Raw genomic sequence first — 71,779 nt, forward strand, 5'->3', positions numbered from 1 at the left:
GGGCGAGTGGTTGGCGAGGCGGCCGTTGCGCGTGCGCGATCCGTTCGAGGAACGGGTCACGGGTGCATCGTCTTCACGCCGTGGGAGGAGGCTCTCTTGCTGCCCCAGGATGAGACGTGAGCCTGGCTGACAACGTGACTGCTGCGCCCGCCCGCCTGCCACCGCCATTACTGCCGGCCCACTTTCGGTCGCTTTGACCAACACGCCAGGCTAGCGCTGCTGGGTCGCCTCGAGTCGCGGCATAGGCTCCGCAACCGAAGAGGCGCGACGGTGGCACAAGTGGCGGTGCGGTTGCTTGCATGCAGCAACTGGCGCGCCGGTTGCTTGACGCGTGGGCCTGGGCTTCCAAGCTGGCGTGTCAGAAGTCGGAGAAGCGCGTCCACCTGGCGCGGTTGCATGCCGTCTGCATGGCTGCCCGCCCCTTCCGCCCGTTGGTCTGGGCAAAAGTGGGGGGTCGCTTGTAACCGCTGGACGGTCGTGCGCACCACGCGCGGCGGTTTGGTTTCTTCTGCCCTGAGCTGGTTTGCATGACATGCGGGACCCAGCCCCCGAGTCGCAGGGGAGGGCCTTGGAGCGTGTTGGAGAAGACTCAGCCCGCGGCGTCTGGGGGCGCACGTAGGGAGAGTTGCCTTTAAAAGGAGGGAGACTCCTTTCGGAAGGCAACCATGTCTTCTTCCTCCCTTATGCGTCGTGTCTTTCCATCTTCCAAGCCCCCAGATGGGGGGTATCCGCCTCCTTTCCGCCTCCTCGTTGGAGGAACGCAACCCCATGGGAGTTGGTACCTCTCAGCCATCGTTCGGCTTCAAGGATTTTCATCAGCCGGCCCGGCCGCACCCCTACGCCGGCGATCACCCAGGATGGTGACCACCAGTTTCTGGGTGGGGAAGAGCAAGCCGGGCTGCGATCTTGGTCCCACCCTCAGCTTCAAGGATGTTCATCATCCTCGCTGGGGTGGGGGCCACGCTGAGCCGGCGCTCTGCCTTCCGCGCGGGTCCGCGGGTCACCCTTTTCCGCGGCGTTTGGGGGTGGAGGCGCTCGCTGGCCCTGCGGACGGCGCGGACTTAGACAACGTGGGGCTGATCGACGGCGTGCGTCGTCACCTCCAGCGTGTCGGAGTCGTCGGCCGGGCTTCCGGCGGCCCCTCCTGCCGGAGGGCGACCGCGGCGCCGTGTGCACGGGAGGACCGCCCACGATGCCACGCGCTGTTAGGGCGGCGTTCGTGTTCTAGGGTGGTCCTGCTTTTGCACTGGGACGGCGCCCTCGCGCAGAGGCCGGTGCCCCACTCGCCTGGGAGGATTCGAGTGGGGATCTGCCGGGGGGCTGGTGTCCCCTGCCATCGGCGCCGAGGCGGAGGCGGCTCGAGAAGTCCTCGTCGCCGACGGGATCACTGCCACCACCCGCGCCCCGGGCCACCGCGCCGGCGTGCTTGTCCTCGCCCCTCGAGCGTCGGCGGGGGCGAGGGCAAGATCGCAGCAGCGCCGGCCCACTGTCGCCGTAGTCAGAACGGGCGGCGGCGAGCCGCTCGTCAGTCTTCTGCTGCTCCGCAATCCTTCCCCATGGAGTGGGGTCGTTCGTACCCGCGGAGGGGGAACCGGAGTTCCGTACGTAATGGCACTTCGAATGCCAGTGTGTTTGTTCATTGCGGCTGTCGGGGCCTGAACATGTATGTAATTTCGGCACGGAGCCGTGTTTTTTCCTCATTTTCGAGCACTAGGTCTCGCCTGTTGATTATCTGAACCGCTTTACCAAGCATGAGTTGCCCCGTGTCAAGGTGACGAGTGAGGTATCCGTATCCCGGAGGCGTAGGAATCCCTCGGCCCGTTCGGCCTTGTTGTCTGGGGCTCCTCTAGCTTAGTTAAAGAGACCCCTCGGCCGCCCTTCGATGAGCCGAGGCCAGGGGTAGCGATATCAGTATGAACAGAGGCAGAGTTGGCTCGAGAATGGGAACCTGGTTGGCCGGAGCCTAGCCGTGTTGTCCGTCAGCGGAGCCGACGCCAAAGTCGATCCGCCGAGGCCTCGGGTCGGGCTGGCGCCCTTGGAAGCCGGTTGGCCGAGGCCCCAGGGGTAACTGGCCGAGCCGCCTGCTCGGGCCGGATTCCCGGAGTGGTCCCTGGACCGCGTCGCCGTCCGAGGCTGGGTCGGACTTAGCTGAAGACGTCGTCGATGCCGAGGGTGCTACGGCTCCCTTCAGCGTGAAGACCCGAGCCTGCAGGATCAGATCGTCTTGTAGCGTGTGCCTTCTGCGGCCGCCGAGGCCAGAAAACACACCCTCGCCGTGCTTGCGAAGCTGCGTCTTTTTTCCTCTTGTTTCGAGCATCTGGACTCTGTCGGTAACAGGGATGTTTGTGTGAGCGAGAGTTGCTTCTCGCGGAAGGGACGAGTGAGGTATCCGTATCCCAGAGGCGTGGGAATCCCTCGGCTCGGTCGGCCTTGCCGCTTACGCATATTTTCACCCGTCCATGAGGCCCTGTCCCCGACTTAGTCGAGAAAGCTTGAAGGACTGCTTCGGCAGGAGAGCTTCCGAACGTGAAGACTTGTTCGGTCCACGGAGTCGCTTTATCCGAGCGCGAGTTACTTATCGCAGAAGGTGATGAGTGAGGTATCCGTATCCCGGAGGCGTAGGAGTCCCTCGGCTCGGTCAGCCTTGGCTGCTTACGTGTACTCCGTCGTTTCCAGGATCCGCTTTCCAAAGTAGTCAAGAAGCACGAAAGTAATCCTGCTAAAAAGAGATCCTTTTTCGAGGAAAAATTCGACGCAGAGGGGGTCTCTCCCCTTTTAGCCCCCGAGGGAGGGTCGGGCTTTGCCGGGGCTAGGCCGACCCTTCCTTGACGACTAAACTTTGCGTAGGTGCGAGGTATATGAACAACTTGGAAACATCTTAAGGGTAGAAGCGACGTAGCTGTTTGATGTTCCAGGCGTTGCCGTAGATCTCGCCTTGATTGTTGGCCAGCTTGTATGTTCCGGGCTTCAGAACTTTGGTGATGACGAATGGCCCTTCCCAGGGGGGCGTGAGCTTGTGCCTCCCTCGGGCGTCTTGCCGCAGCCGAAGCACCAGATCGCCCACCTGGAGGTCTCTGGACCGGACCCCTCGGGCGTGGTAGCGTCGCAGGGACTGCTGGTACCGCGCCGAGTGTAGTAAGGCCCTGTCCCGAGCCTCCTCCAGCTGGTCCAGCGATTCTTCTCGGCTAGCTTGGTTGCTTTGATCGGTGTAGGCCCTCGTCCTCGGGGAGCCGTATTCCAGGTCAGTGGGCAAGATAGCTTCAGCCCCGTAGACCAGGAAAAACGGCGTGAAACCCGTGGCGCGACTCGGCGTCGTCCTTAGGCTCCAGACCACCGAGGGGAGTTCCTTCATCCACCGCTTGCCGAACTTGTTGAGGTCGTTGTAGATCCGAGGCTTGAGCCCTTGTAGAATCATGCCGTTGGCACGCTCTACTTGCCCATTCGACATGGGATGAGCCACGGCGGCCCAGTCCACCCGGATATGGTGATCCTCGCAAAAATCCAAGAATTTTTTGCCGGTGAACTGGGTGCCGTTGTCGGTGATGATGGAGTTTGGGACCCCGAAGCGATGGATGATGTTGGTGAAGAACGCCACTGCCTGCTCGGACCTGATGCTGTTCAGAGGTCGGACCTCGATCCACTTGGAGAATTTGTCGATGGCGACCAGCAGGTGCGTGTAGCCCCCGGGCGCCTTCTGCAAGGGACCGACGAGGTCCAGACCCCATACGGCGAAGGGCCAGGTGATGGGTATTGTCTGTAGAGCCTGAGCGGGCAGGTGGGTCTGCTTTGCATAGAATTGGCACCCTTCGCAGGTGCGGACAATTCTAGTGGCGTCAGCCACCGCCGTTGGCCAGTAGAAGCCTTGCCGGAAAGCATTCCCGACAAGGGCTCGGGGCGCCGCGTGGTGGCCGCAAGCCCCCGAGTGTATTTCTTGCAGCAGTTCCCGACCTTCGGCGATGGAGATGCATCGCTGGAGGATGCCCGAGGGGCTGCGATGGTAGAGCTCCTCTTCATCGCCCAGCAAGACGAACGACTTGGCGCGTCGCGCTACCCGCCGAGCCTCGACTTGGTCGGGGGGTAGCTCTCCTCGACGGAGATATTGCAGGTACGGGGCCTGCCAATCTCGATCAGGTGTGGCCCCGCTCTGCTCTTCCTCGACGTCCAGTGCCTCGCCCTCGGGGGCCGAGGGTACCTCGGGCTGAGCCGAGGGTACCTCGGGTTGAGCCGAGGGTGCCTCGGGCCGAGCTGAGGGCGCCTCGGCTTGAGCCGAGGGTGCCTCGGGCTCGGGCGCGTCGTCGATCTTGACAGAGGGTCGATGCAGATCCCGGGAGAAGACGTCCGGGGGGACCGTCGTTCGCCCCGAGGCTATTTTAGCCAGCTCGTCTGCGGTTTCGTTGTAGCGCCGAGCGAAGTGGTTGAGCTCGAGCCCGAAGAACTTGTCTTCCAGGCGCCGAACCTCGTCGCAGTAGGCCTCCATCTTCGGGTCGCGGCAGTGGGAGTTCTTCATGACTTGGTCGATGACGAGCTGCGAATCGCCGCGGGCGTCGAGGCGTCTGACCCCTAGCTCGATGGCGATCCGCGACCCGTTGACCAGAGCTTCGTACTCGGCCACATTGTTGGACGCCGGGAAATGGAGGCGCAGCACGTAGCGCAGGTGCTTTCCAAGGGGCGAGATGAAGAGCAGGCCCACGCCGGCTCCTGTCTTCATCAGCGACCCGTCGAAAAACATGGTCCAGAGCTCCGGTTGAATCGGAGCCGTCGGCAACTGGGTGTCAACCCATTCGGCCACGAAGTCCGCCAACACCTGGGACTTGATGGCCTTCCGAGGGGCGAACGAGATCGTTTCGCCCATGATTTCCACCGCCCACTTTGCGATCCTGCCCGAGGCCTCTCGGCACTGGATGATCTCCCCCAGGGGGAAGGATGACACCACAGTTACCGGATGAGACTCGAAGTAGTGTCGCAGCTTCCGCCTTGTCAGGATCACAGCATATAGCAGCTTTTGAACTTGTGGGTAGCGGATCTTGGTCTCGGACAGCACTTCGCTGACGAAGTAGACCGGCCTCTGAACGGGCAATGCATGCCCTTCCTCTTGCCTCTCGACCACAATCGCGGCGCTAACCACCTGAGTGGTCGCGGCGACGTAGACCAAGAGGGCTTCTCCATCCGCTGGGGGCACCAAGACAGGCGCCTTCGTAAGGAGCGCCTTCAGGTTGCCGAGGGCTTCCTCGGCCTCAGGGGTCCAAGCGAAACACTCGGCCTTCCTTAAGAGGCGGTACAGAGGCAGACCTCTTTCGCCGAGGCGTGAGATGAAGCGGCTCAGGGCCGCGAGGCATCCCATGACCCTCTGTACACCTTTTAAGTCCTTGATGGGCCCCATGCTGGTGATGGCCGCGATCTTCTCCGGGTTGGCTTCAATGCCTCGCTCGGAGACGATGAACCCTAGGAGCATGCCTCGGGGCACCCCGAAGACACACTTCTCAGGATTGAGCTTGACTCCTTTCGCCTTGAGACATCGAAATGTCACTTCAAGGTCGGAGAGGAGGTCGGAAGCCTTCCTTGTCTTGACTACGATGTCATCGACGTAGGCCTCGACTGTGCGACCGATGTGTTCGCCGAACACATGGTTCATGCACCGCTGGTACGTCGCGCCCGCATTCCTCAAACCGAACGGCATGGTGACATAGCAGTACATGCCGAACGGCGTGATGAAAGAAGTCGCGAGCTGGTCGGACTCTTTCATCCGGATCTGGTGATACCCTGAGTAGGCATCGAGGAAGGACAGGGTTTCGCACCCAGCGGTGGAATCCACGATTTGATCGATGCGAGGCAGAGGGTAGGGAACCTTCGGACATGCTTTGTTGAGACCAGTGTAGTCTACACACATCCGCCATTTCCCCCCTTTCTTCCTCACAAGCACAGGGTTGGCAAGCCATTCGGGATGGAATACCTCTTTGATGAACCCTGCTGCCATTAGCTTGTGGATCTCTTCGCCAATCACTCTGCGCTTCTCCTCGTCGAATCGGCGCAGAAACTGCCTGACGAGTCGGGCTTCGGCCCGAATATCCAGCGAGTGCTCGGCGACATCCCTCGGTATGCCGGGCATGTCCGAGGGACTCCACGCAAAGACGTCGGCGTTTGCGCGGAGAAAGTCGACGAGCACTGCTTCCTATTTGGGGTCGAGCCCGGAACCGATCCGGACCTGCTTGGTGGTGTCGCCACTGGGGTCAAGAGGGACGGCCTTAACCGTCTCCGCTGGCTCGAAGTTGCCGGCATGGCGCTTCACGTCTGGCACCTCCTTGGAGAGGTTCTCCAGGTCGGCGATGAGGGCCTCGGACTCGGCAAGGGCCTCGGCGTACTCCACGCACTCCACGTCGCATTCGAACGCGTGTTTGTACGTGGGGCCGACGGTGATGACCCCGTTGGGGCCCGGCATCTTGAGCTTCAGGTAGGTGTAGTTGGGGACGGCCATGAACTTCGCGTAGCATGGCCTCCCTAGTACGGCGTGGTAGGTTCCTCGGTACCCGACCACCTCGAACGTCAGGGTCTCCCTTCGGAAGTTGGAGGGCGTCCCGAAGCAGACGGGGAGGTCGAGTCGCCCGAGGGGCTGGACGCGCTTCCTAGGGATGATCCCGTGGAAGGGCGCAGCGCCTGCTCGGACGGAGGACAGATCGATGCGCAGGAGCTTGAGGGTCTCGGCGTAGATGATGTTGAGGCAGCTGCCCCCATCCATCAGGACCTTGGTGAGCCTGACATTGCCGACAACGGGGTCGACGACGAGCGGGTATTTCCCCGGGCTCGGCACATGGTCGGGGTGGTCGGCCTGGTCGAAGGTGATGGGCTTGTCGGACCAGTCTAGGTAGACTGGCGCCGCCACCTTCACCGAGCAGACCTCCCGGCGCTCTTGCTTGCGATGCCGAGCCGAGGCATTCGCCGCATGCCCTCCATAGATCATGAAGCAGTCGCGGACCTCGGGGAACTCTCCTGCTTGGTGATCTTCGTTCTTGTCGTCGTCGCGGGCCCTGCCACCCTCGGCGGGTGGCCCGGCCCTGTGGAAGTGACGCCGAAGCATAACGCACTCCTCGAGGGTGTGCTTGACGGGCCCCTGATGGTAGGGGCACGGCTCCTTGAGCATCTTGTCGAAGAGGTTTGCACCTCCGGGGGGCTTCCGAGGGTTCTTGTACTCGGCGGCGGCGACAAGGTCCGCGTCAGCGGCGTCGCGTTTCGATTGCGACTTCTTCTTGCCTTTCTTCTTGGCGCCGCGCGGAGCAGACGCCTCGGGAGCCTCTTCCGATGGGCGGCCCTGGGGCTGCTTGTCCTTTCGGAAGATAGCCTCGACCGCCTCCTGGCCAGAGGCGAACTTGGTGGCGATGTCCATCAGCTCGCTCGCCCTGGTGGGGGTCTTGCGACCCAGCTTGCTCACCAGGTCGCGGCAAGTGGTGCTGGCGAGGAACGCGCCGATGACATCCGAGTCGGTGATGTTGGGCAGCTCGGTGCGCTGCTTCGAGAATCGCTGGATGTAGTCCCGGAGCGACTCCCCCGGCTGTTGCCGGCAGCTTCGAAGGTCCCAGGAATTCCTGGGGCGCACGTATGTGCCCTGGAAATTGCCAGCGAAGGCTTGGACCAAGTCGTCCCAGTTGGAGATCTGCCCCGGAGGCAGGTGCTCCAACCAGGCGCGAGCAGTGTCGGAGAGGAACAGGGGGAGGTTACGGATGATGAGGTTGTCGTCGTCCGTCCCACCCAGTTGGCAGGCAAGGCGGTAGTCCGCGAGCCACAGTTCCGGTCTCGTTTCCCCCGAGTACTTCGTGATAGTAGTCGGGGGTCGGAACCGGGTCGGGAATGGCGCCCGTCGGATGGCCCGACTGAAGGCCTGCGGACCGGGTGGTTCGGGCGAGGGACTCCGATCCTCCCCGCTGTCGTAGCGCCCCCCACGCCTAGGGTGGTAGCCTCGGCGCACCCTTTCGTCGAGGTGGGCCCGACGGTCGCGTCGATGGTGCTCGTTGCCGAGGTGGCCCGGGGCCGCAGGTGCGGTGTTGCGCGTGCGCCCGGTGTAGACCGAGGCTTCCCGCATGAATCGGGAAGCCGCGGCATGAGGTTCCGAGGGATATCCTTGCCTTCGGGAGGCAGTGCTCTCGGCCCGTCGGGCCGCAGCGCCTTCCAGGAGATTCTTGAGCTCTCCCTGGATTCGCCGACCCTCGGTGGTTGATGGCTCCGGCATCGCGCGGAGGAGCATCGCTGCGGCTGCCAGGTTCTGACCAACCCCGCTGGATGCGGGCGGCGGCCTGACCCTGACATCGTTGGCGACGCGGTGCTGGAGACCTTGGGGCAGGTGACGTATTTCTCCGGCCAGGGGTTGGCCCGCCCATACCTGCCCGACGTCCCGACGGATCGGCTCAAGCGCTCCTGTTCCCTCGTTGAGCCTGGCCTGCGCCTCGCGGACTTGCTCGAGTTGTGGGTCGTAACCCCCCGCCGGAGCGGGGACCACAGCTAGCTCCCGTGGGATGTCGGCGCGAGGCACCGGCCTAGGAAGATCACCGTCCTCCGGCATGCCGAGATGGTTGCCTTCGGAGGGATCCCCTAGCTCGATGTGGAAACATTCGCGGCTTGGGCCGCAGCTCTCGTCGCCAAGGCTGCGGCTTCCGTCGGAACAGTCGGATAGGCAGTAGTCACATGCGGTCATGAAGTCCCGCATGGCACTGGGGTTGCCAAGTCCAGAGAAATCCCAACAGACGCTGGGGTCGTCATCTTCCTCGGACCCAGAGGGCCCGTAGGTCGAGACGTCCGTCAGCCGGTCCCAAGGCGACCGTATACGAAACCCCAGTGGGGTTGCACTCGCCTCAATGAGAGCGCCCGCCAAAGCGAGGTTGTTTGGCGGGTTGAGGCCGAGTCGAAATGACGTAAGATGGGAGTTAGTCGGTACCTTTTGGTCGACGAGGAGCGACGTAGTCACATCGGGGACTGGTTGCACCGTCATCTCAGGTACGAGGGCGACGTCCTGCAGGCTTTCCGCGAGCGCGCCGGCGTCGTCTTCTTGCTCGGGGTCAGCGTGTCGCGGGGGGACGGCGCTTGCCTTCGTCTTGAACGCGAGGTCGACGTCCGGCGTGCCTTCCGTCGGGGCGCCGGGGGCGTCGATTCGTTCGACGGCCAAAGAAGCGCGGCCTCCCGCCTGGCCTTGATGGCCCCGCCTCCTCCTCCGTTGGCGGGGGAGAGAACGGAGCGAGCTCGAATGTTGTTCTTCCACCACGCGGGGAAGGTGTCGTCGATTCCGCCGCCGGCGAGCGGGTTGTCGGCCGCCATTGTCGTTGTCGCGCGGCGGTGGAAGAAGTATCATGTCGTAGCTGCCGTCGAAGGACATGAACTCAAGGGTCCCGAAACGAAGCACCGCCCCGGGCCGGAGAGGTTGCTGGAGACTGCCCATCTGGAGCTTGACGGGGAGCTGTTCGTCAGCACGCAGCGTGCCCCTACCTGGCGCGCCAACTGTCGGCGTTTTGAGACAGGGGGGTCCCAAAGCCGACGAGTGAGTGTGCTGCGTGCCCCAGCCCAGATGGGTCGAGCGCGTGGGCGAGCGCGAAGGGGGGAGAGGCGAGGTGGCCGAAGTCGAGCGTGAGAGAGGTGGAAGTCCCGCGGCCTTCGTGCTCGTCCCGCGCCCAGGTCGGGTGCGCTTGTAGTAGGGGGGTTACAAGCGTCCACGCGGGTGAGGGAAGCGAGCGGCCCCAAGAGAGCGCCTGTCCCATCCTCGGTCCCGCGCGGCCAACCTCCTTCAAGAAGGCCCTGGTCCTCCCTTTTATAGTCGTAAGGAGAGGATCCAGGTGTACAATGGGGGGTGTAGCAGAGTGCTACGTGTCTAGCGGAGAGAGAGCTAGCGCCCTAGGTACATGCCAATGTGGCAGCCGGAGAGGTCTTGGCACCTTGATGGCGTGATGTCGTGGCTGTCGGAGGTGCGACGGAGCCTGGCGGAGGGACAGCTGTTGGAGCGGTCGAGTCCTTGCTGATGTTGCCCTGCTTCCGTAAGAGAGCTGGGGGCCGCCGTCGTCACAGAGCTTGTGGAGCGCCATCATTGCCCATCCGGCGGAGCTGGCCGGATGGGACGCCGGTCTTGTTCTCCGTGACCCGAGTCGATTCGGGGTAGGACGATGATGGCGCTTCCTGTTGACGTGGCGGGTCTGTGCCCTAGGCAGGGTGACGTGGGGGCTCCTCCGAAGCCGAGGTTGAGTCTGTCTTCTGTTGCCGAGGCCGAGTCCGAGCCATGGGGTCGGGCGAGGCGGAGGTCGTTCGGCCGAGGCCAGGGTGGAGTCCGAGCCCTGGGGTCGGGCGAGGCGGAGTTTCGTCGTCTTCCGGGTCTTAGCCCGAGTCCGAGCCCTGGGGTCGGGCGGAGCGGAGTTCGCCGTCTTCCGGGTCTTAGCCCGAGTCCGAGCCCTGGGGTCGGGCGGAGCGGAGTTCGCCGTCTTCCGGGTCTTAGCCCGAGTCCGAGCCCTGGGGTCGGGCGGAGCGGAGTTCGTCGTCTTCCGGGTCTTAGCCCGAGTCCGAGCCCTGGGGTCGGGCGGAGCGGAGTTTGCCGTCTTCCGGGTCTGAGCCCGAGTCCGAGCCCTGGGGTCGGGCGGAGCGGAGTTCGCCGTCTTCCGAGTCTTAGCCCGAGTCCGAGCCCTGGGGTCGGGCGGAGCGGAGTTCGCCGTCTTCCGGGTCTGAGCCCGAGTCCGAGCCCTGGGGTCGGGCGGAGCGGAGTTCGCCGTCTTCCGGGTCTTAGCCCGAGTCCGAGCCCTGGGGTCGGGCGGAGCGGAGTTCGCCGTGGCGCCTTTGGCAAGGCCTGACTGTCTGTCAGACTCACTCTGTCGAGTGGCACCGCAGTCGGAGTGGCGCAGGCGGCGCTGTCCTTCTGTCAGACTGGTCAGTGGAGCGGTGGAGTGACGGCGGTCACATCGGCTCTGCCGGGGGGGGCGCGTGTCAGGATAAAGGTGTCAGGCCACCTTTGCGTTAAATGCTCCTGCAACTCGGTCAGTCGGTGTGGCGATTTAGTCAGGGTTGCTTCTGAGCGAAGCCAAGGCCTCGGGCGAGCCGGTGATGTGTCCGCCGTAAAAAGGGGGGCCTCGGGCGAGACGGAAGTCTCTCGAGGTCGGCTGCCCTTGGCCGAGGCTAGGCTCGGGTGAAGCGTGATCGAGTCACTCGTCTGGACTGATCCCTGACTTAATCGTACCCATCAGGCCTTTGCAGCTTTATGCTGATGGGGGTTACCAGCTGAGAATTAGGCGTCTTGAGGGTACCCCTAATTATGGTCCCCGACAATTTGTAACCATAGTCCCTAAGGGTTTGCCTCATCCAAAGCAATTGCGCGCAACAATGGCCTGCGGCAATATACTCGGCCTCGGCGGTAGAAAAAGCTACGGAATTTTGCTTCTTTGAAGCCCAAGACACCAGAGACCTTCCCAAGAACTGGCAAGTCCCCGATGTGCTCTTTCTAATAATTTTACACCCCGCCCAATCGACATCCGAATAACCAATTAATTCAAATATGGATCCCCGAGGGTACCAAAGCCCAAACTTAGGAGTATAAACTAAATATCTCAGGATTCGTTTTACGGCCCTAAGGTGAGCTTCCTTAGGATCGGCTTGGAATCTTGCACACATGCATACGGAAAGTATTATATCCGGTCGTGAAGCACATAAATAGAGTAAAGAACCTATCATCGACCGGTATACCTTTTGATCTACGGATTTACCTCCCGTGTCGAGGTCGAGATGCCCATTGGTTCTCATGGGTGTCTTGATGGGCTTGGCATCCTTCATCCCAAACTTGTTTAGAATGTCTTGAATATACTTCGCTTGGCTAATGAAGGTGCCCTCTTGGAGTTGCTTCACTTGAAATCCTAAAAAGTACTTCAACTCCCCCATCATAGACATCTCGAATTTCTGTGTCATGATCCTACTAAATTCCTCACATGTAGATTCGTTAGTAGACCCAAATATAATATCATCAACATAAATTTGGCATACAAACAAATCATTTGCAAGTGTTTTAGTAAATAAAGTAGGATCAGCCTTTCTGACTTTGAAGCCATTAGTGATAAGAAAATCTCTAAGGCATTCATACCATGCTCTTGGGGCTAGCTTGAGCCCATAAAGCGCATTAGAGAGTTTATATACATAGTTAGGGTACTCACTATCTTCAAAGCCGGAAGGTTGCTCAACATAGACCTCTTCCTTGATTGGTCCATTGAGGAAGGCACTTTTCACGTCCATTTGATAAAGCTTGAAGCCATGGTAAGTAGCATAGGCAAGTAAAATGCGAATTGACTCAAGCCTAGCTACGGGTGCATAGGTTTCACCGAAATCCAAACCTTCGACCTGTGAATATCCCTTGGCTACAAGTCGGGCTTTGTTCCTTGTCACCACACCATGCTCATCTTGTTTGTTGCGGAAGACCCACTTGGTTCTTACAACATTTTGGTTAGGACGTGGAACTAAATGTCATACTTCATTCCTAGTGAAGTTGTTGAGCTCCTCTTGCATCGCCACCACCCAATCCGAATCTTGAAGTGCTTCCTCTACCTTGTGTGGCTCAATAGAGGAAACAAAAGAGTAATGTTCACAAAAATGAGCAACACGAGATCGAGTAGTTACCCCCTTTTGGATATCGCCGAGGATGGTGTTCACGGGGGATCTCGTTGGATTGCTTGGTGGACTCTTGGGTGTGTTGGTCTTGTAACTTGTTCATCTTCCTCATCTTGATCATGGGCATCTCCCCCTTGATCATTGCTCTCCTCTTGAGGTGGCTCATCTTCTTGATCTTTTCCTTCATCATCTTGAACCTCATCCTCATCTTGAGTTGGTGGAGATGCTTGCATGGAGGAAGATGGTTGATCTTGTGCATTTGGAGGCTCTTCGGATTCCTTAGGACACACATCCCCAATGGACATGTTCCTTAGCGCGACACATGGAGCCTCTTCATCATCTAGCTCATCAAGATCAACATGCTCTACTTGAGATCCGTTAGTCTCATCAAACACAATGTCACAAGAAACTTCAACTAGTCCAGACGACTTGTTAAAGACTCTATATGCCCTTGTGTTTGAATCATATTCTAGTAAAAAGCCTTCTACAACCTTAGGAGCAAATTTGGATTTTCTACCTCTTTTAACAAGAATAAAACATTTGCTACCAAAGACTCTAAAATATGAAACATTGGGCTTTTTACCGGTTAGGAGTTCATACAATGTCTTCTTGAGGATTTGGTGTAGATACAACTGGTTGATGGCGTAGCACGCGGTGTTGACCGCCTCCGCCCAAAACCGATCTGAAGTCTTGTACTCATCAAGCATGGTCCTTGAAATGTCCAATAGAGTTATATTCTTCCTCTCCACTACACCATTTTGTTGTGGCATGTAGGGAGAAGAGAACTCATGCTTGATGCCCTCCTCCTCAAGGAAGCTTTCAATTTGAGAGTTCTTGAACTCCGTCCCATTGTCGCTTCTTATCTTCTTGATCCTCAAGCCTAACTCATTTTGAGCCCGTCTCAAGAATCCTTTCAGAGTTTCTTGGGTATGAGATTTACCCAAGTGAAGCGAGAATAATCATCCACAATAACTAGACAGTACTTACTCCCGCCGATGCTTATGTAAGCTATCGGGCTGAATAGGTCCATGTGTAGGAGCTCGAGTGGACTCTCAGTCGTCATGATATTCTTGTGTGGATGATGGACACCAACTTGCTTTCCTGCCTGGCATGCGCTACAAACTCTGTCTTTCTCAAAATGAACATTTGTTAGTCCCAAAATGTGTTCTCCCTTTAGAAGCTTGTGAAGATTCTTCATTCTAATATGTGCTAGTCGGCGATGCCAGAGCCAGCCCATGTTAGTCTTAGCAATTAAGCAAGTGTCGAGTTCAGCTCTATCAAAATCTACTAAGTATAGCTGACCCTCTAACACTCCCTTAAATGCTACTGAATCATCATTTCTTCTAAAGACAGTAACACCTATATCCGTAAAAAGACAGTTGTAACCCATTTTACACAATTACGAAACTGAAAGCAAGTTGTAATATAGAGAATCTACAAGAAAAACATTGGAAATGGAATGGTCAGGTGATATAGCAATTTTACCCAATCCTTTGACCAAACCTTGATTCCCATCCCCGAATGTGATAGCTCGTTGGGGATCTTGGTTTTTCTCATAGGAGGAGAACATCTTCTTCTCCCCTGTCATGTGGTTTGTGCACCCGCTATCGATGATCCAACTTGAGCCCCCGGATGCATAAACCTACAAAACAAATTTAGTTCTTGATTTTAGGTACCCAAACGGTTTTGGGTCCTTTGACATTAGATACAAGAACTTTAGGTACCCAAACACAAGTCTTTGACCCCTTGTGTTTGCCCCCAATATACTTGGCAACTACTTTGCCGGATTTGTTAGTCAAAACATAGGATGCATCAAAAGTTTTAAATGAAATGTTAGAATCATTTGATGCAATAGGAGTTTTCTTCTTAGGCAATTTTGCACGGGTTGATTGCCTAGAGTTAGATGTCTCACCCTTATATATAAAAGCATGATTAGGGCCAGAGTGAGACTTCCTAGAGTGAATTCTCCTAATCTCGTGCTCGGGATAACCGACAGGGTAGAAAATGTAACCCTCGTTATTCTGAGGCATGGGAGCCTTGCCCTTAACAAAGTTTGACAATTTTTTAGGAGGGACATTAAGTTTGACATTGTCCCCCTTTTGGAAACCAATGCCATCCTTGATGCCAGGACGTCTCCCATTATAGAGCATGCTTCTAGCAAATTTAAATTTTTCATTTTCTAAGTCATGCTCATTAATTTTGGTATTAAGTTGAGCTATGTGATCATTTTGTTTCTTAATTAAAGCTAGGTGATCATGAATAGCATCAACATTAATGTCTCTACATCTAGTACAAATGGAAACATGCTCAACGGTAGATGTAGAGGGTTTGGAAGATTTTAATTCAACAATCTTAGCATGTAATATGTCATTTTCACTTCTAAGATTAGAAATGGTAACATTGCAAACATCTAAGTCTTTAGCCTTAGCAATTAATTTTTCATTTTCAATCTTAAGGCTAGCAAGACAGACATTCAATTCTTCAATCTTAGCAAGTAAACTAACATTATCATCTCTAAGATTGGGAATTGAAACATCACAGACATTTGAATCAACCTTAGCAATTATTTTAGCATTTTCATTTCTAAGGTTGGCAATAATATCATGGCAAGTGCTTAGCTCACTAGATAGTTTTTCACATTTCTCTACTTCTAGAGCGTAAGCATTTTTAACCTTAACATGCTTCTTGTTTTATTTAATTAGGAAGTCCTCTTGAGAGTCCAAGAGTTCATCCTTCTCATGAATAGCACTAATTAATTCATTTAATTTTTCCTTTTGTTGCATGTTTAGGTTGGCAAAAGGGTGCACAAATTATCCTTCTCATCACTAGAATTATCCTCATCACTAGAGGTTGCATATTTAGTGGAGGATTTTGATTTTACCTTCTTCCTTTTGACGTCCTTTGCCATGAGGCACTTGTTGCCGACGTTGGGGAAGAGGAGTCCTTTGGTGACGGCGATGTTGGCGGCGTCCTCGTCAGAGGAGGAGTCGGTGGAGCTCTTGTCGGAGTCCCACTCGCGGCACACATGGGCATCACCGCCCTTCTTCTTGTAGTATCTCTTCTTTTCTCTCCTCTTTCCCTTCTTGTCGTCGCACCTGTCACTGTCACTTGATATTGGACATTTTGCAATAAAGTGACCGGGCTTACCACACTTGTAGCACACTTTCTTGGAGCGGGACTTGTAGTCCTTCCCTCTCCTTTGCTTGAGGATTTGGCGGAAGCTCTTGATGATGAGCGTCATTTCCTCGTTGTCGAGCTTGGAGGCGTCGATGGGGAGTCTACTTGATGTAGACTCTTCCTTCTTCTCCTCTGTCGCCTTGAATGCGACCGGTTGAGCTTCGTGCGTGGAGGGGCCATCTTGCTCGATGATTTTCTTTGAGCCTTTGATCATCAATTCAAAGCTCACAAATTTTCCTATTACTTTCTCGGGAGACATTAGTGTGTATCTAGGATCACCACATATTAATTGTACTTGCGTAGGGTTAAGAAAAACGAGTGATCTAAGAATAACCTTGACCATTTCATGGTCATCCCATTTTTTGCTCCTGAGGTTGCACACTTGGTTCACCAAGGCCTTGAGCCGGTTGTACATCTCTTGTGGCTCCTCCCCTTGGCGAAGCCGGAAGCGACCGAGCTCCCCTCGATCGTCTCTCGCTTGGTGATCTTGGTCACCTCGTCTCCTTCGTGCGCGATATTAAGTACGTCCCAAATCTCCTTGGAACTCTTCAATCCTTGCACCTTGTGAAAGGGAAATGTGCCCTTGGGCCATTTCTAAGTATTTTGGTGATTAAGTGTCCAACACAAATGGTTATGTGTTAAACTATGCCAAATGGTGGACAAAGTGCAAATCAATACAAAGGTATGATTCTAGACTTAGTACATTGGTTTTTGTGTACTAACATATTTGTCTAAGTGCTAGAATCAGAGAAAAGACAAATGAAAAAAACTTGGCTCGAGCAGCCAAGACTCTGCTCAGTCTGGGTGCACCGGACAGTGTCCGGTGCGTCAGGCTAGCTCTGGTGAAAAGGCCGCTCTCGGGAATTGAACGGCGGCGTACGGCTATAAATCACCGGACTGTCCGGTGGTGCACCGGACTGTCCGGTGAGCCAACGGTCGGCCGAGCCAACGGTCGGCCGCGCAATCCGCGCGTGACGCGTGGCCGAGCCAACGGTCTGATGGGGGCACCGGACTGTCCGGTGTGCACCGGACAGTGTCCGGTGCGCCAATGGCTCCAAATCTTCAACGGTCGGCTACGCCAGAATAGGAAAGAGATCTGCACCGGACTGTCCGGTGCACCAGTCGATAGAAGGCAAGATTTGCCTTACTGGATTGCTCTCAACGACTCCTAGCTGCCTTGGGGCTATAAAAGGGACCCCTAGGCGCATGAAGGAGCACACCAAGCACACTCTAAGCATTCTTGATCATTCACACTCCGTCTTTGCGCACTCGATTGACATTCTTAGTGATTTGAGCTCCGTGTTAGTGGTGAACCTTGTGTTATTCATTTGAGCTCAAGTCTTGGCTGTGTGTGTGCGTATTGCTGTGGACTTGTGTGTGTTGCTTTTCCCACTCTTACATCTGTGCTTCTTTGTGATCATCTCATTGTAAGGGCGAGAGGCTCCAAGTTGTGGAGATTCCTCGCAAACGGGAAAGAGTAAAGGAAAAAGAACACCATGGTATTCAAGTTGATTATTGGATCACTTGAAAGGAGTTGAGTGCAACTCTCGTCCATTGGGACGCCACAACATGGACTAGGCAAGTGTTGTACTTGGCCGAACCACGGGATAAATCTCTGTGTCTCTTGTGCTTGTTCTCACTTGTGTTAATTGTGGTTCACAAGAGCTCTCATTAGCCACTTGATTTAATTGTGCTAACACTTAATCAAGTTTGTGGCTTTAAGTTTCAAATTTTTACAGGATCACATATTCACCCCCCTCTAGGTGCTCTCACCTTGTTATACTCCTCTCGACTTAGAGAGGTGAGGAGTATAGTGGTGGCTTGGGAGTTGAAGTGCACGATTTGGGCCACCTCGTCCTCATCATAATCTTCATCCCCTACGGATGGTACCTGTACACCAAACTCAACAACATCCCATATGCTTTTGTGGAGTGAGGTTAGGTGATATATCATCATATCACTCCACATAGAATGATCTTCACCGTCAAATGTCGGTGGTTTGCCTAATGGGACGGAAAGCAATGGAGTATGCTTAGAAATGCGAGGATAGCGTAGGGGGATCTTACTATACTTCTTGCGCTCTTGGCGCTTAGAAGTGACGGACGCGGCGTCAGATCTGGATGTAGAGGGCGAGGAAGAATCGGTCTCGTAGTAGACCACTTTCTTCATTTTCTTCTTCTTCTCGCCACTCTTGTGCGATCGAATGCGTGAAGGGGATCCATCCTTCTTTTTGTTGGCGGACTCCCTTGATGGAGCCTTCCTGTGGCTTGTAGCGGACTTCTCACCGCCGATCACCATCTTCTTGGCGTGATCTCCCGACATCACTTCAAACGGTTAAGCTCTAATGAAGCACCAGGCTTTGATACCAATTGATAGTCGCCTAGAGGGGGGTGAATATGGCGAATCTGAAATTTATAAACTTAAGCACAACTACAAGCCGGGTTAGCGTTAGAATTATGAACGAGTCCGAGAGAGAGGGTGAAAAACAAATCGCAAGCAAATAAAGAGTGAAACACAAGGATTTGTTTTACCGAGGTTCGGTTCTTGCAAACCTACTCCCCATTGAGGTGGTCACAAAGACCGGGTCTCTTTCAACCCTTTCCCTCTCTCAAACGGTCACTTAGACCGAGTGAGCTTCTCTTCTCAATCAAACGGGACACAAAGTCCCCGCAAGGACCACCACACAATTGGTGTCTCTTGCCTCGGTTACAATTGAGTTGATCTCAAGAAAGAATGAGAAAAAGAAGCAATCCAAGCGTAAGAGCTCAAATGGACACAAGTCACTCTCTCTCTCTAGTCACTATTTGATTTGGAATGAACTAAGGACTTGGGAGAGGATTTGATCTCTTTGGTGTGTCTTGTATTGAATTCTATAGCTCTTGTAAGGTGTAGGAAGCTGGAAAACTTGGATACAATGAATGGTGGGTGGTTGGGGGTATTTATAACCCCAACCACCAAACTAGCCGTTTGGTGGAGGCTGCTGTCGCATGGCGCACCGGACAGTCCGGTGCGCCTGCCACGTCACCTGGCCGTTGGATTCTGACCGTTGGAGCTTCTGCCTTCTGGGGCACCGGACAGTCCGGTGGTGCACCGGACAAGCACTGTTCACTGTCCGGTGCGCCATCAGTCTCTGCTCTGACTCTGGCGCGCACTGTAGTGCATTCAATGCGTTCTGCAAACGACCGTTGGCGCGAAGTAGTCGTTGCTCTGCTGGCACACCGGACAGTCCGGTGCGCCACCAGACACTGTCCGGTGCTACACCGGACAGTCCGGTGAATTACAGCGGAGCGGCCTCCAGAATTCGCGAAGGTGAGCAGTTCGGAGTTGGAGTCCCTGGTGCACCGGACAGTCCGGTGCACCAGACCAGGGTACACTTCGGTTGACTTTGCTCTCTTACATTTGAATCCTTTTTCGGTCTTTTTATTTGTTTGTTGTGAGCCTTTGGCACCTGTAGAACTTATAATCTAGAGCAAACTAGTTAGTCCAATTATTTGTGTTGGGCAATTCAACCACCAAAATCAATTTAGGAAAAGGTGTAAGCCTATTTCCCTTTCACACATATAACTAGGGCTGGAAACGAGCCGAGCCGAGCCAGGCTCGGCTCGGCTCGGTCACTTCGCGAGCTCGGTAATAAGGCTCGGCTCGGCTCGATATAGGCTCGCGAGCCGGCTCGGCTCGCGAGCCTGTACACTCAAGTTAATTATAGTCGTTAGTTCAAATTTGAAGCATAATATGTTCTATATAATAAAAAATTATGTCCATACACTCTAGTTCCTTGTGAGTTGTGACCAAAACAACACACCGGTCACTGGATCTAGATGACTGGACACTAATAAACAAACTGACAACTGACAAGTGATAGTTGCAGTAGTTTGGACCGAGCCTCGAGCCGGCTCGCGAGCCTCACCGAGCCGGCTCGGCTCGGCTCGTTAGTGTAGCGAGCCGTGGAATTAGGCTCGGCTCGGGCTCGTTTAGGCTCGCGAGCCTCAACGAGCCGAGCCGAGCCTGATCGAGCCCGAGCCGGCTCGCGAGCCTCGAGCTTTTTTTCCAGCCCTACATATAACAAATCATATGATTACATAATTTGGTAGCTAGACAAATGATAGCTAGAAAATGTTTTATTTGTTAAGATGAGCTCTATTAAATGGTTATAGTTGTATTGATGCGGATATATTTTACCCATGGATAGACGAGTATGAGTAGTACCAATCTATACCAGTCTGCCTCAATAGGTAAATACTCTTGCCTATTAACATATCCGCAATTAGAGAAATCACCTCGTACCCGCTTTCATATCGAATATTCGGTGCGCATTACCAGCTGTGGTTGGACCTCATCTTCTCACACGGGAAGATTTGTATGGACTGCACTGTGCTCATTCTAGTTGGGCCATCCTTTCATATATTGCTTTTCTGGTTGGATTCCTGCAGGCCCTCTTTGCTAGACCGGGCTGAATAGCCGTTTTGCAGGTCCAAAGCGCCCAAACGGTTAATCCCGATGAGGTGAAATCAATTGGCGAGTTTTCTAATTTTTTTCTCTTCTCTGTTTTCCTTCACCGGACTACCAGGGGCGAATCGCGGACGCCGCCCACCTCCCCCATCTCCTTCCCCAGCACGTCGCAAACCCTTCGTCGCCACCCCCGCCTCCCGCCGCGGCTCCCGTCGTCGCGTGGCCGTCGCGAGCCACCGCTGGCGTCTCTCGTCCGGTTCTCTGAGTCTCGGCGACCTGTTCCTCCGCCGAGTTCTCGGGGCCCTGCTGTCGCCACCGCCGAATCCTGCTGTCCTCGCCGCAGCCGGGGAACGCGGTGTGTTGCGGGAGCTGGCACCGCCTCCTTCGAGGTGCGTCGTCACGGAGGGTAGTTTCCGTTTCGTCTCCATCTCCCCAAGGATCGGTCATGGTCATGCTCAGCTTCGTTGGGATTTCTAAGACCGTTGAGCATTCTGCCGAGCCTATGGTCCCAATCCATAACCGAAATCGCTTCATGGATCCTAATGGGCGCGTCGAACATCTCGGGGTTTCTATTTTCACTGGCACAATTTTATTGCACGTTGAAACATATAGTTAGGGTTTTATGACAAATGTATTTAATGGCCATGGTATCCGTACGAAAATGGCACTACATTTTGTACAGTTTTGCATGCTTACCATATGCTGTGCCCTCTTGAAATTTTGGTGTAGCTAGACCAGGAGAGAGAGTCGCACTGTGATTTCATGCATGTAATTAAAATGGACTTTAATTGCATGGTACAAGCCAAAATGTGGTATGTTCGTTAAATTGCTTGGGTCAGATTCAAACGAATCCAGTATATTTTATGTTCCTGCTGGGAGATCGTTACTAGTCTGTGTATTTGTGTGACAGGGCTGTCATATATAACCAGCTATTTATTTTGTGATGCCAACTGTTGAATACACTACTTTCCCTGTTTCTTTTTAACGCTTGAATCAAACCTCTCACTCCACATCATGCTTCAAAAGACGTTTGCCTAGGCGCTAGGCCTCACCTCTTTCGTGTAGTTTCCACGTAAGCAGCCTTGGTGAATATTTTCGCCTGCCTAATCACGTAGGTACAACTGTTGTCTGCCTAGCATAGCACTTTCAAGAACACCATGTTTAGCATGGGAGAAGATAATACTCTTCTGTGTATTTTGAGAGGATATTGTCCTTTTTTGCATGGGTAGTGCTGTCACTCCACACATTTGTTAAATAGAAAAATCATCATAAGTTGCATATATTATTTTCTGTTTCAAATGCAACTCTGTTAGTTTTTTGTGTGATTTTTAGTTTTTTCTTTTTCCTCTATAATTGTTTTCTTTCGAAGCACTGCATATACTCTAAACAACAGTTTCCTACTTTTTCTATGTAGAACTAAGTCAACAGTCTTTATGGGCTTCATGCTAGTAGATGATAGTTCCTGGCTTCCTGCACTGCTTTTGGAAGACCTGCCTTTTCAATCATAGAGGATTGGTAGACCAGATCCTGGCAAAGCAATGCTGATGGACCCTCCTGTTATGCAAATGGACTGCAAGTTGAAAAATGCTATGGATAAAACACCACAAATCGCCTATGATAGGAAGCTGACCGTCTCACATGATGATTATGGGTGGGCAGGCTCTGATGTCCACCTAAAAGATGATACAATAGTATGTAGCCCTGTCGATCTTAGCGATGCTTGTCAATCAGGCATGGATCGGGTATTAGATTCTGCTTCCAAAAATTCATCTCTTAATTTGGGCGATTTATCTCAGGGGACAGAACTAAGAGAGAAGAATAGCGACAGTTCTTACTCCGATGTAAAACTTCAGTTAAATTTAAGTGCTGGAAATTATAATGGCTTGCAAACTGATGATTATAGCTTTAATAAACAGAGTTTTGGTAAGAAGGATATGCATCATCCTCAGGAAGAGATACATTCTTCTCCCAATACAATGTCATTACCAAGTCCATGCAGACTCAATGGAGACGTCACACCTTGTGAAGCGGAGAAAATAGCAGAGGATCGTGGCAAAGTAGATGGGATTGTAGATGCTGTAAGTAAGGAAGTCAAAACTGACTTGGTAGGATGCCATGCACGGCAGGAAGAATTGCAATGCACGCTCCAAGATCTATCAGAAATAGCCTGCAGTATTGATTTAGTACGTAATAAATCTTCTCCACAAGAAGAGAAGAAGTCTGTTTCCCCTTTGAATGACATGGGCCATAATGTGGATAACAATAGTTGTAATGGTGATACCAATTATAAAGGGCAGGAGCTCAATATGGGGAATGTTGGAGATGAGGATCATGCTGTAGCACTTTGGGTGAAGGTACATTTTTCTTTATTTAAATTCGTTTTGGGGTTATATGAGCAAGTACTTGTCATGTTTCAGGTTCCAGAATCTGTGCATTTAGTTTTAGTAGGTACACCATGTATTATTGGGGTGGCCAACTCATAGCTCTGTTATGATTTTCTAATTGTAGTCTTAGTTGTAGCTTTATTCCAGTTAAACAATGGTATGCTTGAATGGTCCATGTAAAGTCTCGTTTTCTTTATTAGTCCTAAAAAAGGTAACTTGAGATCGAAGGTTGAAGCCTTAACTAAAATGGTTAGACGAGGCTTCTTTTCATATATGATCTTAGAATGAATACTGTCCCATGTCCTATTAAACATTTTTGTTTCATGACTCGGATAGAATTTTGTAATGTAAGGATTGTCCCCCTAAAAGTGGTACCCTTGCTTTCTTCTGTTTATTCAGCTAAATATTGTGTATTTATATAAAGAAGAAGGGGTATCTTGGGACCAAAATAACTAGTTTCTGTACACTGAGCTTTAGGTACTGCAATAATATGTTCTCTTTTTGTGCATAATGAAGATAATATATTTGATACATTGGTGATTCTAGTATAATTTACTATTGCAAAAATGGAAAAGGTGAAATTTTGTTCACTGAGCTACAGCTACCCACAAGATTGCTAGTATTCCTAATATAGTTCTGCTACGTTTTTTTTGTGGCAGAGAAGTTTTTGTTTTTTCTAATGCCTCCTCTGTGAATGTGTTTTATCCTTTTCATGTGAAAACAGTGGAGAGGAAAATGGCAAACTGGAATCCGATGCTGTAGAGCAGATTGTCCTTTACCTACTCTAAGGGCAAAACCAACACATGACAGGAAGACCTATATAGTTGTTTTCTTCCCACGAACAAAAACTTACTCTTGGGTAGACATGCTACTTGTTCTTCCAATAGAGGAATGTCCTTTGCCACTTGTGAATGGAACTCATCGTAAATGGAGAAAGCTGGTAAAGGATTTGAACATTCCTCGACGATTCAACATACAGAATCTTGCCATTTTAATGATAAATTTAATTGATGAGCTTCATATTGAGGTTGGTTATGTTCTTACAAGTTTTCTTATGCCTTTGACTTCACTTGTTGACACAATTTATATGTTTATTAGGCTGTAGTTGATAATGCACGGAAGGCTACAACATGGAAAGAATTTGCCCTGGAAGCATCTTGCTGTAGAGATTACACTGATCTTGGGAAGATGCTCCTCAAATTTCAAAATGTAAATCCGAGAACCTTGTTTTGTGTGGATATCTTGTGGAGCGTCATGTCACTTTTTTTAAGCAAGTACAATGTCTGTTTTGCTACTTTGCACTGCTTACTTTTTTTTTACTTCTCCCCCCCCCCCCCCCCCCCCCCCCCATTTTTCCTGATTGTATCACGGAAGTGTGTTCCATGTGACTATTTGACTGTGGTTTATCTCTTTGTGACCTGTACTTGATGTTTGCTATCTTCAATGGCAGTTAATTATGTAGCCTATTTATGTCTGTAGTCTTACTATACATCATTTTTTTTTCTTTATCTGTTGCTGGATGTACCATAGTCATTGTTCTGCACATTTGATCTAGGATGTGTCACAGACTTCTGGTAAGACAATTATCATAGCATGAAATAGAGCCTGGAAATGATAATTAGCATTTCCATCATTAGTGATTTTATCATGTTGCAGTGTTTCTGAAATTCATCAAAAAGTTGTTTATGTAGTTAACCAAAAGTTAAGTAAGGCTGCTGATTCACTTTCAAAATCGTCTTAAATGTCAAGAACCAAAATAGACAAGCAGCCAATCTAGCCCTGTTCATCTTGTGCAGTTGTGCTGGCCGTGACACTTGTCTTTTTTTTGAATCTCAACATCAAAGATGAATTTGGGGTTGAACTTTTGCAAGTCTATTTAACTTTGTGCTTACCACGTGCATACTTTTTTATGTTTCTTTTGAAACATTGCAACATGTTGGCTCTACATTTTTGCTAAATGGGATGCTTGATGCCAAACCCCGTGACACCAGTTACAATAATGCCTTAGCAAGTTAGGTAAACTCGACATGAGATCCAACAAGATAGTAATAAACAAAAAAAAACTAATTTAGTGTTAGTAATATACTAATATCCATTAGCTTTTCCAATTTGCTGATAAAAAATGGAAAAGAGAGAAACATTGATATCTTCCTTACATCTTGTATCTATCATAATTTATCCTATTGAGTCTTAACTCCTTTAAAAATTCCTGGAGGTTTAGATTAAAGATTGGTAGAATATGAAGCTATAATAGGACAATAAGTTTTTTCCATTTTTTGTGGGTAGGGGTGCAGGTTCGACCAATATCTAGGAGGAACTAGCCGTTATTGCCAATAGATAGAATTACCCCCACCCCACACACATGCACCTATTACCAACTGAGCTAGGTCAGTTCCTAAAAGTTTAAGAAATCACCATCCATTTCAAAGTGTACGCTCGATGATACTTATCATGATATGTTTATTTAATCCAGCTATACAAAAAGACAACTCATGTAGGAATACCTCCTCACTTTGTTGATCATTATGTGGTATCTCAAGCTGGACTAGATGTTCACTAGGGCTTTCTGAGTTTCCATAGATGTGTGTCATTGGTGATCTTACAAATATATGAACAATGTTTGGTTCTTCATTATCCAACATGGCAATTATTCTCTTGTGATGATGTTTCTCAGCATTGTTTCATCTTTAATTGTTTTGTTTCAGATGATTCTTCCTGACTGCATAAGCTGTGAATGGGTACAAAATTCTATTGAGACGTGGAATCAAAAGTGTATGAACGCACATGATGCCGAGACTATTGAAATGCTTTGTGAGGTACAATAATTTTTTATTCTCCTTCCTCTGCACTATGTTGTTTGGAAGGTCATGATTTAGGGGGTGTCCTGCTCGAAGCCTAATATTGCCATGCCTAAGCTTAGGCATAACAGTCGTATGAGAAAGCAACCGTGCAATGCGTTCAACTTGCCTTAGGAGCAGCCACATTGTATATATTTATATTTATATGGGCACAAGATCATTGTTACAGACTAGGAGTCAGCAAGGGAATACACTCGGCAGGTTTAAATCAGTCCTATCTGATCCTAACTCTATATCTAAGGATCGGTTGTACTTCTTCCTATCTACAGCACAGGGTCCGAAACTGACTCAATTCTAGCTGCCGAGTCTAACTCTAACTCAATACTGCTGCATATAATTATCTCTGTAATCTAACATCCCCCTCAATCATAACTTACATAAGTTAAGATTGTCTCTGAATATTCTAGTTTCTTCATAATTATAGGCTTCGTAAATCCATCTGCCAGTAGAAATCAATCTCACTTCAAGTAATTTCTTTGCTACTCTTCCCTCATGAAATGAAAGTCAATCTCAACATATTTCATGCGGCTATGGAACACTGGATTTCCCGTGAGATACATAGCTCCAATGTTCTCACCAAGTTCTGGCTGCAGGGGGACAATGGATTCTCAACTCTTGTAACAAAGATTGTACTCACAATCCCACATCAATTCAGCAGTAACATTAGCAATTGCCTTATAGTCACAATGTTTTCGGGTTGACAGGGTCGAGGTACGGGGTCGCAGAACGTTACTTGGAAGAGGTTTTTACACTTCGGGTCGAAAATGAACCCATGAATCTGGGTCGTGGTAATCTGGATAGAGGGTCGAAAACATCGAACTCGTTTTATGTGACTATGCTCATTCGTGGCATTTGATCGGGCCATGAACCAAATTTTCTGTGACTGTGTCGAGCTCTGCCACCATCTTGTTTCCCCTGAGGAGGGACACCACACTTTCGGACCGTTTGTGTTCCACAGTGTCGAGATTGTCTCCATGACAATTCAGGTCTTATTGTCTCCACCGCTGTTCGCCGTCAGCCTGCTCACCACTAGTGGCCCCAACACCCATTCCAGTGGCTCTGTGGGTGTTATGAGTAGCAGGTGGTTGCGAGGGTTAGATGGCGATGGCTAGGGATAGGGGCGCTGTGGAGGCCGACCGCAGGGCTTTGCCCACGGTCGACAAGAGAGAAGGGATTTCCTTCTAATCTGTTACTTTTTTTTCTCATCCATTGATTACATAAATAGGTCGGCTGGCCGCCCCTATCTAGCTAGAGATCCTTATCTCCTTAAAACTCTCCTAAAAACTCTCAGCAAACTACTAACTGATAACCTTTCTAGATAATCTCAACTAATCTTCTTATCCTTTGACCTGCGTTCCTTGTTGCTGTTCCTTGCCGCAGCCCCCTTCGGCCCAAACAGGTCCTCCGCTTGCTCTCTCCTCATACCCTATGCCATCACAGCCCACTTCTACTACTCCCACTGACTGACTGTGGTGCCTCACTGCCTCGTACCAAACTACTCTTGACCGCAGTACTGTCTCTTTACCCCATTCCCCTAGCCCCACATTCTCTTCTTCCATCATTGTCGATAATGGGCCAACTATGCCTGTCACCTCATTAAGCGACACGGATCTTCCTGTTCCTTTCTACCTCAACAACATCCTTGTTGCCCCTAACATCATACAAAATCTCCTCTCCGTCCATCGCTTCACCACTGACAATCACTGTTCTATGGAGTTCGATTCATGGGGGCTCACCATACGACACCTTACCACTTGTGTCGTGGTCACCCGATGCAACAACTCTAGCCCTCTATATCTATTCGCTTTCTTGCCCCACCTCCTTCATCTTGTGTTGCCACACCTTACGCCCTCGCCGCTACTGCCTCTGCCTCCACTTGGCACTGTCGTCTTAGTCACCCCGGCCATGACATCCTATCTAGACTCTCGACCATCCCTTGCCCTTGGGGCAATGCCACCTCGCTTCGCCATGCCTGTCAGCTTGGGGTCACACTCGCTTACCCTTCTCTTCTTCCATGTCCCAAGCTATTCACCCCTTCGACCTCATCCACTGTGATCTTTGGACATCCCTATTCCAAGCATCTCTAGCTATCGGTACTCTCTGGTCATCCAGGATGACTTCTCTCACTACTTGTAACTTGTGGACTTTTCCCCTACACCGTAAGTCTGACACCTTCACTAGTCTTTCTCACTTCTTTGCATGGGTGTCGACTCACTTCGGTCACACCATCCGGGTTGTTTAGTGCGATAATGGATGTGAGTTTGATAACTCCACATCTCACACCTTCTCTCTCCCACGATGTGCAACTGCAGATGGCGTACCCTCATACCTCCCCTCAGAATGGCCGAGTCGAGCACATGATTCACACCACCACCAACATACCGCTATTGGGCTGAGGCGTTGAACACAACCACCTACTGACCTACCTCCTCAACTATCTTCCCCTCCAAGGCGGCCTCCCATCCCACTTCGTTCTTTGCCCTCTTCGACACCACCCCCTCATATGAGCACCTTCACGTCTTCGGGTGTGCCTGCTATCTCAATACCTCCGCCACTGCTCCTCACAAACTTTCACCCCGATCCTCTCGCTGTCTTTTCCTTGGGTACTCCTCTGATCACAAGGGGTACCAGTGCCTTGATTTCTCACCCTCCGCATCATCATCTCTCGTCATGTTATCTTTGGTGAGGATGTTTCCCCCCTTCCTGGCTCCTCCCCACCTTCTGACATCGATTCCCTCTTTGATGTCAATTGCGTCAACGTTCCTACCCTTCCCCCGCCCCTTTCGCGTCGCACGCGACCTCGTCGCCTCTGCTAGTGCCACGAGCGGCCTCGTCGCCTCTGTCTGCGCCACATGCGGTCGCATTGCATTTGCCTATGCCACGCGCAACTCCATTGCCTCTCCCTCTACCCGTGTCGCACGCCACGTCACGTCATCGCCTCCGCCCACGCCACACACGGTCCTCTTGCCTCCGCTCGTGCCACGGACGGCCTGCCTCCTCGCCCAGCTTTGGCTCGCTTCGCCGATCCCGCCCGCGTCTATCAACGGCGTGTGTGGCCCGGTCCACTAGTCCCCTCCTCCGGCGAGCCGCTTCGTGCCCTGGCCCGTTCCCATGAGGTCGTGACTAGCCACCGGTGCACCATTCAGTAGCTATCCGAGTCTAACTCTAGCTGCCGAGTCTAACTCTAACTCAATGTTGGCGCACATAATTATCTCTACCATCTAACAAGCCGCACTTTCTTAGGTAGGTACATGGATTGTTACAAAATGTTGCATGTCATAATATTACCTGCCATGTGTCATAGACTCATTTCTAAACCACTCATTGCAACAACTTTGGGTTGCTACCCTTTCATAGCCTTCTAATTGACGCTTCCTAGACCCATTCTTTTACTAACTTTCCTCATTTGTGTTTGCCATTTATGGGCAAATTTGTCTATGCTTATAGCAAATTGGGCAATGAATTATATAGTTTCTTAGATTTAGGGGAGGCCCAAGATGGGTGGGTGGCCCGTGGACTGGCCCCTTTATTTTTGCTTTCCATGGAGGCACAATACGACCAGGAGAACCTGTGGGACCCATTATCCTCACTCACCATCTATTGCAGACCAATCCTTTCGCAAGACTTCCTCCCTCTACTTCTGTTTCTCGCCGCCGCCTCTCATTCTTTCTTAAGCACATCCAGATCTGGTAGACTGGTCACAGCGGCGTGTAGAGAAGGTGCCTAGGTCGTAGAGGGCTAGCAGCACAAGCAGAGGTGGGGTGCAGAAAATTTTCTTTGGGGGCGCTTCTGGCTTGTGGTCTTGATCTATCTGCAGCCATAGTGCGTGGAAACCACCAAGGCGGCTCTGCATCTGTATGCAACCATGGATTCCTGGCTTCTTTTTCAGTTCTGTTGCATAGGTGAGGAAAACAAAGCAGTCATGATTCTCTTTGTGAATAGAACGGATGCAGGGATGGATCTGGTTTATCCGTCTTCATGTGAGTTGCTCAGTGTTTGTTTTCTTGGATTACTTTCTATTTGACAGCTAGTTGATTCATGCATTTTTCACAACTACTTGCCTAGTCTTCTCTTGCTTGGTTAAATATTTAGATTCCTTTCTCTTGGTAGAGATTTTTCTTCTTTGGTCATGTTTACTGACTGTTGTGTAGGGATTATCATCAATGGGTCACCACCCACAAGGCTTATCTGGTATTCTGGTTCCATGAAAAGTAGGTTCTGGCTATGCTGGGCAAATGCATGGGCAGATCTATACCCTGCTCAGTTGCATCTACTTAGCTTCTCTGTTTAATCATCGCTGTTAGTTTATTGGAAAATAATATCTTGTTTATCTATGTTTTTTGTTTGTACATTTCAACTTACTTCATTTCATGCTTAGAAATACCCACTTGGTGGTTAAGTATTTGGGTTCTCTTTACTTACCTCATTATTTAATTTGATATTGATGGTTGTGTTAATAATCATTTGAATTTCTTACACTAGATCTATAGAAGCACTTGTAGTTTTTGCAATGCCTTGTTTTACATTCAGTTGAAACAGTGCTTAGATAATTAATATGTTCTCTTTCAACATCAACATCAACATCATCATAGCCTTTTAGTCCCAAACAAGTTGGGGGTAGGCTAGAGTTGAAACCCAACAATAAGTCACCAAAAAGAGAGAGAGAGAAAGGGAGGGGGAAAAGCTTTTGAGAGAATTAAAAGGGAAAAGGCCTAATCACGGTTCAGGCACGTGGATAGCTTCTTTTCAAGCACTTCTATCCAAACACAACTCCTTTGAGATATTCCATTCCTTCAAGTCCCTTTTGATTGCCACCTACCATGTCAAGTTTGACCGCCCTCTACCTCTCTTCACTTGTCCCTTATGATGCCTATGTGCACTGTTGCCTCTCGGGGTCTCTGGTGGACATACCCAAACCATCCCAACCAGTGTTGAATAAGCTTTTCTTCAATTGACGCTACTCCTAGCCGATCGCGTAAGTCATCGTTTCTCACTCGGTCCAATCTTGTGTGCGCACATATCCAACGCAACATATGCATCTCTACGACACTTAGTTGTTGGATATGTCGTCTCTTAGTGAAATTATGGAGAACTAGATACATAGTTTATTTGTGTTAGTTTTTGTTCTTCAGCCAATTATTTGTTTCAAAACATCACAGTTTGTCACTCATTGTAGTTATTTTAATCACAAGTATAAATTGTAACAAGCAGATCGCCGTTTCTTGACTAACAAATTGTTTAAATTATAGACTCTACTTTACCTCCCTTCACTGTCATTAAGTAAACGATGCAATTGGTGTTATATAATTTGATTTTATAGCGAAAGGGCCTTTAGCTGAGTTGTTTAGGTGGTCTGAGTGGCACCCCTTAGGTCCTGAGTTCGACTCCCAGTGGGAGCGATTTTCAGGCTGGGGTAAAAAATCCCCTCGTCTGTCCCACGCCAAAGCACAGGTTTAAGGCCAGGTCCCCGGTCGCGGTCGTTTTCACATGGGCTACGGTGCCGCTGTGTATAGGTGGGAGTGGGACAGGGTTCGGGTTTTTTCTCGATCTACGTGAGACGATTTTCTTCTTAATATAATGCCCGTTGTTGTCTTACCCTCTGTAGGTCGAGTAATTTGATTTTATTGAAGCGACTATATTTGCTCAATGTTTCTTTACTGCTGAATCTTGATAGAACTATTTCCAGAGTTCTAGTGATGATTATTCTCCTGTTACATTTATATACTTTTTTTCCTTATTCCATTAAAGTGTAGCCAACCTTTTATTTCTTCTCTTCTTTAACAGGAACTTCGACAGTCCATTCTTGGGAACAAGCTTAAGGAATTGCGGGATGCATCAGTGCAGCCTGAATTAGTCCCTGAGTGGAAGACGTGGAAACAAGAATTGCTGAAACAGTACTTTTCATTACATCCTGCTGGTAATGTTGGCAACTTCGAGAAAACTAATTGTTACGACGATCCAGCTTTAGATCAACAAGGTAGTAGAAAGCGTCCAAAACTTGAGGTTCGAAGAGGAGAGATCCAAATTTTACACATGGGTGAAGCTGACTACAGGACTCCAACTGAGGACCCAAACCAAAATAAGCTTCCTAGTAACTCTGTCATGCATGAAAATATAGGGGCATTAGGAGCAACAAGTCAAAAAAATGCTGTCATGTTCCCTGGAAGTTCTGGCACCAATGAGAATACAATATCTGGTAGTTCCAATGCAGCTTTACAGAATGCTAGACTTGATTTAGATTCATTCAAGAGCTCTCGGCAGTGTTCTGCGTACATTGAAGCAAAGGGGAGGCAGTGTGGTAGGTGGGCAAATGATGGTGATATTTACTGTTGTGTGCATCAAAGTATGCATTTTCTTGATCATTCTTCAAGGGAGGATAAGACACTTACCATTGAAGCTCCATTGTGTAGTGGTATGACTAACATGGGTAGAAAATGCAAGCATCGAGCTCAGCATGGTTCTACTTTTTGTAAAAAGCACCGCCTACAGACAAACTTGGATGTAATGCACCCAGGAAATTTGTTGGATCCATCTGAGGTACTCCATATGGGCGAAGAACCTCCGAATAAGTGGGTGGAAGGAATTTCTAAGTCGCAAGCATTGTATAGCATAGACTTAGAAACAGACAAAAATGTCCAGGCTGTTGTACAAGTGAAACTGATGCCCACTGTGGCTATAGAGAACTCTGGTGAAAAAGGTTGTGCAATGGAGAAAACTGATATGTGTGCTGCGTCAACGTCCATGACAAATACTGATGATACTTCTCTTTGTATTGGAATTCGCTCTCATGACAGTATTGTTGAATGCCAGGATTATGCCAAACGACATACTCTTTATTGTGAGAAGCACCTTCCAAAGTTCCTTAAACGTGCCAGGAATGGAAAGAGTCGACTCGTTTCTAAAGATGTCTTTGTCAATCTGTTGAAGGGCTGCTCATCAAGAAAAGATAAGATATGTTTACACCAGGCTTGCGAATTTCTTTATTGGTTCTTGAGAAACAACCTTTCTCATCAACGCACCGGTCTTGCTAGTGAACATATGCCCCAGATACTGGCTGAAGTGTCGAAAAATCCAGATTTTGGAGAATTTTTGTTAAAGTTGATATCTACTGAGAGAGAGAAACTAGCAAATATCTGGGGATTTGGTACAGATAGATCTAAGCAAATATATTCTGAAAACAAAGAAGGATCTGTAGCGTTGCAGGAAGAGAAAACTAATCTTTCATCTGGTCCTAAGTGCAAAATCTGTGGTCACCAGTTCTCTGATGATCAAGCTCTTGGATTACATTGGACAACTGTCCACAAAAAGGAAGCCCGGTGGCTGTTTAGAGGTTACTCTTGTGCTGCATGCATGGAATCATTTACCAACAAAAAAGTCCTTGAAAGACATGTACAGGATGTACATGGGGCTCAATACCTCCAGTATTCAATTCTCATTCGATGTATGTCATGTAACAGCAATTTTTTGAACACTGATCTGCTATACCCTCACATTGTTTCCGACCATGCCCAACAGTTCAGGCTTCTTGATGTCCCTCAGCGACCAAGTGGTCAATCTGCTCAACAAACAGAAGGGATGAGTGGTCTGCCCCTTTATGATAGCCACAACGTTGAGGATGAAAATGGCTCACAGAAGTTTGTCTGCAGATTATGTGGGCTCAAATTTGATCTTCTGCCAGATCTTGGCCGCCACCATAAAGTCGCTCATATGGTCTCAGGTGCTGTTGGCCACATTCCACTGGGCCGTGGGAAGTACCAGCTTAACCGCGGCCGACACTACTATTCCGCTTTCAAGAAAAGTTTGCGACCAACAAGTACATTAAAGAAGAGCAGTAGCTCTGGAATCGATAAAAATTTGAAGTTTCAGATCTCTGGCTTAACATCTCAAATAGTTGAATCTGAAACATCCAGCCTTGGTAAGTTACAGGATTTCCAATGCTTAGATGTTGCACAAACTTTATTTTCCAAGATTCAAAAGACAAGACCCCATCCAAGCAACTTTGATGTTTTATCGGTTGCCCGCTCTGTATGCTGTAAGACAAGTCTTCTTGCTGCGTTGGAAGTTAAATACGGACCTTTACCTGAGAACATATTTGTGAAAGCTGCAAAGCTTTGCAGTGACAATGGCATCCAAATTGATTGGCATCAAGAGGGATTCATATGCCCTAAAGGGTGCAAGTCTAGATATAATTCAAATGCTCTGCTTCCTATGCAACTCACGGCAGTTGATTTTCTTGAAGCTCCTGTTGATTCCCGTAATGATGATGAAATGTGGGGAATGGAAGAATACCATTATGTTCTTGATTCAAAGCACTTCGGATGGAAGCCTAAAAATGAGAGTGTTGTTCTCTGTGAAGACATAAGCTTTGGCAGGGAGAAAGTTCCAATTGTCTGTGTCATTGATGTGGATGCAAAAGATTCTTTAGGTATGAAGCCTGAAGAACTTTTGCCACATGGCAGTTCTTTGCCTTGGGAAGGATTTCACTATATCACAAACCGTGTGATGGATTCATCTCTTATTGATTCAGAGGTACTCTTTTCTTGTTTTCATTTATTGATATATATATGAATATATTGGTTTAATAAGTGGCTCTATATTTTCCTTGGACTTCATTGGCATATCTCACGCGACCTTTGTTTGTCTTCACGAAAAAATATTTCTAACAAGTTACGTTTCTGTAGAACTCTATGCCTGGGTGTGCATGTTCTCATCCTGAATGTTCTCCTGAGAACTGTGGTCACGTGAGTCTCTTTGATGGTGTCTACAATAGCCTGGTGGATATCAATGGAACACCAATGCATGGCAGATTTGCATATGATGAAGATAGTAAAATTATTTTACAGGTAATACTTGTCAGCATTGGTACATCTTCTGTTTTTTTATTTTTCCATTGCCATATGCAAAAAGTTGCACCAAACAACTGTTCTTAACCGTTAGTTCATTCTTGTTCTGTGCTTATAATACACCAATAGGATGGCCAAATTTTGTTTTAGGTAAGACTGATATTAAAAGTTTTGTGTCTCATCTAAGGCTTGGGATCTAAACATGTGGACTTAGGTCCACACATCTGGTACTAGATCTATTTTAGTTAGTAAGTTGTACTTCCTCTGTTCCAAATTCAAATTCGTTTTAGAGAATTAATGGATTCATACAATATTTAATGTATGTGTTTTGTATATGTGTCTAGATTCATTATCATCCATTTGAATATAGACATAAAAATCAAGTGCTAAAACAAATACTATTTTGGGACGGGGAGGGAGTATGTTTTAGTCCTTATTCATAATTCTCTTAACTTGAGATCCACATATTATTTTCTTCATTGTTCTATAATCTATATTATTTGACTTGTAACGTTTGTCCTTTCTGATTGGTAGGAAGGGTATCCAATATATGAGTGCAATTCATCATGTATTTGTGACTCGTCCTGCCAGAATAAAGTATTGCAGAAAGGGCTGCTTGTTAAGTTGGAACTCTTTAGAAGTGAGAATAAGGTGAAGCACTCCCCATGAGGCCTAGTTTGGGTACTCTAGTATTGAGCTCAACCACATGTATTGAGGTGTAACTTAAACTAATTTACACCTCCAATCCACCTCAACACACGTTGATTGGGGTCAATACTAGAGTACTCAAACAAAGCCTGATGGATTTCCCAACTCATGTATGTAATCAGCACAATAGTGTTCCTTGCATCTCTTTTTAATGTTGTCAAATTTGTAGGGTTGGGCTATTAGGGCTGCTGAACCTATTCTACAGGGTACCTTTGTCTGCGAGTATATTGGTGAAGTTGTGAAGGCTGACAAGGCTATGAAAAATGCAGAAAGGTTTGGCATTCTTTCATATGCTTTCTTTGAATCTAAACTTGAAGAAAACATATTGGAAGTTCCAGTTGTGGCGAAAGGGTCTCTAGCTAAGTTGGTTAGGTGGTCTGAATAACACTGTCATGAGTTCGATTCACACGCCAAAGCACAGGTCTAAGATCCGGCTCCCGCCGTGGTCGTTCTTACATGGACTATGACGTCATTGTGTATGGGGTCTGGCTCCTGATTCGGTCGTTCTTACATGGGCTATGGTGTCACTGTGTATGGGTGCGGTAGGGGTTTGGTTGTTTTCTCGACCTGCGTGAGAAGTATTTTTAATGTAATACCTGGGGCCTATCTTACCCCCTTTTTTAGTTCAGTCATGCAGAAAATGAACTTCAGCAAACTTGTCCACATTATCATGTTCATGCATAATTAAATGCTAAACTTTTCATAAAACAGCTAGTTCATTTTGCATTTTTGGAGATTTGCACTAATTAATGCAATAGGAAGTGGATTTTATTGATATATGTGTTCTGGATGGCTTCCTTGTACTGATGGGATGCATCTCGTTGAATTCTCATCCCTACAATACAGGCCTGTAAAAGGCACTGTCAATTCTTTTGGATTTATGTTGTTGTATAATTATTCATTATTCTAAAATGATTATTTTTTCAATATTTCAGTGTGTCATCAAAGGGTGGGTGCAGTTACTTGTTTAGCATTGCTTCCCAGATTGATAGGGAAAGAGTTCGGACTGTAGGGGCTATTGAATACTTTATTGATGCCACAAGGTCTGGAAATGTTTCCCGTTATATTAGTCACAGGTAATTCCGTTTTTCATATTTTAGGAAAATCCATCACTGGAGCGAGTTGATTCTGGAACCAGTATTCATTTGTGCTTATTACTTTGATAACAGTTGTTCCCCGAATCTCAGTACCCGGTTGGTTTTGGTAGAGAGCAAAGATTGCCAGCTTGCTCACATTGGATTGTTTGCTAATCAAGATGTAAGATTTTTTTAACATATTTTGTAATGTACTACCTCCATTTTTTTTATTTGACGCTAGCTAGTTCAAGTTTACACTAACCAACGTCAAATATAAAAAACTGGAGGGAGTAATTTATATTGACCTGCTTTTAATTATTGATATGCTATTCTGCAGATTGCCGTAGGAGAAGAACTCGCCTATGATTACCGACAAAAGCTTGTAGCAGGCGATGGCTGCCCATGCCATTGTGGAACTACCAATTGCCGAGGCCGTGTCTATTGATTTTGCAGGAATACACTAACTGTTCAATGCTCGGTTGCAGAACTCCAGAGATTTCAACAGTTGTGTAGGCTTGCTGAGCGATTTAGCATTGCAATTTTCCTACAGCTTGAGTGCAGGGCTAGGATCTCATTGTTAATGCTACAAATAGTGATTGTGATATAGGACTCAGGCAAGCATTAGGCAATAACATAGTGTCGATTTTAGTCATGGTACCATCATGTTTAACTGATTATTTGTTAGAAGCAGCCTGAAATGAAACTGATTCAGGCTGCTCTGTTCGTAGGCGAGAATTCTCTCTGTAAAATTCCTTCATTCATATTTTATGGTTCATGAGCACCATCATTGACGTGAAGTAATAAACTAGTTATCCCAGTGGCCTATTGTGCGGATAATACTCCCTCTGTTTTTTTTAGGGAGCGACAAATATTCGAGAGGTAGTATTTTTTAGTTGTACTAATTGCGTGATGGATATCAGAATCAATGAAAAAGGTCATCTTTTTTTAACTGCTTGTGTCAAGAAAATATACTTGCTGCCCGAGGAGTGGTCCTGCCATGGTGGGGCCCAAAGTTAGTCTCTCAAGGTGAGATTCTTGAGCGTCTCTTGGCGGTAGTTGATTGAGGGTATGGTCTTAGGTCCGCCTGTAGGATCAGACGATCAGTCTAGCAGCAGATCGAGACCTCTATCGGCATCCTTGGAAGGCCAATACCCCTAGCTGCCATAAGATGCATTTGAGGATCCATGTACACCATCAAATCTAAAGTCTTAAATGCCACGGGATTTTGATTCCCTCCCCGCGGGCGCTCCGTCAGCGCGTGTGCGATGGCCGGACCTGAGCTTTTCATTTGATTTAGTGCCGACGCGTGTGTGCTGGTCGGACCCGAGCTTTTCATTTGATTCAGCAGAACCGTTCGCGTTGACATCCGCCCCCTTTCCCTCTCTGACTCACAGCCCATCCACTGCATGGGCGAGCGAGAGGGTGGTTCCGCCTCCGTCCCATGGATGCCCGCCGACGCCGCCTCATAGTGTTCACGGCCGCTGTCACTGCTAGGTGGTGGTCCCGGTAAGCTAGATCTCACGCCTCCAAGGCAGACTCCCTCGCATGAGTCGTCGTTTCCTCATGGTGTTCATGGCCGCGCTTGTCGCTCGCGGCGCGGAAGCGTCGATTTGCATCTACGATCGGGAGCCGTTCCGTGAGGTGGACAATGCCTCCTCCTCTCTGGCCCACAGTTCTCTGCCAGTCGCCTGCTCCCGAGGGGAGGGACGCTGGGATACGGGCCCCCACATGGCGTCGGCAGTGCAGGCGGCCATGACCGACGAAGCCTCCTCAGATCTGTGCTCATCGCCACTAGGGTGATAGCCTTTGTATCTCGGATCCTGCTCAGCATCTTGGTGGTCGTGCGGTGCTAGCTGGTCCGGTGGGGACAGCAGGCGCTACTGGCACCGCCTATCCCCGAGGGCGCAGCCAAAGGGAGTCCACGATAGGGAAGCGACAAGGCCGAAATCAGACATGAATGCCATTGGAGGGTTAGTACTAAATTCTTGTTGATATTTATAGTTTTCTCTATTTACATAGGTAAATGAAGCCGCACATCAACTTGCCCGAGTTTTTGAAACCATCGAGGCTTCCAAGATTCCTCGCAAATGGAACCATAAGAAATGTTGCTTATTGTTTGGGAAGGTGGTTATGGGTTCATATGCTAACTGGTTGTTTAGTGCAGGTAATAAACTTTTGCTTAGATTTTATCATATTGCCCGTTTGTTTACCTTCATTTTGAGGAATTGGAATTTAACTAATAGAGTAGACTATTTTTTTAGAACGTGACATTCCACAACTTTACAAAGTGTATATATAAGCCTATCTCGAATTCATGGGGTAAGATATGGAAATTAATTCTATAGATTTACATGCTACTTTTCTAATGTACAATTTATAGCACGCTCTTCTACTTGCTTCTCTATATGTAGTGTATAACTATCTCTCTGATATGATTTAGGATAACATACAAATACATTACATGATAAATATATTAACTCAATTAGTTTTGTCTAAATTATAATTATTAGAATAGAATTTAATTCCAATGAAACAAACGGGGCCTAAATGATAATAAATTCAATGCATCAAGCCATCAAGATAGCGTGCCCTGCTAGCCTCATCCTTGGTGCTGATATGCATAGCAAGCACATTTGCTCACAGTTCACCACAACTGACTTCATAAAGTTGTAATGTCACCATATGTTTTAAAAAGTGTGTCATCAAACCTGTCCTCATATTTCTTAGGACAGCAAATGAACCAACTTCTGAAGTGGAAGATTCATAAATCTTGTATTCATCATGATGAGCATAATAAAATTAATTTGAACTGACGATGAGGGAAAAACTAGAGTTGTTATCCCTCATTTTTCTGGTACCTAAAATAGTGCTGGTCCCAATAGGGCTTGGTGCATTTCATATTTTAGAATGGTAGAATCCAAATATTTGCAACCTAAAACATCGATCCAGCCAAAATGTTAGTGGAAATAGGTAGTGTTTAGAACGAATAATTTTGATAGTAGCAAGCTAAAAAAGTTCCCATGAAACTGGTATCTGTTAAGAGGTAATGCAGAGCATGTACCATAAACATTTTCTATTGTCTATAGTTTGTTGGATTCGTTCTTTGTGATTTATAGCACCCAAACGTTTGGTAAGCATATAGTCCCCACTAGATGGTAAATAGAAGTAGGTGTAGCCATACAACATCTGGTCGATATCCAAAATTATACAATATTTCAAGTAACTTTTAAACCGTGTTGCGCTATTGCATATTTGTAGATACTTTATTTTGATGACAGTTTCTAGATTTATCATAACTTTTTTCAACACTACTAATGCTATCAAGTGTATAAAAACACAATAATTTTGATTATATAAATAAAAAGAGGCGTTCATTGGCCTTTGCCTTAGACCTAGACTCATGGCGTTCACTTGTAGGTGCCACCCGTATGACTATTTTTTGTGAGAAGTAATTGGATGGGTGATGAACTGTCCTTATGACAGTCAGGATCACTTATGCCTAGAGCAAAGGCTTCCTTTGTACATTTACATGGCGATGTATCATCACTATACATTTTTCTTACAGCTTGCTGTCAAAATCCTTCTCCAAACAGGCCACCAGACTACCTTGTATTCTTTTTACGTACATCTTTTCTGAACTAGGACCCTAGCACCATGTGCATTAACAACACAAATGAGTAAGGAAGTTTGTTGCTCGCTATTATGGACAACAGGACATACATTAGGAATTATTTATATTTAAATCGTGGGTATCCCATGCTTTTTGTGTAGATTTCTAACATAACCAAGGTGTTCCTTTGTCATGTTGGGTTTTAGCTCTGTTTTGGACCAATCAGTCTGAAAACAGAAGGGTTGTATCTACAAGCAATTGATCTTCTCAGCTTTGAACTCTATTAATGTTTATACTATTGAATGATCGACATACTGATAAAATTTGATGTTAAACTTGAAGGTCGATGATGAGGTATATGATGCTTTGGTCGAACACCTTTCTATCTTGGAGGATATTGAAAATTTTGATTCAAAGTAAGTCTTTCCTGTTGGTGCTATTTCAGGACATTGATCGTTGCATGGTCATGTTCTTCTATTGTAGACTTGTAGTTATCAAAGCTGGGTTGGTTTTGAATGTCCTGCACTAGGACATGTTAATTCTTGAACATCGCCAATCATGTTTGTGGTCTGGATGCTTTCACTCTTGATTTTTAATTTTAAAAAACATAGTTGGCTTGTATTGTCCAACCTTTTTTTTGGGTCAAGCGTATTAACTACTAATTTGCTTCCAAGAGAATCTGTAGTGATTGTTCAGTTATCTAGCTTGGGAATGGATAAATATATTCAAGAAAGTCTATATAGCCACCAGATGTCTATAAACTATAGAGATGAGACTGTTTAGGATATAGTTTTGAAGAAAACATCTTATCATTCATTTTTTTCACAATGATAATGATAAAAAGATTACCGTTTGTTTTCATGTACATGAATGTTTTTTTTGCATCGTTGTATTGTATATCCTTACTTGTAAACAATATTTATTTAACATTTGTCCAAGTACCAAATTACCGCAAGGTTGTGTCTGGTTTATGCACAATAGCCGAGGATTAAAATTTGCATTACATAGAAATATTTTGAAATAAGTTTTTTTTGGAGAAGTATATCTTCCATGTCACTTACAATTATGAGTGTTAAAATGATCCTAAATGTTCATGCCTTAGCAACGCCAACAAAATTCCACTTTGTGATCCTGAATTGAGGACTAAGACAGTAATCAGTTCAAGCAGTACCATTTTGTGTTATCGAGTGGAGGGTAATGACCTTAAACATGTCCCTTCTTTACGCATATATAGAAATTTCTGAGGATGCTAGGATTCTTTTTGAAGAAAGTGAAAAATCGAGTCATTGTTCTGAAATGCTGAAAGAATATCGTCCCAGTACCATATATATACCTCCCATTGTGATATGTCCCTTGTGGCTCCTCACTCCTGTTTTTCCTTGTGCTTGATGGGTGCCTTCCTCGTGATGGATAGGGCACCGATAGGATGCCCGAAGGGGCGCTGCCTGATCTAGTCTCATTAAGAACTACTAAGATATCCGGGGTCACTAGTGCCCGGAATGTCCCAGGCTAGAACAATTTAAGCCCTTAAGCCTCTCATATCCTAGGGCGCTTACGAACAACCCAAGTCATTAGGCACCTCATGCCCCCATGAGCTTGCAAAGTATCTAAGTTTCTAGGGCCCTCATGCTCGGGTGCGCTAATGAAGGATATACGTGCCCTACGCCCTCCATGTCCATCCCCTAGGCCACTCAACAAAAGACAGTCTCTTGGGGCCATCTACTGGCCCTAGGGTCCCTAAGGCCCTTGGCCTCACTAATGTGAATCACTAGGTGTCGACCCCCTAGGCTCGAGGCCTCCCGTGGGAACAAGATATTTGATATGGGTAAGTGTAATCCTGTATACAAGATAGAAAGATGTTTTTAGTCCCATCAAGGGCATTACGATCGTGAAGTAGGGACCCCATGTTTAGGGCCTAATGTCAGTTCCGTAGTGCATGCATATTGGATAAGTTTCCTTTACAACATATTAAATGTGTGACGTGCAACATTACATATTGATAGGTGCACTAGAGACTTAGTCAACATGGTACTCGAGACCACTAGTCAATACATGCACTAACCCTGTAGCCATGCATGTGTTCGTCAATGTACCATGAAGTATTACCAAGTATAGAATGCTACACTAGCTACCAACTATGTTGTACCTGAAAGTCACCTAGAGGGGGGTGAATAGGCGTAATCTGAAATTTACAACTTAAAACACAAATTACAAGCCGGGATTAGCGTTAGAACTTAAATCAAGTCCGGGAGAGAGGGGAAAACAAATCAACCAAGAAATAAAGCGAGTGAACACGATGATTTGTTTTACCGAGGTTCAGTTCTAAAGAACCTAGTCCCCGTTGAGGTGGTCACAAATACCGGGTCTCTTTCAACCCTTTCCCTCTCTCAAACGATCACTTAGACCGAGTGAGCCTTCTTCCTTAATCTCACGGGTCACTTAGACCCCGCAAGGACCACCACATAATTGGTGTATCTTGCCTTGCTTACAAAGCACTTGAGAGTAAGAATTGAAAAGAAAAAGAAGGCCAAGCTAAGCAAACAAGAGCAACAAATGAACACAAGAGATCCTCTCACAAGTCCTAATGCACTAGAGTTGATTCGGGGACTTTGAGTGGATCGATTGCTTTGATTGTGTGTTGAAGTGGAGGCTATTGCTCTTGTATTGAATGCAATGTTCAGAATGCTTGGATGCTTGGTGTGGTGGTGGTTGGGGGTATTTATAGCCCTCAACCACCAAATGGCCGTAGGGGAAGGCTGCTATCGATGGGCGCACCGGACAGTCCGGTGCGCCACCGAACAGGTCCTGTAGACTGTCCGATGTGCCGCCACGTCACCCAACCGTTAGGGTTCAGGAGCAGTCGACCGTTGGAGGCTTTGTCCTCTTGCGGCACCGAACAGTCCGGTGCCACACCGGATACTGTCCGATGCGCCTCTGACTTCTGCTCTGACTTCTGGCGTGCATTGTTCGCGCACTGTTCACACGTCAGAGTCGACCGTTGGCGCTGGAGAGTCGTTGCCTGCTGACTCACCGAACAGTCCGGTGGCACACCGGACAGTCCGGTGAATTATAGCGGAGTGCGTCTCCAAAAACCCGAGAGTGGATGGTTTGAGTTGTACGATCCTGGTGCACCGGACAGTCCGGTGCGCCGTTCCTCAGCACACTCAAGTTTTTTTTGCTCCTTTGTATTTGATCCCTAACTTGAATATCTATGGTTTGTGTTGAACCTTTGTGCACCTGTAGAACATGTATTCTAGAGCAAACTAGTTAGTCCATATATTTGTGTTGGACATTCAACCACCAAAATTAATTGTGAGAAAATGTTAAACCCTATTTCCCTTTCAATCTCCCCCTTTTGGTGATTGATGCCAACACAAACCAAATCAAATACATAAAGTGTAGAAATGAACTAGTTTGCATAAGGTTAGTGCATAGGTTACTTGGAATTAAACCAATTTATAATCTCACTAGATATGAATGGATTGCTTTCTTTTTATTAACATTTTGGACCACATTTGCACCACTTGTTTTGTTTTTGCAAATCCTTTTGGAAAATCTTTTCAAAATCTTTTTGCAAATAGTCAAAGGTATATGAATAAGATTGCTAGACGCATTTTTAAGATTTGAAATGTCTCCCCTTGTTTCAAATGCTTTTCCTTTGACTGAATAAAACTTCCCCTGAATGAATTTCTCCTCTTAGCTTTCAAGAGGGTTTTAGTAGATACCAATTTTGAAAATTTATCTTTATGTGTACCAATTGAAAAGATTGTCATTACAAGATACCAATTAAAGTTTTAACACAATACCAATTGAGATTTTCCTTTTTCAATATAAGGATATCAATTGATATATTATCATGACATAAATACCAATGAAAAATATCAATTAAAGCTTCATTTCTGATACCAAATAAATCTTTATTTCGAATTTTTTTGAAATTGGTGGTGTGGTGCGGTCCTTTTGCTTTGGGTTTAATACTTTCTCCCCCTTTGGCATTAATCGCCAAAAACGGAGACATTGATAGCCCCATTCTCCCCATTGGTACAAGTAAATAAGAGTGAAGTATTATACCAATTTGGAGTGAGCGGTGTAGCGACGAAGGATAAATGATATCGTTAGAGTGGAGTGGAAGCCTTGTCTTCGTCAAATACTCCATTTCCCTTTCAATCTACGACTTAGTATAGAAATATACTTGAAAACACATTAGTCGTAGCATTGGTACATAAGTAATAGGAGATATGCATTTGTACCAAATGAAAGAAATATGATCAAAGGTATATAAATGAGCTATGTGTGCAATGTTTCAATCAAAATTCCGAGAATCAAGAATATTTAGCTCATTCCTAAGTTTGCTAAAGGTTTTCTCATCTAAAGGATTGGTAAAGATATCGGCTAATTATTCTTTGGTGCTAACATAAGAAATTTCGATATCCCCCCGTTGTTGGTGATCTCTCAAAAAGTGATACTGAATATCTATGTGCTTAGTGCGGCTGTGTTCAACAGGATTATTTGCCATGCGGATTGCACTCTCATTATCACATAGGAAAGGGACTTTGCTCAATTTGTCGCCATAGTCCCTTAGAGTTTGCCTCATCCAAAGTAATTGCACACAACAATGGCCTGCGGCAATATACTCAGCTTCGGCGGTGGAAAGAGCTACTGAGTTTTGTTTCTTTGAAGCCCAAGACACCAGGGATCTTCCCAGAAACTGACAAGTCCCTGATGTGCTCTTCCTATCAATTTTACACCCTACCCAATCGACATCGGAATATCCTATTAAATCAAAATTAGATCCCTTGGGGTACCAAAGTCCAAACTTAGGAGTATAAACTAAATATCTCATGATTCTTTTCATGGCCCTAAGGTGAACTTCCTTAGAATCGGCTTGGAACCTTGCACACATGCATACGGAAAGCATAATATCCGGTCGAGATGCACATAAATAGAGTAAAGATCCTATCATCGATCGGTATACCTTTTGATCTACGGATTTACCTCCCGTGTCGAGGTCGAGATGCCCATTGGTTCCCCTGGGAGTCTTGATGGGCTTGGCATCCTTCATTCCAAACTTGTTAAGTATGTCTTGAATGTACTTTGTTTGGCTGATGAAGGTGTCGTCTTGGAGTTGCTTGACTTGAAATCCTAGGAAATACTTCAACTCCCCCATCATAGACATCTCGAATTTTTGTATCATGATCCTACTAAACTCTTCACAAGTAGATTTGTTAGTAGACCCAAATATGATATCAATATAAATTTGGCATACAAACAAATCTTTTGCAATAGTTTTAGTAAAGATTGTAGGATCGGCTTTTCCGACTTTGAAGCCATTAGTGATTAGAAAATCTCACAGACATTCATACCATGCTCTTGGGGCTTGCTTGAGCCCATAAAGCGCCTTTGAGAGTTTATAAACATGGTTAGGGTACTCACTATCTTCAAAGCCGGGAGGTTGCTCAACATAGACCTCTTCCTTGATAGGTCCATTGAGGAAGGCACTTTTCACATCCATTTGATAAAGCTTAAAGCCATGCTAAGTAGCATAGGCAAGTAATATACGAATTGACTCAAACCTAGCTACGGGTGCATATGTTTCATCAAAATCCAAACCTTCGACTTGTGAATAACCTTTGGCCACAAGTCGGGCTTTGTTTCTTGTCACCACATCATGCTCATCTTGCTTGTTGCGGAATACCCACTTGGTACCTACAACATTTTGATTAGGACGTGGAGCTAAATGCCATACCTCATTCCTCGTGAAGTTGTTGAGTTCCTCTTGCATTGCCAGCACCCAATCCGGATCTCTTGGTGCATCCTCTGTCCTGTAAGGCTCAATAGAGGACACAAAAGAGTAATGCTCACAGAAATGTGCAACTCGAGATCTAGTGGTTACCCCCTTATGAATATCACCAAGGATGGAGTTGACGGAGTGATCTCGTTGAATTGCTTGGTGGACTCTTGGGTGTGGCGGTCTTTGACCCTGTATTTATTTATCATCTTCCTTGTCTTCATTAACTTCATCTCCCCCTTGATCATTGTCTTCCTCTTGAGGTGGCTCATCCTCCTGATCTTCATCATCTTGAGCCTGATCCTCATCTTGAGTAGGCGGAGATGCTTGGTTGGAAGATGACGATTGATCTTGTGCTTGTGTGGGCTCTTCAGATTCCTTACGACACACATCCCCAATGGACATGTTCCTTAGCGCGATGCACGGAGCCTCTTCATCATCTAGTTCATCAAGATCAACTTGCTCCACTTGGGAGCCATTAGTCTAATCAAACACAATGTCACAAGAAACCTCAACTAATCCAGTGGATTTGTTGAAGACTCTATATGCCCTTGTGTTTGAGTCATATCCTAGTAAAAAGCCTTCTACAGCCTTAGGAGCAAATTTAGATTTTCTACCTCTTTTAATAAGAATAAAACATTTGCTTCCAAAGACTCTAAATATATGAAACATTGGGATTTTTACCGGTGAGGAGTTCGTATGATGTCTTCTTGAGGATTCGATGAAGATATAACCGGTTGATGGAGTTGTAGGCGGTGTTAATCGTCTCAGCCCAAAACCGGTCTGGTGTCTTGTACTCATCAAGCATGGTCCTTGCCATGTCCAGTAGAGTTCTATTCTTCCTCTCCACTACACCATTTTGTTGAGGTGTGTAGGGAGAAGAGAACTCATGCTTGATGCCCTCTTCCTCAAGAAAGCCTTCAATTTGAGAGTTCTTGACTCCGTCCCATTATCACTTCTTATCTTTTTTATCCTTAATCCAAACTCGTTTTGAGCCCGTCTTAAGAATCCTTTTAAAGTCTCTTGGGTTTGTGATTTTTCCTGCAAAAAGAACACCCAAGTGAAGCGAGAATAATCATCCACAATAACAAGACAATACTTACTCACACTGATGCTTATGTAAGCTATCGGGTCGAATAAATCCATGTGGAGTAGCTCGAGCGGCCTGTCAGTTGTCATGATGTTCTTGTGTGGATGGTGGGCGCCAACTTGCTTTCCTGGTTGGCATGCGCTACAAACCTTGTCTTTCTCAAAATGAACATTTGTTAGTCCCAAAATGTGTTCTCCCTTTAGAAGTTTGTGAAGTTTCTTCATTCCAACATGGGCTAGTCGGCGATGCCAGAGCCAACCCATATTAGTCTTAGCAATTAAACAAGTGTTGAGTTCAGCTGTGTTTTCATTAAAATCAACTAAATATAACTGACCATCTAACACTCCCTTAAATGCTATTGAACCGTCACTTCTTCTAAAGACAGTAACAACTATATCTCTAAAAAGACAGTTGTAGCCCATTTTACACAATTAAGAGACAGAAAGCAAATTATAATCTAAAGAATCTACAAGAAAAACATTAGAAATGGAATGGTCATGAGATATAGCTATTTTACCCAAACCTTTGACCAAACCTTGATTTCCATCCTCGAATGTGATAGCTCGTTGGGGATCTTCGTTTTTCTCGTAGGAGGAGAACATTCTCTTCTCCCCTGTCATGTGGTTTGTGCATCCGCTACCAATTATTCAACTTGAGCCCCCGGATGCATAAACATGCAACACAATTTAGGCCTTGTTCTTAGGTAACCAAACAGTCTTGGGTCCTTTCACGTTAGAAACAAGCACCTTGGGTACCCAAACACAAGTCTTTGATCCCTTGTGTTTGCCCCCCAACATATTTGGCAACTATTTTGCCTGATTTGTTAGTAAGCACATATGATGCATCAAAAGTTTTAAATGAAATGTTATGTTCATTTGATGCAGTAGAAGTTTCCTTTTTAGGCATTTTATTATGAGTGGAATGCCTAAAACTAGAATCCACATTCTTATACATAAAAGCATGGTGAGGAACAGAATGAGATTTCTTAGCATGAATCTTCCTAATTTTATGTTCATGATAATTAGGAGGATATAAAATGTAACTTTCATTATCCTGAACCATGGGAGCTTTGCCCTTAACAAAGTTAGACAATTTCTTAGGGGCATTAAGCTTGACATTGCTTCCCTCTTAGAAACCAATGTCATCCTTAATGCCAGGGCGTCTCCCACTATAGAGCATGCTTCTAGCAAATTTAAAATTTTCATTTTCAATTTCACGCTCATTGATTTTAGCAGTTAATTTGGCTATATCATCATTTTGTTGTTTAATCATGGCAAGGTGATCATTTATAGCATCAACATTAACATCTCTACATCTAGTACAAATAGAAACATGGTCAACAGTAGATGTAGAGGGTTTGTAAACATTTAATTCATCTATCTTAGATTTTAACATGGCATTTTCATCTCTAAGACAGGAAATGGAATCATAGCTAATATTCAATTCTTTAATCTTAGAAACTAAATTAGCATTCTCATTTCTAAGACTAGAAATAGAATCATTATAAACATTTAAATCTTTAACTTTAGAAACTAAGCTAGCATTTTCATTTCCGAGGCTAGTAATTGATTCATGACAAATGCTAAGCTCCTTAGTCAAGTTTTCACATTTCTCTACTTCCTGAGCATAAGCATTTTTACCTTAACATGTTTCTTGTTTTCTTTAATAAGAAAGTCCTCTTGGCTTTCCAAGAGATCATCCTTTTCATGAATAGCTTCTATTAATTAATTTAATTTTTCTTTTTGTTTCATGTTAAGGTCGGCAAAAAAGAGTAAGTAAATCATCTTCGTCTTCACTAGAGCTACCCTCATCACTAGATGTTGTATATTTAGGGGTGGCTCTAGAGTGTACCTTCTTTTTCTTGCCATCCTTAGCCATGAAGCACTTGTGGCCGACGTTGGGGAAGAGGAGGCCTTTGTTGATGGCGATATTGACGGCGTCCTCGTCGGAGGAGGAGTCGGTGGAGCTCTCGTCGGAGCTCCCGACACACGTGGGCATTGCCGCCCTTCTTGTAGTATCCCTCTTCTCCTTCTTCCCCTTCTTGTCTTCGCCCCTGTCACTATCACTTGAAATAGGACATTTAGCAATGAAATGACCGGGCTTACCACATTTGTAGCACACCCTCTTGGAGCGGGGTTTGTAGTCCTTCCCCCTCCTATGCTTGAGGATTTGGCGAAAGCTCTTGATGATGAGCGCCATTGAGAGCACCTAGAGGGGGTGAATAGGTGATCCTCTAAAATTCAACACTAAATAGCTACAAAACTTAGTTATAGAAGTGTTAGTGCAACTAAGTAGTTGAGGAGCGAGTTCTTGTGGATAAGAACAATCACAGAGAAATCAATCACAAGAGACACACGATTTTATCTCGTGGTTCGGCCAAGTAACACTCGCCTACTTCCACGTTGTGGCGTCCCAATGGACGAGGGTTGCACTCCACCCCTTTCAAGTGATCTGATGATCAACTTGAATACCACGGTTTTTCCTTTAGTTGATTATTCCCGTTTGCGAGGAATCTCCACAAGATTGGAGTCTCTCGCCCTTACAACAAAGATCACAATGAAAGCACGGAGTAAGGTTGGGATGAGCAACACACACAAGACACAAATCGCAGCGCACCCACGCACACAAGAGAAGACTTGAGCTCAAATGACAACACGGGGAGTCCTTGACTCGAATAGAGCTCAAATCACTAACACAACGAAACGAATGCGCGGGAACAAAGTCTGGATGCCTTAGGATGCTTAGTGACTGCTTGTGTAGCTCCTCCATGCGCATAGGGGTCTCTTTTATAGCCCCAAGGCAGCTAGGAGCCATTGAAGATCAACATGGAAGGCCAAACTTGCCTTCTGTCGGGTGGTGCACCGCCACCGGACAGCTACTATAGCCTGTCCGGTGCCGATCTCCTTCCTTTTCTAGCATAGACGACCGTTGCATCTTCGGGTCCGTTAGCGCACCGGACACTGTCCGGTGCCCCCTGCCGACCGTTGGTGCGGGCCACGCGTCACCCGCGGATTGCGCGACCGACCGTTGGCTCACCGGACAGTCCGGTGAATTATAGTCGTACGCCACCAAACTTTTCCCGAGAGCGGCTTTTTCACCGGAGACAGCCTGGCGCACCGGACACTGTCCGGTGCACCACCGGACAGTCCGGTGTGCCAGGCCGAGCTGGACTTCGGCTGCACCTAGCCAAGTCTTTTGCAATTCTTTTCTTTTCTTCTTTTCTCTATTTCTAACACTTAGACAAAATATGTTAGTACTGAAAACAATGTACTAAGTCTAGAAACGTACCTTGTTACATGATTTGCACCTTTTGCTTGTTTAACACACAAGGAGTAAAAGACATTTGTGTTGGACACTTAATCACCAAAATACTTATAGAAATGGCCCAAGGGCACATTTCCCTTTCAATCTCCCCCTTTTTGGTGATTTATGCCAACACATTAAAAAGCAACAAAAAGAAGTGCAACATCAATGCAATTGAAGACCAAATTGTTTTTGACTATTATTTGGCATATTTGGATCACTCTTTACCACCACTTGGTTTGTTTTTGCAAATCAAATTCATTTTCCTATCTCTAAGTCAAACTCACTTGTTTGGGCATAAAGAGAGATAATCCAAGAATGAAATTGATCAAGTGCCAAAAACTCCCCCTTTTCCCATAATCAAAATCCTCCCCCACAAGGGACCAAATTTTGCAATAGGAGTATTTTGGACAAATCAAAAGTTCTAACTCTATTGTTTTCAAAATTCACAAGTGGTAGCTAGTCCATTTGCTTTGGCCTTAATTTCTCCCCCTTTGGCATTAAGCACCAAAACAGAATCATTCTTGGCCCCTTAACCCCATTGCCTCACCAAAAATGTCAATTAAGAGCAAAAGGCAATAAGAGCATAATAATGAACTTGGAATTTAGTACACGAATACCGGAGTGCAGTGGAAGTCTTTGCATGGTCCAAGTTCACCTTTCCCTTTCAATTCACCTTTGAGGCTAAATCAAGTATACTCAAACACAAAGGTTAGTATCAAAGGGTCAAGTTGTAGCACATCTCCCCCTAAATATGTGCATCATCACACATGAACTTTTGAGGTCCGGGGATCCCTTGCACAACTTGAGCACCATAACTAAACAACAATGGACTTAAATACATAAAGTAACATGATCAAAGGCATAGAACACATGTATGCTATAGATCAATCCAAGTTACGCGAATCTAAGACATTGAGCTCACTACGCAACCTGCAAAAGGTTTTCTCATCTAACGGCTTGGTTAAGATATCGGCTAGCTGGTTCTCGGTGCTAACATGGCACACTTCGATATCTCCCTTTTGCTAGTGGTCTCTCAGAAAGTGATGCCGGATGTCTATGTGCTTAGTGCGGCTGTGTTCAACAGGATTATCCGCCATGCGGATTGCACTCTCATTTTGAAAGGGAAATGTGCCCTTGGGCCATTTCTAAGTATTTTGGTGATTTAGTGTCCAACACAAGTGCCTAAGTGTTAAAAGGTGGACAAAGTACAAATCAAGTATAAAGGTATGTTTCTCAGACTTAGTACATTGTTTTAGAGACTAATGTATTGTGTGTAAGTGCTGGAAATAGGAAAAATCAAGTTGAAATTAAAGATGGCTTTGTTCAGCCAAAGTCAGCTCTGTCTGGGTGCACCGGACAGTGTCCGGTGCGCCAGGCTGGCTTAGGCGAACTTGCTGCTCTCTGAAAGGGAAATGTGCCCTTGGGCCATTTCTAAGTATTTTGGTGATTGAGTGCAAACACAAGTGCTTAAATGTGAAAATATGCCCATTGATGAACAAAGTGCAAATCACAAGTAAAGGTATGTTTCTAAGCCTTAGTACATTAGTTTTGTGTACTAACATCTTGTCTAAGTGTTAGAAACAGGAGAAAGAAGAAAAGAAAAGAAGTGGAGAGTGGCTGTGTACAGCCAAAGGCTGCTTCGGACTGGGGCACCGGACTGTCCGGTGTGCACCGGACAGTGTCCGGTGCGCCAGACCACCACAGAGCAAACCAGCCGCTCTCGGGTTTTTCTCCGGCGACTTCGGCTAAAATTCACCGGACTGTCCGGTGAGCCAACGGTCGGCCGGGCCAACGGTCGGCCGCGCGATCGGCGCGCGACACGTGGCCGAGCCAACGGTCGGAAAGGTACACCGGACTGTCCGGTGCGCCAACTGTGCGCAGATCTGACTCAGACAGCAACGGGCGGATGCGCTGTTTAAGGAAACAAATCAGGCACCGGACAGTGTCCGGTGTGCACCAGACTGTCCGGTGCGCCACGAGACAGAAGGCAAAGATGGCCTTCCAGATTTGTTCCCAACGGCTCCTAGCTGCCTTGGGGCTATAAAAGGGACCCCTTGGCGCATGGAGGAAAATACCAAGCATTCTTTGAGCACTCTTGATCACTCACACATCAATCTCACGCACTTGTTCGACATTCTAGTGATTTGAGCTCCGTTCTAGTGTGCTAGTCTTTTGAGCTCAAGTCTGGGTCTTGTGTGTGCGTATTCGCTGTGATCTTTGTGTCGTGTGTGAGTTGCTAATCCCTCCCTTGCTCTGTGATTCTCTGTGAACATTTTTTGTAAGGGCGAGAGGCTCCAAGTTGTGGAGATTCCTCGCAAACGGGATTGAGAAAAGAAAAGCAAGAACACCGTGGTATTCAAGTTGATCATTGGATCACTTGAGAGGAGTTGAGTGCAACTCTCGTCCGTTGGGACGCCACAACGTGGAGTAGGCAAGTTTTTGTACTTGGCCGAACCACGGGATAACCACCGTGTCATCTCTGTGATTGATTTCTTGTGGTTATTGTGTTTTGACTCCTCTCTAGCCACTTGGCCATACTTGTGCTAACACTTAACAAGTTTTTGTGGCTTAAGTTTTGAAGTTTTACAGGATCACCTATTCACCCCCCCCCCCTCTAGGTGCTCTCAATTGGTATCAGAGCCGTTCTCTTCAAGAAAGGGACTAACCGCCCGAAGAGATGGATCCTAAGGGGAAGGGAATTGTGATCAACGACAAGGAGAATGAGTCCTTCGTCAACGAGCCAAGGGATGACAAGTCCAATGACTCGGGCTCGGGCCACAAGCGAAAAGATGGGAAGAAGAAGAAGACAAGACGCATCAAGGAGATCGTCTACTACGACAGCGATGAGTCCTCTTCTTCCCAAAAGGACGACGACCACGACAAACAAAAGACGGTTAACTCAAACTTTTCTTTTGATTATTCGCGCATTCCATATAGCTCAAATGCTCATTTGCTCCCCATTCCACTTGGCAAGCCTCCTCACTTTGATGGAGAGGACTACGGATTTTGGAGTCACAAAATGCGTACTCACCTATTTTCTCTCCATCCAAGCATTTGGGAGATTGTGGAAAATGGAATGAAATTTGATAGCTCGGATAGCCCTTCATTCATTAATGAGCAAGTCCATAAGAATGCACAAGCTACCACTGTTCTTCTAGCTTCATTGTGCAGGGATGAATATAACAAAGTGAGCGGCTTGGATAACGCCAAGCAGATCTGGGACACCCTCAAGATCTCTCATGAAGGAAATGACGTTACCTTGCTCACCAAAACGGAGTTGGTGGAAGGCGAGCTTGGACGGTTCGCGATGATAAGGGGCGAGGAGCCAACTCAGACATACAACCGGCTCAAGACCCTTATCAACAAAATAAGGAGCTACGGAAGCACGCGATGGACGGACCACGACGTCGTCCGACTAATGCTCAGGTCCTTTACCGTTCTTGATCCTCATTTGGTGAATAATATTCGTGAGAATCCCAGGTACACCAAAATGTCGCCCGAAGAAGTCCTAGGAAAATTCGTCAGCGGGCGAATGATGATAAAGGAGGCAAGGTATGTGGACGACGCCTTGAATGGACCGATCAACGAGCCGCAACATTTTGCTCTCAAAGCCACAAGGAGCAAGGAGACGCTACCCAGCAAGGTGGCGCAAATTGAGGCGGCCGGTCTTAATGATGAAGAAATGGCCCTCATTATCAAGAGATTCAAGACGGTGCTAAAGGGTCGCAATGGACAGCCGGGCAAGACTAAGACCAAGGGGAAGCGATCATGCTTCAAATGCGGTAAGCTTGGTCATTTTATTGCTAACTGTCCTGATAATGAAAGTGACCAGGAAAAGGGGAACAAAAGGGAGAAGAAGAAGCACTACAAGAAAGCCAAGGGCGAGGCGCATATAGGCAAGGAGTGGGATTCGGATTGCTCCTCCTCCGACTCCGACAATGAGGGACTCGCCGCCACCGCCTTCAACAAATCGGCCCTCTTCCCCAACGAGCGTCACACGTGTCTCATGGCTAAGGAAAAGAAAGTAAGTACTCGAAACTCTACTTATGCTTCTTCTAGTGGTGATGATTCTAGTGACGATGATGAAATAGACTATTCTAGTTTATTTAAAGGTCTAGATAGAATTACGATTGGCAAAATTAATGAATTAATTGATGCATTGAATGAGAAGGATAAACTCTTAGAGAAACAAGAGGATTTATTGTATGAAGAGCATGATAAATTTTTAGAAGCTCAAAAATCTCATGCTCTAGAAGTTAAAAGAAATGAAATGCTTACTTGTGAATTATCTTCATGCCATGAGACAATTTCAAAATTAAAGAGCATTAACGATGAGTTGAATGCTAAGATAGAAATAGCTAGTAAATCAACAACTTGTGTAGAAAATGTTGTTATTTGCAATAGATGTAAAGACTTTGATATTGATGCTTGTAGTGAACACATAGCTTCTATTGCAAAGTTGAATAATGAAGTGGCTAGTCTTAATGCCCAACTTAAGACTAGCAAAAGTGATTTTGAAAAACTAAAATTTGCTAGGGATGCCTACACGGTTGGTAGACACCCCTCAATTAAGGATGGACTTGGCTTCAAGAGGGAAGCCAAGAACTTAACAAGCCATAAGGCTCCCATTTCCGCCAAGGAGAAAGGGAAGGCCCCTATGGCTACTAGTGCTAAAAGGAACCATGCCTTTTTGTATCATGATAAAAGACAAACTAGAAATAGAAGTTATGATGCTTTTAATTCATATGTTTATGATTCTCATGCCATGTTTGCTCCTAGTTCTTCTTATGTGTATGATAGAAATATTACTAGGAGAAATGTTGTTCCTAAAAGAGATGTTGCAAATGTTCATAGAAAAGTAGTGAATGAACCCTCTACAATTTATTGTGCTTTGAATGCTTCATTTGAAATTTGTAGAAAGGATAGAAAAGTAATTGCTAGGAAGTTAGGGGCAAAATGCAAAGGTGATAAAACTTGCATTTGGGTCCCTAAGGAAATTGTGACTAACCTTGTAGGACCCAACAAGAGTTGGGTACCTAAGTCCCAAGCCTAAAATTGCCTTGCAGGTTTATGCATCCGGGGGTTCAAGCTGGATTATCGACAGCGGATGCACAAACCATATGACGGGGGAGAAGAAGATGTTCACTTCCTACGTCAAGAATAAGGATTCCCAAGATTCAATTATATTCGGTGATGGGAATCAAGGCAAGGTAAAAGGATTAGGTAAAATTGCAATTTCTAATGAGCATTCTATCTCTAATGTATTTTTAGTAGAGAGTCTTGGATATAATTTACTATCTGTTAGTCAATTATGTCATATGGGATATAACTGTCTATTTACAAATGTAGATGTGTCTGTCTTTAGAAGAAGTGATGGTTCACTAGCTTTTAAGGGTGTATTAGACGGCAAACTTTATTTAGTTGATTTTGCAAAAGAAGAGGCCGGTCTAGATGCATGCTTAATAGCTAAGACTAGCATGGGCTGGCTGTGGCATCGCCGCTTAGCACATGTGGGGATGAAGAACCTTCACAAGCTTCTAAAGGGAGAACACGTGATAGGTTTGACTAACGTGCATTTCGAAAAAGATAGACCTTGTGCAGCTTGTCAAGCAGGTAAACAAGTGGGAGGAGCGCATCACAGCAAGAACGTGATGACCACTTCAAGACCCCTAGAGCTACTGCATATGGACCTCTTCGGACCCGTCGCCTATCTGAGCATAGGAGGGAGTAAGTATGGTTTAGTTATTGTTGATGATTTTTCCCGCTTCACTTGGGTGTTCTTTTTGCAGGATAAGTCTGAAACCCAAGGGACCCTCAAGCGCTTCCTCAGGAGAGCTCAAAATGAGTTTGAGCTCAAAGTGAAGAAGATAAGGAGCGACAACGGATCCGAGTTCAAGAACCTTCAAGTGGAGGAGTTCCTTGAAGAGGAAGGGATCAAGCACGAGTTCTCCGCTCCCTACACACCACAGCAAAATGGTGTGGTAGAGAGGAAGAACAGGACGCTCATCGATATGGCGAGGACGATGCTAGGAGAGTTCAAGACCCCCGAGTGCTTTTGGACGGAAGCCGTTAACACTGCTTGCCACGCCATCAACAGGGTCTACCTTCATCGCCTCCTCAAGAAGACGTCGTATGAGCTACTAACCGGTAACAAACCAAATGTATCGTACTTTCGTGTATTTGGGAGTAAATGCTACATTCTAGTGAAGAAGGGTAGAAATTCTAAGTTTGCTCCCAAAGCTGTAGAAGGGTTTTTATTAGGTTATGACTCAAATACAAAGGCGTATAGAGTCTTCAACAAATCATCGGGTTTGGTTGAAGTCTCTAGCGACGTTGTATTTGATGAGACTAATGGCTCTCCAAGAGAGCAAGTTGTTGATTGTGATGATGTAGATGAAGAAGATGTTCCGACGGCTGCTATACGAACCATGGCGATTGGAGAAGTGCGGCCACAGGAACAAGGTGAACGAGATCAATCATCTTCCTCAACAATGGTGCAACCTCCAACTCAAGACGATGAACAGGTTCATCAACAGGAGGCAAATGATCAAGGGGGAGCACAAGATGATCATGTGATGGAGGAAGAAGCGCAACCGGCACCTCCAACCCAAGTTCGAGTGATGATTCAAAGGGATCATCCCGTCGACCAAATTCTGGGTGACATCAGCAAGGGAGTAACTACTCGTTCTCGATTAGTTAATTTTTGTGAGCATTACTCTTTTGTCTCTTCTATTGAGCCTTTCAGGGTAGAGGAGGCCTTGCTAGATCCGGACTGGGTGTTGGCCATGCAGGAGGAGCTCAACAACTTCAAGAGAAATGAAGTTTGGACGCTGGTGCCTCGTCCGAAGCAAAATGTTGTGGGAACCAAGTGGGTGTTCCGCAACAAACAGGACGAGCACGGGGTGGTGACGAGAAACAAGGCTCGACTTGTGGCAAAAGGTTATGCCCAAGTCGCAGGTTTGGATTTCGAGGAGACTTTTGCTCCTGTGGCTAGGCTAGAGTCAATTCGAATCTTGCTAGCATATGCCGCTCACCATTCTTTCAGGTTGTACCAAATGGATGTGAAGAGCGCTTTCCTCAACGGGCCAATCAAGGAGGAAGTATACGTAGAGCAACCCCCTGGCTTCGAGGATGAACGGTACCCCGACCACGTGTGTAAGCTCTCTAAGGCGCTCTATGGACTTAAGCAAGCCCCAAGAGCATGGTATGAATGCCTTAGAGATTTCTTAATTGCTAATGCTTTCAAGGTTGGGAAAGCCGATCCAACTCTTTTTACAAAGACATGTGATGGTGATTTGTTTGTGTGCCAAATTTATGTCGATGACATAATATTTGGTTCTACTAACCAAAAGTCTTGTGAAGAGTTTAGCAGGGTGATGACGCAGAAATTCGAGATGTCGATGATGGGCGAGTTGAACTACTTCCTTGGGTTCCAAGTGAAGCAACTCAAGGACGGCACCTTCATCTCCCAAACGAAGTACACGCAAGATCTGCTAAAGCGGTTTGGGATGAAGGACGCCAAGCCCGCAAAGACTCCGATGGGGACCGACGGACACACCGACCTCAACAAAGGAGGTAAGTCCGTTGATCAAAAAGCATACCGGTCAATGATAGGTTCTTTGCTTTATTTATGTGCTAGTAGACCGGATATTATGCTTAGCGTATGCATGTGTGCTAGATTTCAATCCGATCCTAAGGAGTGCCACTTAGTAGCGGTGAAGCGAATTCTTAGATATTTGGTTGCTACGCCTTGCTTCGGGCTCTGGTATCCAAAGGGGTCTACCTTTGACTTAGTTGGATACTCAGACTCCGACTATGCTGGATGTAAGGTCGATAGGAAGAGTACATCGGGGACGTGCCAATTCTTAGGAAGGTCCCTGGTGTCATGGAACTCTAAGAAACAAACATCCGTTGCCCTATCCACCGCTGAGGCCGAATATGTTGCCGCAGGACAGTGTTGCGCGCAACTACTCTGGATGAGGCAAACCCTCCGGGACTTTGGCTACAATCTGAGCAAAGTCCCACTCCTATGTGATAATGAGAGTGCTATCCGCATGGCGGAAAATCCTGTTGAACACAGCCGCACAAAGCACATAGACATCCGGCATCACTTTTTGAGAGACCACCAGCAAAAGGGAGATATCGAAGTGTTTCATGTTAGCACCGAGAACCAGCTAGCCGATATCTTCACTAAGCCTCTAGATGAGAAGACCTTTTGCAGGTTGCGTAGTGAGCTAAATGTCATAGATTCGCGGAACCTGGATTGAATTGTAGCATACATGTACTTATGCTTTTTGATCATGTTCCTTTTTGCATTTTGTTGCTTATTATGGTGCTCAAGTTGTACAAACACTCCCTGGACCTCACAAGTCCGTTGCAAAGTGATGCACATGTTTAGGGGGAGATGTGTTACAACTTGACCCTTTGAGACTAACCATGTGCTTGAGTTTGATGATTTCGTCTCGGAGGAGGATTGAAAGGGAAAAGGTGGACTTGGACCGTGAAAGACTTCCACTGCACTCCGATGAGAGGGTAACTAATTCCAAGTTCATCTCATGACATCTTATTGCCATTTGCTCTTAATTGAAGACTTTGGTGAGGCAATGGGGTTAATAGGCCAAGATTGATCCCGTTTTGGTGCTTGATGCCAAAGGGGGAGAAAATAAAGGCCAAAGTGATAAATGGATCAGCTACCACTTGAGAGATTTTGAAAATAGTAGAATAGAGTTTTTGTTTTGTCAAAAGCTTTTATTGTCTCTTATTGTCTCTATTTTCAAAAGTTGGCTTCTTGTGGGGAAAGGTGTTGATTATGGGAAATAGGGGGAGTTTTTGAAATCTTTGATCAATCTGTTTTGGAATGACTCTCTTTATACTTCAACATGTGTGTTTGACTTGGAGATAGAGATTTGAATTTGATTTGCAAAAACAAACCAAGTGGTGGCAAAAGATGATCCATATATGCCAAAATTGAATAAAACTCAAAGTCAATTTTTATTTGAAGTGATTTTGCACTTGTTCTAGTTGCGTTATGTTGTGTTGGCATAAATCACCAAAAAGGGGGAGATTGAAAGGGAAATGTGCCCTTGGGCCATTTCTAAGTATTTTGGTGATTGAGTGCAAACACAAGTGCTTAAATGTGAAAATATGCCCATTGATGAACAAAGTGCAAATCACAAGTAAAGGTATGTTTCTAAGCCTTAGTACATTAGTTTTGTGTACTAACATCTTGTCTAAGTGTTAGAAACAGGAGAAAGAAGAAAAGAAAAGAAGTGGAGAGTGGCTGTGTACAGCCAAAGGCTGCTTCGGACTGGGGCACCGGACTGTCCGGTGTGCACCGGACAGTGTCCGGTGCGCCAGACCACCACAGAGCAAACCAGCCGCTCTCGGGTTTTTCTCCGGCGACTTCGGCTAAAATTCACCGGACTGTCCGGTGTGCACCGGACTGTCCGGTGAGCCAACGGTCGGCCGGGCCAACGGTCGGCCGCGCGATCGGCGCGCGACACGTGGCCGAGCCAACGGTCGGAAAGGTACACCGGACTGTCCGGTGTGCACCGGACATGTCCGGTGCGCCAACTGTGCGCAGATCTGACTCAGACAGCAACGGGCGGATGCGCTGTTTAAGGAAACAAATCAGGCACCGGACAGTGTCCGGTGTGCACCGGACTGTCCGGTGCGCCACGAGACAGAAGGCAAAGATGGCCTTCCAGATTTGTTCCCAACGGCTCCTAGCTGCCTTGGGGCTATAAAAGGGACCCCTTGGCGCATGGAGGAAAATACCAAGCATTCTTTGAGCACTCTTGATCACTCACACATCAATCTCACGCACTTGTTCGACATTCTAGTGATTTGAGCTCCGTTCTAGTGTGCTAGTCTTTTGAGCTCAAGTCTGGGTCTTGTGTGTGCGTATTCGCTGTGATCTTTGTGTCGTGTGTGAGTTGCTAATCCCTCCCTTGCTCTGTGATTCTCTGTGAACATTTTTTGTAAGGGCGAGAGGCTCCAAGTTGTGGAGATTCCTCGCAAACGGGATTGAGAAAAGAAAAGCAAGAACACCGTGGTATTCAAGTTGATCATTGGATCACTTGAGAGGAGTTGAGTGCAACTCTCGTCCGTTGGGACGCCACAACGTGGAGTAGGCAAGTTTTTGTACTTGGCCGAACCACGGGATAACCACCGTGTCATCTCTGTGATTGATTTCTTGTGGTTATTGTGTTTTGACTCCTCTCTAGCCACTTGGCCATACTTGTGCTAACACTTAACAAGTTTTTGTGGCTTAAGTTTTGAAGTTTTACAGGATCACCTATTCACCCCCCCCTCTAGGTGCTCTCACTCTCGGGAAGTGATTAACGGCGTACGGCTAAAATTCACCGGACTGTCCGGTGTGCACCGGACTGTCCGGTGTGCACCGGACTGTCCGGTGAGCCAACGGTCGGCCGCGCGATCCGCGCGAGACACGTGGCCGAGCCAACGATCGGAAGGGGGCACCGGACTGTCCGGTGCGCCAACGGCTCCAAAGCGCCAACGGTCGGCTTCGCCAAATAAGGAAGGAGATCCGCACCGGACAGTGTCCGGTGGTGCACCAGACTGTCTGGTGCGCCAGGCGATAGAAGGCAAGAATTGCCTTCCTGGAATGCTCTCAACGGCTCTTAGCTGCCTTGGGGCTATAAAAGGGACCCCTAGGCGCATGGAGGAGGAAACTAAGCAACCTTTGAGCATTGTTGATCATTCACACTTCACTCTTGCGCACTAGTTCGACATTCTTAGTGATTTGAGCTCTGTTCTAGTGAGAACCTTGAGATATTGTTTTGAGCTCAAGTCTTGATCGTGTGTGTGCGTATTTGCTGTGGTTTTGAGTGTGTTGCTTCCCTCCCTTACTCTTGTGCTTCATATTGATTTTTATTGTAAGGGCGAGAGACTCCAAGTTGTGGAGATTCCTTGCAAACGGGAAAAGAGCAAAGTAACAAGAACACCGTGGTATTCAAGTTGATCATTGGATCACTTGAGAGGAGTTGAGTGCAACTCTCGTCCGTTGGGACACCACAACGTGGAGTAGGCAAGTGTTGTACTTGGCCGAACCATGGGATAAACCACTGTGTCATCTCTGTGTTGATCTCTTTGTGGTTATCGTGTTGTGCAAGTTCTCCTCTCTAGCCACTTGGCTTAATTGCGCTAACTCCTAATCAAGTTTTGTGGCGTTAAGTTTTAAGTTTTACAGGATCACCTATTCACCCCCCCCCCTCTAGGTGCTCTCAATTGGTATCAGAGCTGTTCTCTTCAAGAAGGGACTAATCGTCCGAAGAGATGGATCCTAAGGGAAAGGGGATGGTGGTCAACAACAACGAGAGGGAGTCTATCTTCAATGAGCCGAAAGATGACAAGCCTACGGACTCGGGCTCGAGCCACAAAAGAAGAGACGGGAAGAAGAAGAAGACAAGGCGCATCAAGGAGATCATCTACTACGACGACAGCAACGAATCCACTTCTTCCCAAAAGGACGATGACGACTACGAGAAAAAGAAAACGGTCAATTCAAACTTTTCTTTTGATTATTCTCGTATTCCGCAAAGCACAAATGCTCATTTACTCTCCATTCCACTTGGTAAACCTCCTCACTTTGATGGAGAGGACTACGGATTTTGGAGTCACAAAATGCGTAGTCATTTGTTCTCTCTCCATCCAAGCATATGGGAGATAGTTGAAAATGGAATGCATTTTGATAGTAGTGATAGTCCCATGTTTATCAATGAGCAAATTCACAAAAATGCACAAGCTACTACTGTTCTTCTAGCATCATTGTGCAGGGATGAATACCATAAAGTGAGCGGCTTGGATAACGCCAAGAAGATTTGGGACACCCTCAAAATCTCACATGAGGGGAACGACGTCACCATGCTCACCAAGATGGAGTTGGTGGAGGGCGAACTCAGGAGATTCGCGATGATAAGGGGGGAGGAGCCAACCCAAACGTACAACAGGCTCAAGACCCTTGTCAACAAAATAAGGAGCTATGGAAGCACGCGATGGACGGACCACGACGTCGTTCGCCTAATGCTATGGTCCTTTACCGTACTTGATCCACATTTGGTAAACAATATTCGTGAAAATCCTAGGTACACCAAGATGTCGCCCGAAGAAATTCTTGGAAAATTTGTAAGCGGGCGAATGATGATCAAGGAGGCGAGATACGTGGATGATGCATTGAATGGCCCAATCCACGAGCCTCAAACCGTTGCCCTCAAAGCGACAAGAAGCAAGGAAGCGCTACCGAGCAAGGTGGCTCAAGTTGAGGCGGCCGGGCTTAATGATGAAGAGATGGCCCTTATCATCAAGCGGTTCAAGACGGCGCTAAAATGTCGCAAGGAGCACCCCAACAAGAACAAAACGAAAGGGAAGCGTTCCTGCTTCAAATGCGGTAAGATTGGTCATTTTATCGCTAACTGTCCTAATAATGATAGTGACCAGGAAAAGAAGAGTGGAAAGTGGGAGAAGAAAAAGAACTACAAGAAGGCGAAGGGCGAGGCACATCTTGGAAAGGAGTGGGATTCGGATTGCTCCTCGTCCGACTCCAACAATGAAGGACTCGCCGCCACCGCCTTCAACAAGTCATCACTCTTCCCCAACGAGCATCACACATGCCTCATGGCAAAGGAGAAGAAGGTATGTACTCGAAACAATACTACTTATGCTTCTTCAAGCGAGGATGAGTCTAGTGATGATGATGAAATAGATTATTCATGCTTATTCAAAGGCTTAGATAGAACTAAGATTGATAAGATTAATGAATTGATTGATGCTTTGAATGACAAGAATAGATTACTAGAAAAACAAGAGGACCTTTTATATAAAGAGCATGATAAATTTGTTAGTGCACAAAATTCTCTTGCTCTAGAAGTTAAAAGGAATGAAATGCTTTCTTGTGAACTATCTACTTGTCATGAAACCATTTCTTCTTTAAAGAGTGTTAATGATGATTTAAATGCTAAACTAAAAGTAGCAAATAAATCTAACTCTTGTGTAGAAATTTGCAATAGGTGCAAAGACTTTAATGTTGATGCTTGTAGTGAACACCTAGTTTGCATTTCAAAATTAAATGATGAAGTGGCTGGTCTTAATGCCTAACTTAAGACTAGCAAGAATGAATTTGAAAAGTTAAAATTTGCAAGGGATGCCTACACGATTGGTAGACACCCCTCAATTAAGGATGGTCTTGGCTTCAAGAGGGAAGTCAAGAACTTAACAAGCCATAAGGCTTCCATCTCCGCCAAGGAGAAAGGGAAGGCCTCTATGGCAAATAGTGTGCAAAAGAACCATGCTTTCTTATACCATGATAGGAAATTTGCTAGAAATGTTCATCATGATAGGAATTGTAATGCTTATGGTTCAAATGCAATGATTGCTTCAAGTTCTTCCTATGTGCATGATAGAAATTTGACTAGGAAAAATGTTATGCCTAGAAGAAATGTCGTTCATGTTTCTAGGAAAGTAAACAATGAACCTTCTACAATTTATCATGCTTGCAATGCTTCATTTGAAATTTGTAGAAAGGATAGGAAAGTGTTTGCTAGAAAATTAGGGGCAAAATGCAAGGGAGACAAGACTTGCATTTGGGTCCCTAAAACTATTTGTACTAACCTTGTAGGACCCAACATGAGTTGGGTACCTAAGACCCAAGCCTAAATTGCCTTGCAGGTTTATGCATCTGGGGGCTCAAGCTGGATTATCGACAGCGGATGCACAAACCACATGACGGGGGAGAAGAAGATGTTCTCTTCCTACGTCAAGAACAAGGATCCCCAAGACTCAATTATATTCGGTGATGGGAACCAAGGCAAGGTGAAAGGTTTAGGCAAGATTGCAATCTCAAATGAGCACTCTATTTCCAATGTATTCTTAGTAGAGTCTCTTGGATATAATTTGTTATCCGTAAGTCAATTATGTAATATGGGATATAATTGTCTATTCACAAATGTAGATGTGTCTGTCTTTAGAAGAAGTGATGGTTCATTAGCTTTTAAGGGTGTATTAGACGGTAAACTTTATTTAGTTGATTTTGCAAAAGATGAGGTCGGTCTAGATGCATGCTTAATTGCTAAGACTAGCATGGGCTGGCTATGGCATCGCAGCTTAGCACATGTGGGGATGAAGAACTTTCACAAGCTTCTAATGGGAGAACACGTAATAGGTCTAACTAATGTTACCTTCGAAAAAGATAGACCTTGTGCAGCTTGTCAAGCAGGGAAACATGTGGGAAGCTCTCATCATGCAAAAAATGTGATGACCACATCAAGACCCCTGGAGTTACTTCATATGGATCTCTTCGGACCCGTCGCCTATCTAAGCATAGGAGGAAGTAAGTATGGTCTTGTTATAGTTGATGATTTTTCCCGCTTCACTTGGGTATTCTTTTTGCAGGATAAATCTGAAACCCAAGGGACCCTCAAGCGCTTCCTAAGGAGAGCTCAAAACGAGTTTGAGCTAAAGGTGAAGAAGATAAGAAGCGACAATGGGTCCGAGTTCAAGAACCTTCAAGTGGAGGAGTATCTTGAGGAGGAAGGAATCAAGCACGAGTTCTCCGCTCCCTACACACCACAGCAAAATGGTGTGGTAGAGAGGAAGAACAGGACGCTTATAGACATGGCGAGGACGATGCTTGGAGAGTTCAAGACCCCCGAGCGCTTTTGGTCGGAAGCCGTGAACACGGCTTGCCACGCCATCAACCGGGTCTACCTTCATCGCCTCCTCAAGAAGACTTCGTATGTGCTACTAACCGAGAGCAAGTTGTTGATTTTGATGATGTAGATGAAGAAGATGTTCCAACTGCCGCAATACGCACCATGGCGATTGGAGATGTACGGCCACAGGAACAAAAGGAGCAAGATCAACCTTCTTCCTCAACAATGGTGCATCCCCCAACTCAAGAAGATGAACAGGTTCATCAAGAGGAGGAGGCGTGTGATCAAGGGGGAGCACAAGATGATCAAGTTTTGGAGGAAGAAGCACAACCGGCACCTCCAACTCAAGTCCGAGCGATGATTCAAAGGGATCATCCTGTCGACCAAATTTTGGGTGACATTAGCAAAGGAGTAACTACTCGATCTCGGTTAGTTAATTTTTGTGAGCATTACTCCTTTGTCTCTTCTATTGAGCCTTTCAGGGTAGAGGAAGTCTTGCTAGATCCGGACTGGGTGTTGGCCATGCAAGAGGAGATCAATAACTTCAAGAGAAATGAAGTTTGGACACTGGTGCCTCGTCCCAAGCAAAATGTTGTGGGAACCAAGTGGGTGTTCCGCAACAAACAAGACGAGCACGGGGTGGTGACAAGGAACAAGGCACGACTTGTGGCAAAAGGTTATGCCCAAGTCGCAGGTTTAGACTTTGAGGAGACTTTTGCTCCTGTGGCTAGGCTAGAGTCCATTCGTATTTTGCTAGCATATGCCGCTCACCATTCTTTCAGGTTGTTCTAAATGGATGTGAAGAGCGCTTTCCTCAACGGGCCAATCAAGGAGGAGGTATACGTGGAGCAACCCCCTGGCTTCGAGGATGAACGATACCCCGACCACGTGTGTAAGCTCTTTAAGGCGCTCTATGGACTTAAGCAAGCCCCAAGAGCATGGTATGAATGCCTTAGAGACTTTTTAATTGCTAATGCTTTCAAGGTTGGGAAAGCCGATCCAACTCTTTTTACTAAGACTTGTGATGGTGATCTTTTTGTGTGCCAAATTTATGTCGATGACATAATATTTGGTTCTACTAACCAAAAGTCTTGTGAAGAGTTTAGCAGGGTGATGACTCAAAAGTTTGAGATGTCGATGATGGGTGAGTTAAGCTATTTCCTTGGGTTCTAAGTGAGGCAACTCAAGGATGGGACCTTCATCTCCCAAACAAAGTACACGCAAGACTTGATCAAGCAGTTTGGGATGAAGGATGCCAAGCCCGCAAAGACTCCAATGGGAACCGACGGACACACCTACCTCAACAAAGGAGGTAAGTCCGTTGATCAAAAGGCATACCGGTCTATGATAGGGTCTTTACTTTATTTATGTGCTAGTAGACCGGATATTATGCTTAGCGTATGCATGTGTGCTAGATTTCAATCCGATCCAAGGGAATGTCACTTAGTGGCGGTGAAGTGAATTCTTAGATATTTAGTCGCTACGCCTTGCTTCGGGATCTGGTATCCAAAGGGGTCTACCTTTGACTTGATTGGATATTCAGACTCCGACTATGCTGGATGTAAGGTCGATAGGAAGAGTACATCGGGGACGTGCCAATTCTTAGGAAGGTCCCTGGTGTCATGGAGCTCTAAGAAACAAACTTCTGTTGCCCTATCCACCGCTGAGGCCGAGTATGTTGCCGCAGGACAGTGTTGCGCGCAACTACTCTAGATGAGGCAAACCCTCAGGGACTTTGGCTACAATCTGAGCAAAGTCCCACTCCTATGTGATAATGAGAGTGCTATCCGCATGGCGGATAATCCTGTTGAACACAGCCGCACAAAGCACATAGACATCCGACATCACTTTTTAAGAGACCACCAGCAAAAGGGGGATATCGAAGTGTTTCATGTTAGCACCGAGAACCAGCTAGCCGATATCTTTACCAAGCCTTTAGATGAGCAGACCTTTTGCAAGTTGCGTAGTGAGCTAAATGTCTTAGATTCGCGGAACTTGGATTGATTTATAGCATACATGTGTTTTATGCCTTGATCATGTTCCTTAAGCATTTTGTTGTTTATGTATGGTGCTCAAGTTGTACAAACACTCCCCGGACCTCACAAGTCCACTTGCAAGTGATGCACATATTTAGGGGGAGATGTGCTACAACTTGACCCTTTGAGACTAACTGTGTGCTTGAGTTTGCTTAATTTAGTCTCAAAGGAGGTTTGAAAGGGAAAAGGTGGACTTGGAACATGCAAGACTTCCACTGCACTCCGATGAAAGAGTAACTTCTTCCAAGTTCATCCTTGTACTCGTATTGCCTTTTTACTTTTAGTTGAAGATTTTGGTGAGGCAATGGGGTTAAAAGGCCAAAATTGATCCCATTTGGTGCTTGATGCCAAAGGGGGAGAAAATAAGGCCAAAGCAATAAATGGATCAGCTACCACTTGTGAATTTTGAAAATAGTAGAGTTAGAGTTTTTGTTTGTCAAAATACTCTTGTTTGCCTCTTATTGTCAAAAGTTGGTCTCCTGTGGGGAGAAGGCTTAACTATGGGAAATAGGGGGAGTTTTTGAACTCTTAAATAGGGGGAGTTTTTGAATTCTTTCATAAATTTCTCTTGAAATATCTCTCTTTATGTTTCAACAAGTGTGTTTGACTTAGAGATAGGAAATTGAGTTTGATTTGCAAAAACAAACCAAGTGGTGGCAAAGAATGATCCATATATGTCAAATTTGAATCAAAACAATTTTGAGTTCTTATTTGAAGTGATTTTGCACTTGTTCTACTTGCTTTATGTTGTGTTGGCATAAATCACCAAAAAGGGGGAGATTGAAAGGGAAATGTGCCCTTGGGCCATTTCTAAGTATTTTGGTGATTTAGTGTCCAACACAAGTGCCTAAGTGTTAAAAGGTGGACAAAGTACAAATCAAGTATAAAGGTATGTGTCGGGGACCATAATTAGGGGTACCCTCAAGACGCCTAATTCTCAGCTGGTAACCCCCATCAGCATAAAGCTGCAGAGGCCTGATGGGTGCGATTAAGTCAGGGATTAGTCCATACGAGCGACTCGATCACGCCTCGCCCGAGCCTAGCCTCGGGCAAGGGCAGCCGACCTCGAGGGGTTTCTGTCTCGCCCGAGGCCCCCCTTTTAACGGCGGACACATCTCCGGCTCGCCCGAGGCCTTGCCTTCGCTAAGAAGCAACCCTGACTAAATCGCCGCGCCGACCGACCGAGTCGCAGGAGCATTTAACGCAAAGGTAGCCTGACACCTTTATCCTGACGCGCGCCCCCCGGCAGAGCCGAAGTGACCGCCGTCACTCCGCCGCTCCACTGACCGGTCTGACAGAAGGACAGCGCCGCCTGCGCCACTCCGACTGCAGTGCCACTTGACAGAGTGAGACTGACAGGCAGTCAGGCCTTGCCAAAGGCGCCATAGGAAACTCCGCTCTGCCCGACCCAGGGCTCGGACTCGGGCTAAGCCCCGGAAGACGGCGAACTCCGCTCCACCCGACCCAGGGCTCGGACTTGGGCTAAGCCCCGGAAGACGGCGAACTCCGCTCCGCCTGACCCAGGGCTCGGACTCGGGCTAGGCCCCGGAAGACGGCGAACTCCGCTCCGCCCGACCCAGGGCTCGGACTCGGGCTAAGCCCCGGAAGACGGCGAACTCCGCTCCGCCCGACCCAGGGCTCGGACTCGGGCTAGGCCCCGGAAGACGGCGAGCTCCGCTCCGCCCGACCCAGGGCTCGGACTCGGGCTAAGACCCGGAAGACGACGAACTCCGCTCCGCCCGACCCAGGGCTCGGACTCGGGCTAGGCCCAGGAAGACGGCGAACTCCGCTCCGCCCGACCTAGGGCTCGGACTCGGGCTAAGACCCGGAAGACGACGAACTCCACTTCGCCCGACCCCAGGGCTCGGACACCGCCCTGGCCTCTGCCGACGACCTCCGCCTCGCCCGACCCAGGGGCTCGGACTCGGCCTCGGCCATGGAAGACAGACTCGACCTCGGCTTCGGAGGAGCCTCCACGTCGCCCGACCTAGGGCACAGGCCCGCCACGTCAACAGGAAGCGCCATCATCACCCTACCCCGAGCCGACTCGGGCCACAGAGAACAAGACCGGTGTCCCATCTGGCTAGCTCCGCCAGATAGGCAATGATGGCGCCCCGCTAGCCCTGTGACGACGGCGGCTCTCAGCTCCCTTACGGAAGCAGGGGGACGTCAGCAAGGATTCAACCGCTCCGACAGCTGTCCCTCCGCCAGGCTCCGTTGCTCCTCCGACAGCCACGACATCACACCAGCAGGGTGCCAAGATCTCTCCGGCTGCCACATTGGCATGTACTTAGGGCGCTAACTCTCCCCCGCTAGACACGTAGCACTCTGCTACACCCCCATTGTACACCTAGATCCTCTCCTTACACCTATAAAAGGAAGGACCAGGGCCTTCTTAGAGAAGGTTGGCCGCGCGGGGACGAGGACGGGACAGGCGCTCTCTTGGGGCCGCTCGCTTCCCTCACCCGCGTGGACGCTTGTAACCCCCTACTGCAAGCACACCCGACCTGGGCACGGGACGAACACGAAGGCCGCGGGATTTCCACCTCTCTCACGCCCGTCTCCGGCCACCTCGCTTCCCCCCTTCGCGCTCGCCCACGCGCTCGACCCATCTGGGCTGGGGCACGCGGCACACTCACTCGTCGGCCTGAGGGACCCCCCGGTCTCGAGACGCCGACAGTTGGCGCGCCAGGTAGGGGCCTGCTGCGTGCTGACGAAAAGCTTCCCGTCAAGCTCCAGATGGGCAGTCTCCAACAACCTCTCCAACCCAGGACGGTGCTCCGTTTCGGGAGTCTTGAGTTCATGTCCCTCGACGGCAGCTACGACATGATACTCCTTCCACCGCCGCGCGACAACGACAATGGCGGCCGACAACCCGCCCGCCGGCGGCGGAATCGACGACATCTTCCCCACGTGGTGGAAGAACAACATTCGACCTCGCCCCGTCCTCTCCCCCGCCATCGGAGGAGGAGGCGGGGCAACCAAGGCCGAGCGGGAGGCCGCGCTTCGTCGGCTGTCGAGCGAATCGACGTCCCCAGCGCCCCAACGGGGGGCGCGTCGGGCGTCGACCTCGCGTTTGAGACGAAGGCGAGCGCCATCCCCCCGCGACACGCCAATCCCGAGCAAGTGGACGACGCCAGCGCGCTCGCGGAGGGCCTGTAGGACGTCGCCCTCGTACCTAAGACGACGGCGCAATCAGTCCCCGACGTGACTATGTCGCTCCTCGTCGACCAAAAGGTACTGACTGATTCCCATCCTACGTCATTTCGACTCGGCCTCAACCCGCCTAGCGACCTCGCTTTGGCGGGCGCTCTCGTTGAGGCGAGTGCAACCCCTCTGGGGTTTCGTATGCGGTCGCCTTGGGACCGATTGACGGACGTCTCGACCTACGGGCCCTCTGGGTCCGAGGAAGATGACGATCCCAGCATCTGTTGGGATTTCTCTGGATTTGGCAACCCCAGTGCCATGCGGGACTTTGTGACCGCATGTGACTACTGCCTCTCCGACTGTTCCGACGGTAGCCGCAGCCTTGACGACAAGGGCTGCGGCCCAAGCCGCGAATGTTTCCACGTCGAGCTAGGGGATCCCTCTGAAGGCAACCATCTCGGCATGCCGGAGGATGGTGATCTCCCTAGGCCGGTGCCTCGCGCCGACATCCCGCGGGAGCTAGCTGTGGTCCCCGTTCCGGCGGGGGGTCACGACCCACAGCTCGAGCAAGTCCGCGGGGCGCAGGCCAGGCTCGACGAGGGAGCAGGAGCGCTCGAGTCGATCCGCCGGGACGTCGGGCAGGTATGGGCGGACCAACCCCCGGCCGGAGAAATACGTCACCTGCCCCAGGGTTTCCAGGACCGCGTCGCCGACGACATCAGGGTCAGGCCGCCACCCGCATCCAGCGGGGTCGGTCAGAACCTGGCAGCCGCAGCGATGCTCCTCCACGCGATGCCGGAGCCATCAACCACCGAGGGTCGGCGAATCCAGGGAGAGCTCAAGAATCTTCTGGAAGGCGCTGCGGCCCGACGGGTCGAGAGCTCTGCCTCCCGAAGGCAGGGATACCCCTCGGAACCTCATGCCGCGACTTCCCGATTCATGCGGGAAGCATCGGTCTACACCGGGCGCACGCGCAACACCGCGCCTGCGGCCCCGGGCCACCTCGGCAACGAGCACCATCGTCGCGACCGTCGGGCCCACCTCGACGAAAGGGTGCGCCGAGGCTACCACCCCAGGCGTGGGGGACGCTACGACAGCGGGGAGGATCGGAGTCCCTCGCCCGAACCACCCGGTCCGCAGGCCTTCAGTCGGGCCATCCGACGGGCGCCGTTCCCGGCCCGGTTCCGACCCCCGACTACTATCACAAAGTACTCAGGGGAAACGAGACCGGAACTGTGGCTCGTAGACTACCGCCTGGCCTGCCAACTGGGTGGAACGGACGACGACAACCTCATCATCCGCAACCTCCCCCTGTTCCTCTCCGACACTGCTTGCGCCTGGTTGGAGCACCTGCCTCCGGGGCAGATCTCCAACTAGGGTGATTTGGTCCAAGCCTTCGCCGGCAATTTCCAGGGCACGTACGTGCGCCCCGGGAATTCCTGAGACCTCCGAAGCTGCCGGCAACAGCCGGGAGAGTCTCTTCGGGACTACATCCGGCGATTCTCGAAGCAGCGCACCGAGCTGCCCAACATCACCGACTCAGATGTCATCGGCGCGTTCCTTGCCGGCACCACCTGCCGCGACCTGGTGAGCAAGTTGGGTCGCAAGACCCCCACCAGGGCGAGCGAGCTGATGGACATCGCCACCAAGTTCGCCTCTGGCCAGGAGGCGGTCGAGGCCATCTTCCGAAAGGACAAGCAGCCCCAGGGCCGCCTGTCGGAAGAGGCCCCCGAGGCGTCTACTCCGCGCGGCGCCAAGAAGAAAGGCAAGAAGAAGTCGCAAGCAAAACGCGACGCCGCCGACGCGGACCTTGTCGCCGCCGCCGAGTACAAGAACCCTCGGAAGCCCCCCGGAGGTGCTAACCTCTTCGACAAGATGCTCAAGGAGCCGTGCCCCTACCATCAGGGGCCCGTCAAGCACACCCTCGAGGAGTGCGTCATGCTTCGGCGCCACTTCCACAAGGCCGGGCCACCCGCAGAGGGTGGCAGGGCCCGCGACGACGACAAAAAGGAAAATCACCAAACAGGAGAGT

General features: G+C 47.7%; 1 protein-coding gene across 3 annotated transcripts; it reads left to right on the forward strand.

Annotated features, from left to right (window-relative positions):
- Positions 1–20,250: 20,250 nt before the first annotated feature.
- Positions 20,251–36,924, forward strand: LOC542103 (SET domain protein SDG117). Of its 3 annotated transcripts, none has more exons than XM_008679559.3 (12): positions 20,251–20,638; positions 21,647–22,586; positions 23,341–23,643; positions 23,715–23,825; positions 25,322–25,432; positions 31,259–34,003; positions 34,156–34,317; positions 34,852–34,968; positions 35,195–35,298; positions 35,961–36,101; positions 36,195–36,282; positions 36,439–36,918. In XM_008679559.3, exons 2-12 carry the CDS (start codon positions 21,771–21,773, stop codon positions 36,544–36,546), a joined length of 4,806 nt encoding a protein of 1,601 aa, XP_008677781.1. In that variant the 5' UTR covers positions 20,251–20,638; positions 21,647–21,770; the 3' UTR covers positions 36,547–36,918. The 3 variants fall into 3 exon arrangements, with proteins under 3 accessions (XP_008677781.1, XP_008677782.1, NP_001345340.1); XM_008679560.3 differs by having other exon boundaries at positions 20,292–20,621; positions 22,149–22,586; NM_001358411.1 differs by having other exon boundaries at positions 20,477–20,621; positions 36,439–36,924.
- The last annotated feature ends 34,855 nt before the right edge of the window (positions 36,925–71,779 follow it).

The sequence above is a fragment of the Zea mays genome, chromosome 4, assembly GCF_902167145.1.
Source record: "Zea mays cultivar B73 chromosome 4, Zm-B73-REFERENCE-NAM-5.0, whole genome shotgun sequence".
In the NCBI taxonomy this organism is placed as follows: Eukaryota; Viridiplantae; Streptophyta; class Magnoliopsida; order Poales; family Poaceae; genus Zea; species Zea mays.

Bases quoted from the DNA above. Each gene is read 5' to 3' on its own strand.
- LOC542103 (XM_008679559.3), top strand. From the start codon at position 21,771: ATGCTGATGGACCCTCCTGTTATGCAAATGGACTGCAAGTTGAAAAAT. The intron at 34,969-35,194 runs GTGAAGCACTCC...TCAAATTTGTAG, and splicing joins TCTTTAGAAGTGAGAATAAG to GGTTGGGCTATTAGGGCTGC. The intron at 35,299-35,960 runs GTTTGGCATTCT...TCAATATTTCAG, and splicing joins GCTATGAAAAATGCAGAAAG to TGTGTCATCAAAGGGTGGGT.